The sequence below is a fragment of the Leptodactylus fuscus genome, chromosome 1 (assembly GCF_031893055.1).
Source record: "Leptodactylus fuscus isolate aLepFus1 chromosome 1, aLepFus1.hap2, whole genome shotgun sequence".
Taxonomy (NCBI): Eukaryota; Metazoa; Chordata; class Amphibia; order Anura; family Leptodactylidae; genus Leptodactylus; species Leptodactylus fuscus.
This window is the reverse complement of record NC_134265.1, coordinates 252536417-252608505: the sequence shown is the minus strand read 5'-3', so window position 1 is coordinate 252608505 and position 72089 is coordinate 252536417. Positions and strand designations below refer to the sequence as shown.

Genomic DNA, 72089 nt, shown 5'->3' with positions numbered 1-72089 from the left:
GAAGGATAGGTCCGAGTCCAGGGTTACCCCAAGGCATCGGGCCTGTAGGACAGGGGTAATTGTGGTTCCGTTAACTTTGATAGATGGGTCAGGTGGAGGGGCCATACGGGTTGGGGTGAAGATGATGAACTCTTTTTTTCTCCATGTTGAGTTTGAGAAAGCGGGATGTTGATAATACAGCCCAACTGTGGTTGGAGGACATGGGGAAGAGGGCACAGCATGTAGACATACCAGGCAGAAACAGTTTTTTGCAGAGGTTGGGGACATATGCAGCTATCACGGTAACATGTGGTAGTTCCTTTGGTAGGTAGTGAGATCTCATGCTCAGCTGATATCTTGCATCAGCACTGTTGTTCCTGAACCACAAAAATGTCCCAAAAAGTACCCCATCCTTCTTCGCAAGCCCCCTCCTATCTTCTTACTGCTGTCATGTGTTCTATCTGCCCAAAGAAGTCTGAAGCCATCCAGGGAGACAGGGTGCTGTTCTCTTGCCATGCTTCCTAAACTCGTGGGAAGGTGTGGGTAGGTTCCTAGGCTGTAACAGAGTCCCACGTGTCCACAGTAAAAGAAAGAAGTACCAGTCAGCTAACCACAGGCATCTTCCACGCATAAGCAATAGACGCCAAAAACATTTCCTTGAAAGAGGAAGTCCGCAATTTCATGCAGGTTTCTCCTCCACTCTTTGTCTGCCTCATGTTGTCCATGCTTTCCTTAGCTCGTGGAAGGATGGTAACAAGGTACATGTACAACGGAAATTACAGCCAAGCAGGTATCTTCCAAGCCTAAACAATAGACGCAAAGAAAATAGTCTGCAGGTTCTTCCATTCGATATAGTTAGCTAATTCATAGTGCTAGGGCTAGTTCACACCGAACAAAATGGTCAGGATTTTGACGTGGAATCTGTGTCAAAATCCTGCTCAAAAACCAATGGGAGCCAGTCATTTCCTTTTTCCACAAGCGGTTTGTTCCCACTCGCGGAAAAAAGAAGCGAGCTGCCCTCTCTTCAGGCAGATTCCCAGCTGATTCAGCCTCAGCATCTGCCTCGCGACACCACCCTCTGGACTAAGCCAATTCATTTTGGGCCTAATCCAGAGCAGAAAGCCACGACAGGATGTCATTGCACTGCAACAGCATCCCATCGCAGCAGCCGCCGCGATGGAATGTGTTCACGCGGAACCCCATGTGAACTAGCCCCTGGGTTGCATGAGTAGAAGATTCTTGAAGATACAGACAAAAAGAGTTAAAAAGGAAAGCTAAAGGTCGCTCTCAGCTTGGAGCTCTGTATCGAGGCTGCCACTCATGTGGTGCCATCTTGGGAGTACTACAACTTAGTAGTGTTAAAAAACGCAAGAAACAGCAGAGTGTAACAGCAACAATTATTTGAGGTTTTTTTTCTATCCCCCACCTCTCTTCATAGATTAATATGGAGAAAGTAACTATCTGAAAGGTGTAGATGAAAACATATTTCTTTAATAAGACCTATTCTCAATTTCAATTTTACCTAATTTCTCAATTTCATCTGTACTATTCATTTATGAAAAGTTGTTTATAACTGGAGATATGCTTTAAATAGGAAATTGAAAAACATGTAAGAAGAACCTTTTTAAATTATCAATTCAAATCCATAATGCTTCTTTATGGACCTCATAGTTAATATACTACATTGTGCACATAGTCACAGGATAACAAATCTTTTTTTTTTTATTATTACAGAGATTTTATCTGGCTTATCCAAATGGATTCCTTGTCTACTGAGCCTAACATCGGAGATGCTCTATCTTTTGTGAGAGCATGCCATTTAGTGACAATGTTGGAGAACAGCTTATATAGAGCAAAAAGTACAAAACTTCACTGTTCAAAAGTTCTGGTTCCAAAAGATCTAACTACGCGGGTGGCCCAAGAAGCAGTAAAATTATCGTTGAACGAGCCGTGTGGACTGCGAGGTTGCATTATATATCTAAATCTGGAAAGCAACAATAAGCAGACTGCTTTGGACACAATCGTATATGACTGTTCCGTTGACCCAACCTTTGAACTGAAGCTTGTTTTAAAACAGGACACTCAAGGGTGGGACTACCTGAGAGATCTTGTCATCAACAGAACCTGTTTCCCACAGATCTTCAGAAGTGTCATCAAATTAAGCCCCAAGTTTCATATCTCCAAGCAGAGATTGTACTTTTCGGTTACAGGGGCAGGAACTGAAGAGTGTCAGTAATAAATGTGTGAATGTTTTGCTGTACCAGGATGTGATACATGTATACATAATGGTATTAGATTCCAACTTTGGGGTCAACTTTCCAGATGTGCAAAAATAGTAAATTTTCTTTATACCAGTATCTGATAGTTCCTAATAGCTTTGCCCTTATTTCCAACATGGAAATAAAAATGAAATCTGGAAATTTACAGGGCAGAAGCTAAAACTGGGCAAAGATAAAAAAAAAAAAAAAAAAATAGGAGTCCTTTTTCGGAAAAAAAACGCATGCTTAACCCCTTCCCGTCGATGGCATTTTTTGATTTTCTTCGTTTTTGACTCCTCTCCTTCTAAACCCCATAACTTTTTTATTTCTCTGCTCCCAGAGCCATATGATGTCTTATTCTTTGTGGGACAAATTGTTCTTCATGATGCCACCATTAATTATTCTGCATAATGTACTGGGAAGCTGGAATTTGAAGAAAAAATGCATTTATGCGGCTTTCTTACGGGCTTCGGTTTTACGGTTCACTGTGCAGCCAAAATGAGATGTCCTCTGTATTCTGTGTTTCGGTACGATTCTGGGGATACCAAATTAATATGGTTTTATTTACATTTTAACCCCTTTAAAAAATCCAAAACTGTGTTAAAAATTTTTTTTTTTTTTTTTTCTTTTATAAAAGTTGCCATATTCTGACAGCCGTAACTTTTTTATACGTCCGTGTACGGGGATGAATAGGGCGTCTTTTTTTACGGGGCCGGGTGTACTTTTTAGTTCTACCATTTTCGGGAAATGCTATTGCTTTGATCACTTTTTATCAGAATCAAAACAGTGAAAAAACGCGGTTTGGCGCTTTTGACTATTTTTTCCCGCTACGGCGTTTAATGTACAGGAAAAATATTTTTATAGATTTGTAGAGCGGGCTATTTTGGACACAGGGATACCTAATGTGTATGTGTTTCACAGTATTTAACTACTTTTATATGTATTCTAGGGAAAGGGGGGTGGATTTGAATTTAAAAAAAAAAATTTTTGCATTTATTAGACCACCCTAGGGGTCTTGAACCCCAGGAGTTCTGATCACTAATGCAAAGACCAGCCTGCAAAAGAGGCGGCAGACCCGCTGGAAGTCTTAACAAGGCTCCCGGCTTTCATGGAAATGTGACGTCGGCCCTGGAGTTTGCTCCAGGCGCCGGCGATCACCGGCAAAATGGCGGCGCCCATGCACCGCCGGGAAAATGGTGCCTCAGGCGCCTTTGACCGAGGCGCTGGAGGGGTTAATGCCTCCGATCGGTCATTACCGCTGGCTGTCTACTGTGTAACACCCGACATGCACCTTACTAGTACAGCGGATGTCGGGAAAGGGTTAATTTTGTACTTTCTTCACAGAGGTTCTACCCTTAATACATCTAATTCTAGTACTTTTTCATGCCTGTGTGGTCATCTTAAATATTTAATAATTCACCAGCTATCATTTTAAATTAATGCTGACAAGTCTGTTTGGGACACTAAACCAACAAGGGGTCTTATGAACTAGTAGTGGCTTCCTGTCTCAAATAATCTCTTTCTAATCCAGTCCATGCCCACAGTTAAAAAAGAAACCTTTAGGCCGGAGCCACACGTGGCATAGACAGCTCCTTTGCATTTTACAGTCCCTGCAAAGTAGTTATTGTCAGTTACAGCTAACACCCGGTCCCGATGCCACCCGCAACTTTCTGGTTCATTTAGAAACCCTAAGATTCCGTGGTCGCTATTGACCAAAGCATCTTAAGAGTTAAACAGCGGGGAGCGGTGTTGCAGATAGAGCCGGGCTGTCAGATACAGCTGGGTCCTGCAGTTATCGCACGGGCTCAGCTTCTGAGCATGCTCGATAACCTGTACGTGGGGATGTGGGAACTAACTGTATTCCCTGATGTACAGGTATGTGAAATAGCGTTAAGGGGTTAAGACACCCCTCTTAAATTGTCCCGTCTCTCTCTTTGGCCAAATTTCCGCTATTATAATATCCATCTTATCAAAATTGCTATACATATTCAACACTTTCCCCACATCCTCGCCACAGCCTAATGCTGAATTGGCAACAAATCCCCCCCCCCCAGGGCCAAATCACACCTGTGCCCGGTCTCCACTTTGCCGGTTTCCATCTTCTACCCGAGAAATTGGACAGGAGATGGAAACCGGCAGTCAATTTTCAAATCCATTCACTTGAATGGGTTTTCAAAGTGTCTGCCCATGAGCGTCTTCTGCCTCTCCTCGGCGAAACCGTTTTTAATAAAAAAAAAAACAGTTTCGCCACAGAGAGGCACAAGACGCTCACGGGCGGACACTGACTGCCAAGTTTCCATTTCATGTCCAAGTTCTTGGGCAGAAGACAGAAACCCACAAAGCGGAGACTGGGCACAGGTGTGAACTTGCCCTAAGATTGAACTGTAATGTTGCATTAAGGAGATCATATCCTTGGAGCATATTATGGCATGAAATTACAATATGGATGGCAAATTTTGTCCAGTCTGGGACCCCTGAGACACGTATTGAGTCCCCTAGCTCATCCTTGTGGTTTTTTGTGTCTCATCCTGTCTTTTAGTCCAGTACTGTCCCCCATGTTTTTTCAATGACATTATGTTCAGAAGGGATGTTCTGTTTTTCAATGTTTCTGGGGCAGAGTCTGTGTTCCAGGTTGCGCCCACCCCAGGGCGTCTGATGACCAGATGCCTTTAGGTAACAAAATTTGCTCGTCTACACAGTGGGATGTTCAGTAGTTTCTTTATTTACTGATTTTGTATTGTTTATGGCCTGTGTATCCCTGTCTCCCCTTTCTTTATTTCTGTATACTACTTTTTTTGATAATCTTTAACAAAATACAATTAAACAAAAAAAAAAAAAATATTGCAATGTGAGAAGCAAATGATGATAGCAATAGTCATCAAAGTTCTACCACCCATAAATAGCTAGCACCGCTTTCTATCTGCTGTTGCTAAGCATTACTTATAATTAGGAAGAAATTACACTGTTTTGGAGACATAAACCTGAAGCATGAATGACCACCCAAGACGCTAATGTGACCAAGGGTTGAACAACAGTTACATGACGCATCATGATCTTCGTTCTTTGTACTTACTTTAAAAATTCAGTTACTGACAGTTATAAAGACAGATTATTATCTAGGTACGCACTAGGTACGCAGGCAGCATATGATGGCATTCTAATTGTCAGAGCTTTATTGATAAGCAACAAATCTATACTTAACACACATAGCATAGAAAATCTGAACTTCTTTATGAATATTGCTTCAACACAAATTTTTAGATATAAGAAAATTATGCCTGAATATTCAGGGGACTTATTAGATGTCCAGGAATTGGTGTGACTTCTACTTAGCTCCGCTAAAAAAAAAATTTTCTATCAGACCAGAAAGAGAAATCTATATAAGTAAGTGGAACTAAAATGGAAAGAAATAAAATTTATGTGGCAGGTTTAGTTACAGAAGACTGGGCACTGAGCAGTACAACTCATCTTAGGATGCCTTCAATAGTGCAATGAGTCTTCATTTTATATCAGCACTTCTGTACAAGGTTTTGGAGCCAGATATAATCCTGTTCTCATCAGGAAGATAACTTTTAGGGTAAGGGCCCATGTTGTGGAAAAGTGGCTTGCAGTTACAGATTTAGCAGATTTTTTTTTAGAAATGGGAAATATAAAACAATCACTTATATATCTTCCTTCTGCTCAATCCACTCCTTGATTTGGCTAAAAAAAAAAAAAAAAAAAAAAGTCTAATCTGCAACAAAAAAGCAGCTTTTCTGCAACATGGGGCCTTAGTCTTAAGAGTCTAACAGTTTAGCTTAGAGTTTGAAGATAGGACAAATTTTCCACTTCCCATACAATCTTCTTTGTAACCACCAAAAACAGACCTTCTTCGTTTTGGAAGTTTTCTTTATGAAGCATGCAGTAAAACAGTTTCCATCGGAAGTTCTGGGAAATCTTTTCCTGTGTGCTTCCATTTTTCCAAATTGAGGGATATTCGCTTAATTTTACACTTATGAGATAAATGTTACCAAAGAAAGAATTCAATATGAATACCATTAGATCAGTCACCTAATAAATATTCCTGGGAATAGATATAATGATGTTCCTAGCTGGTACGAATGGATATTCCCATAAATCCATCAGCATTACAATGTATCTTATTTTCAATTCGGAGCCTTCTGTTTTGGGTGTCTATGATTTCAGAGACTTTTTAGAAGTTCATCAGCAGAAAAGACTGCTTTCATCTACCATTACTCATTTTAGGTTTACTAACATAATGTCTATGTATTCTACCTTGATAACATTTGCCATCTTCTCCAGTTTAGATGCTGTGTCTTGGGTAAACAGCCACTTTAAGAGAGCTCCAGAAATACATATTCAGATCCTGGAATCAGAGTGCCTTAAAGGGGTATTCCCACGTCGCATACTTACCCGTCTTCGTTCCTCTAAAATCTTCTGTCTTCTGGCTTTGTCTCGTCATTGGTGGGCGGGGTCACATATGCAAAGCCAAGCGGCGAGATGCCGCTGGCCCTGCGTGCGCGCTCATACACCAGTCTAGGCTTCACAATGCGAATACAGACCCGACACCCTGCGGGTCTGTATTAGCATTGTGAAGGCTAGACTGGTGTATGAGCTTGCACGCAGGGCCGGCGGCATCTCGCCGCTTGGCTTTGCATATGTGACCCCGGAGCGGAACAGCATCGCTTCTGCCGCTGCTTGCTTCATGCAGGGTAGAAGCATAGCGATGTGCCTGTGCCGGCGTCTAACAGTCCCCAGCATCCGCCTATTACAGCGGATGCCGGGGAGTTAGATGCTGGCACAGGTGAAGCCAGCAACATCGCTATGCTTCTGCCCTGCATGAAGACAGCAGCGGCAGAAGCGATGCTGTTATTCTGCTCCTCCCCCCCCCCCCCCCGGAATAGCAGCATCGCTTCTGCCGCTGCTGTCTTCATGCAGGGCAGAAGCATAGCGATGTTGCTGGCTTCACCTGTCTCCCAAGGGGTAAACTACCCCCCCCCCCTCCAGGCTCGCTCCCGTGTACTTAGCCCCTCCTCACTCCCCCTGAGAGCAGGCAGACACATCACTTGACTCAGGAGCAGCTAGGTCAGGGCTGTGGCCACAAAAAAATGAATAAAGTAAGATAGTGGACAGACAAAGCAGTTTTGCTTAAGCAATGTATTTAGGAAAAGTCTTACATTCACATTTACAAGCAGTATAGATAGGATCCTTGTGACGGGACAACCCCTTTAACTCTTCAGATTCCAGTTATCAGACAGACCTGTCATGCCGAGTCCGGCTGTGAGCGCTGGTGAGCGTTTTATGCTCTCCTCGGCTAAACTGTTTTTAAACCAGACACAGAGTACTGCATGTCTGACTCTGTGTCCAGTTAAAAAAAAAAACGGTTTCGCCACGGAGAGCATAAAATGCTCAGCAGTGCTCACGGCCGGACACTTTTCAAACCCATTCAAATGAATGGGTTTGAAAGATGGCGGCAGGTTTCAGTCTCCTGCCCAGTTTTGTGCCGGAAACAAAAACCTGCAGAACGTACTCCCGGGCGCAGATGTGAACGAGCCCTATCACAGTTTTCATCCGGACAGTTTGAAATCAGTTTTTGAAGATGTTAAATACGGATTTCAAATGGATTTGCAAAACACAGATTTGAACCAGGCCTTAGTGCAAAAATCTAGTCTGAATGGACACTGAATACAACTTCTAGATGTGCCAATAAGGGTCCATTCACACACAGGAATTTGGCACGGATTACGCATCAGAATGAGTATGGGAAAAAAGCCTCTCCATAGAGTTCTATGGGTTCTGCTAGTTTTTTTTCCACTCGTGCAATTTTTCCGCTAGCGGGAAAAAAAAAAAGCTTCCTTCAGGTGGATTCCACCTGCAAAAACCTATGCAATCAATGGGATGCGTAAAATCCAGGTTGGGCGTGGAATTTGGTGCAGAATTTGCAAAATCTGAATGGAAAAACTGTAACGCGCCAAAAAAGCACCAAAAACTGCATCGCGGCAAAAAAAGGCAGGCGTTTTTTAAAGCGTGGAAAAATAACATGCCAAATTCAGCACCAAATTCCTCACATTTCCAAATGTGAATGAACCCTTAAGTAAGCGTGACAAGACTCAGTGGAGTATCACTTATATTACAGATATTACATAAGAGTAGTAGCATTTTTACATTTTTGCAGTATGTCCTCTGTCTGTTCCATGACAAACTTTTTTTTAGTTCCTCTGATAGCTGTTGCATGTATGTATCTAAATTTATCTTTCTATATACATATATACATATACATATGTTTACACAAACAAGTATCTTGGATAAAAAGTTCCAAAAGCACAAGTCCTTTTTGTGGCTCATATCTCTAAGCATATGGCTTGGTGTGAGAACAGTTACAAGAGAAGCGACTCAGAGGGTGTCATAACAACTGAATGACCAAGGTCAGCTGGTGGATGGCTATTTATATCTTAAGTTAAAAAAAGAACATTAATGGATTATACTGTGCTGGGTTTCCCGTACAGTGTTGTGTTCCACAGGAGTGATTTACTGTCCTGCACACACTGACCAGTCACATTTAGTACATACATAAATATAATCTCTATAATTATACATAATACAGGCTACATGCACACAACCACGTGTAGTGTATAGGTCAATACAAACATCCCAGATGACAAACAGATTGATATCTGTGTGTCATGTGTGATTTTCACTGACCCATACATTCAAATGAATTGACCGAGCTGCAAATATAGACAGCTTTAGGTCCTGCCCCATATTCTGCGGCTCATTTGTATGGCTGGACAGAAATCTGTAACATCTACGGATATGTGTATGGGGCCATAGAAATATATGGGTCCCTACTTTTATCCAATTGTGGATAAAAAGAACAATCATGTGCATGAGGTCTTAGCGGTTTGTGCTCCATTTTTCTGTTAACAAGCTTTAACCCTTTAAGGACGTGGGGTAGTTTGTACATTAAAGGTAAGTTCACATGGAGTTCCGGTCCAAAATACAGGTAGCCATGACTGAATGCCGGTGCACTGCAACAGCATCCAGTCGCGCACTCCGCTCCAGATTAGGCCCAATGAATGGGACTAGTCGGGAGGAGGGAGTGTCTTCAGGCTGAATCGCGAGGCAAAACGACCTGAAGAATGAGCATCTCGCTTCTTTTTCCGGGAGCCGGAACAAACCGGAAGTGACCCTAGGTGCATGATGTCAGAAAGAGGCCGAAGGAACCATTAAGAGGATGTCGGGTAGAGACAGACACACACCCATTGTGAGTATAATTGTTTGGTTTATTTGTTGATATTTGAATGAAATGAAACACTATGGATGGAGACCCAAGAGGATCCAACTGATGACACAAACATCTGAAAAAGCTAGACTGCAGTTTGGCAAAATGTACGTGAGTCAAAAATCCTTCTAGAAAAACGTCTAGAACTTTTTAGGGGATATTGTCACTCCTTAGGGAGAGACCACCATATAGGTGTGTGTGGAGACTTGTTAAGCCTTTAGCACTCCACTTTGCAAGGAACTATGGGAAGAATATGCAAATCTGCCTTCCATGATGTAATTAGGAAGACAGTTGCTGCCTCAGTGTGAGCGCCCTCTATTGGTTTGCAATACTGAGGCAGCAACTGTCTTCCTAATTACATCATGGAAGGCAGATTTGCATATTCTTCCCATAGAACTTTTTAGTAAAGCACAGAATTCTACTGTTTACTGAAAATGGAACGAGACCTACAAAAGAAAAGAACACAGTACCAATGTGAAGGTTATAATTAGAGATGAGCGAGTAGTATTCGATTGAATATCGAATACCATTATAGTCTATGGGAAAAAATGGGAATGTTGTTCCGGTTTCCATGGAAACCAAAGTTCGACTCATTGGATCCTCCAAGTTCAGGAAGTAGCAGGACGAGGAGCACGAGGAGGTTTCTGAATTGAATTTAATGGAATTTTCCTGCGTGGTATTCGACCGATACGAGTATTCGATCGAATACTATTCGCTCATCTCTAGTTATAATCATGTAATGTATGAAAAGCATTGTCATCCTTAAAAGCTGATTGCTAGATATAGTTGCTTATGCTTGAAACTAGGATATAGACAAGATGGCACCTGCACTTCAGAGTGCAAGAAAAACAAATCCTAGGCTTGCTGCCAGAAGACATCTCCCTTGGGAGTAGCTGGCTATATACGGAACTTCTTAAACTATCTATTTCTGTTTTATTGAGATGTACTATACCAATCAGGAACAAATACAAAGACTTACGTTGTTGTTACCTCTCTTCCTTCTCTGCTGCTATTTAACCCCACTTGCCTTAAATAAACTGCATCAGTTCACTTTCTCCTTGGCTGAGAGAGGAACTAATACCAATATTGCGAGTGGGGAGACTTCTTTACTGCCTGTCACTCAGTCTAATTAATCAGGACGACGACAGATAGCCAGGATTATTGGTCAATTGGTCATCAACACAACTTTTGACCTTATCACCAACAGATATGGCGGAGGTTCAAAAATGTTTTGGGGTTGTTTTGCTACCTCTGGCACTGGGTGTCTTAACTGTGTGCAAGACATCATGAAATCTGAAGACTACCAAAGGATTTTGGGTCTCAATGTAGGGCCCAATGTCATAAAGGATTTGTGTCCTAAGTCATGGGTCTTCCAGTAGGACAATGACCTCAAACATACTTCAAAAAGCACCCAGAAATGGATGGAAACAAAATGCTGGAGTGGCCAGCAAGGACTCGAGATCTAAATCCCATTGAACATGTGTAGAGAGATCTTAAAGTTGCTGTTGGGAGAAGGAACCCTTTAAATATGAAAGACCTGGAGCAATTTTAAAAAGAAGAGTGACACAAAATTAAATTTTAGAGGTGTAAGAAGCTTGTTGATGGTTATAGGAAGCGATTGATTTCAGTTACTTTTTCCAAAGGGTGTGTAACTAAATATTAAGTTGAAGGTGCCAGTTATTTTGTCCAGTCCATTTTTGGAGTTTTGAGTGAAATTATATCATTTTAGCCTTTTTTCAGTTTTTTGTGTTGTTCCAATACACACAAAGGAAATAAAAATGTATATAACAAAAGATGTAATTAAAATAATTTTCTGGGAGAAATACTTCATTTTCTGGAAAAATTTCATTGGGGCCAACACTTACGACCATGACTGTACATATGACTTGTTCTTTTAACAATTTGTGTGACCAGTCTGTGAACAATAGAACATGACATTTCCCGGGGCATTTTCACAGATTTTTAAATAGATAAAAATCTATGAGGGATCCATGAAAATTGCTTACCCTCAGGTGTACACATGGTTGAGTACACAACATGTTTGTATCAATAAGCCCTTTTAAGCTAAGGCCCCACGTTGCAGAAATGAAACTTATTTTGTTGCAGTTTTTGAACCAAAGCCAGGAGTGGATTGAGCAGAAATTACAAGTATAAGAATTTCCTATATATTCCCCATTCCTTTTGTAGACATTCTTGGCTTTGTCTCAAAAAACTGCAGCAAAATCTACAATAAGAGAAGCTGCATTTCCGCAACATGCGGCCTTGGCCTTACAGTACGAACAATAACGGAATGAGATTTTGTGTAACACATGGCAGGGAAAAAAATGCTGCACAAATGCTGCGTTTTTGAATAATACATTTACTGTATATACTCGAGTATAAGCCGAATTTTTCAGCACAGTTTTTGTGCTGAAAAAGCCCCCCTCGGCTTATACTCGAGTCAGTAAAAAAAATTATTTATTTATTTATTTGAGGGGGGGTCTATGACCAGCCACAATATCAATGTATAGAATCTTCCATTAAATAGTGTAAGAAAAAAAAGTTCTAAATCACTCCTTTCCCTAGAATACATACAAAAGTAGAAAATGAAAATGTGAAACACAAACTCTCTGTGTCTGAAGGTGGCCGGTCTACTGAATATAGGGTATCTGCAGTGCTCCTGTTCCATCGGGAAGGGGTTAATAGGAGCACTGCAGATACCCTATATTCAGCCAGACTGAATTCCAAATGGGAGAAGAAAAAACAGTCCTCAAGCTCAGGGATGGGGCAGACAGACAACCAAAACTCCCCCTCCCCTTCCCCAGCACCCAGCAACTACTGCACCCAAAAACTCCGACCATTTTAATTTTTTAATTTTTCCAGTAGCTGCTGCATTTCCCCCCTCGGCTTATACTCAAGTCAATAAGTTTTCCCAGTTTTTTGTGGTAAAATTAGGGGTCTCGGCTTATATTCGGGTCGGCTTATACTCAAGTATATAGGGTATTTAAAAAAAAGAATACAGTATGGCTATTTTACCTGCAGAAATGCTGCATTTTTCCTACAAACGTGGGGTGAGGAATGTAAAAATGAAAAACACAGCAAAAATGCTTGAGTTTACTCACTGCTTTTCTGATGCGTTTTTTTCTGAATTTTTTTTAGCTGTATTTCCACAATGTGGGGGCCTTAACCTAAAACATAATAAATGAAGTGCACAGTATGTAGGACAGTTCTTTGGTGCAAATAAAACCAGAATTCTTGTGCATTTAGCTTATTTAATTACAGTACGTAATTCTTTCAAGAGAATATACAATTTTTTAGGCTATGTTTCCACCATGTTTGATGTGTACACCAGAATGTATGCAGTAGGTCATTGTTGTTGTTTTTCAACTTTTACTGAATACCATTTTAACAACTTTTACCATGCTTTATACATTTATTATAGGTTATAAAGTTGACCATTCCAAAATAGTCATAAAAAGAAAAGTATACTATCCCCAAAGGATACACCATGGAACACATCTCCTCAGAAATTACAGTTTTACAGAATGATAATCTACTGGAAATTATTTGGGTAGTAATTCAAGGGAAAAACAATGATAAGGACATCATACTAGGCGTTTATTACAGACCACCAGGACAGACAGAAGACATGGATGAGATTTTTTCACAGCAAATGACCACGCTCTCAAAGAAACATGAAATAGTGATCATGGGAGACTTCAATTACCCTGACATTCATTGGGAAACCCACACAGCCAAGAGTAAAGGCTTCCATCAAATTTTTATCCTCTCTAGCAGACAACTTCATTGCCCAGCTAGTAGAAGAAAACACGAGAGGAACATCCATTTTGGACCTAGTCCTAACCAACAAAGAGCACATGGTTGAGGGACTACGGGTAGCAGGGACACTGGGATTCAGCGATCATGCTATACTTGAGTTTGGGGTTGCAAGAAGAAGAAGACCTGAGAAGACACAGACTTCAAGGCTCGACTTTAGCAGGGCAGACTTCAAGAGCCTGAAGGCAAGGGTTAGCAGAATTCCATGGTGCAAAATTCTTAAGCACAAAAATGCACATGAAGGGTGGGAAATCTTCCGTAGGGAAATCATTAAAGCACAGGAACTAACAATACCTAGAAGGAAGAAAAATGGGAAGCACCTGAAAATATCAGGATGGATGACCAAAAAATTACATAACCTGCTAAAAAGGAAAAAGGAAGCATACAAAAAGTGGAAGATGGGAACTATACCTAAGGAAGAGTACACAGCAGTCTGCAGACTCTGCAAGACATGCATCAAAGGAGCTAAGGCTGAACACGAATTGAAGCTTGCAAAAGAGGCAAAGAGTAAGGTAAAAGGATTTTGGGGATATGTTAAAAGCAAAAGAAAAGTGAAGGAGACCATTGGAGTCCTGAAAAATGACAAAGGAGAAACAGTTAACATGGTGGAACAGCAGGTGGAGCTACTAAATTCATATTTTGTATCCGTCTTCTCCCAAGAAACTAATGGAAATATCGACATTAATGGAGATGAGGGGAAGGAGGACTCCAAACTGACTATAAGCAAAGGTCTGGTAAGAGAGCACTTAGCCAAGTTACAGGAAACCAAGTCCCCAGGACCAGATGATTTACACCCTAGAGTCCTGAAAGAGATAGCAGAGGAAATAACAGAACCCCTTGCTATAATCTTCAGTAAGTCATGGGAAACAGGAGTGGTCCCTTTAGATTGGAAAAGGGCAAATGTTGTCCCCATCTACAAAAAGGGGAAAAGGGACGATCCAGGAAATTACAGGCCGGTAAGTCTGACCTCGATAGCAGGAAAAATCTTTGAGCAAATTGTCAAGGAACATTTACTTCGGTACCTGGAAGGGAAGGCATTAATTAACCAGAGCCAGCACGGCTTTATGACCAATAAATCTTGTCAGACTAACCTGATTTCCTTCTACAACAAAATCACTGAATGGTTGGACCAAGGGAATGCCGTGGACATAGTATATCTTGACTTCAGTAAGGCATTTGATAAAGTATCACATAACCTTCTTATTGAAAAAATGATTAAGTATGGCTTTGACAAAAAATCAGTTAGGTGGATTCACAACTGGCTTAATGATCGGGCACAACGAGTAATACTAAATGGCTACACATCGAACTGGAAGAAAGTCAAAAGCGGGGTGCCGCAGGGCTCTGTTCTGGGCCCAGTACTTTTTAATATCTTTATAAATGATCTGGACGATGGAATTATTGGGGAACTCATAAAATTTGCAGATGATACGAAGATAGGAGGAATAGCCAACACTAGAGAGGAGAGAGAGTGTATTCAAAAGGACTTAGACACACTGGAACAATGGGCTGAGGCGAACAAAATGGTATTTAACAGGGACAAATGCAAAGTTCTACATCTGGGTAACAGAAATGTAAAAAACATATATAGTATGGGAGGAATAGAACTAAGTGATAGCATAGGGGAAAAGGACTTGGGCATAATAGTAGATCACAAATTCAACATGAGCCAACAGTGCGGTGCTGCTGCAAAAAAGGCTAATAAAATTCTGGGATGTATTAAGACAAGCATTGAATCTAGATCAAGAGAGGTCATTATTCCGCTGTACTCTTCCCTGGTCAGACCACACCTGGAATACTGTGTACAGTTCTGGGCGCCTCAATTCAAGAAAGACATCGATATATTGGAGCAAGTCCAGAGAAGAGCAACCAAAATGGTGGAAGGTCTGCAAACCATGTCCTATGAGGAGCGGCTAAAAGAACTGGGATTGTTTAGTTTGCAGAAGAGAAGGCTGAGGCGAGATTTAATAGCAGTCTACAAATATCTGAAAGGTAGTCACAGTGCAGAGGGATCTACCCTATTCTCATTAGCACAAGGAAGTACAAGAAGCAATGGGATGAAACTAAAGGGAAAGAGATACAGATTAGACATTAGGAAAAACTTTCTGACAGTGAGGGTAGTGAGAGAGTGGAATAGGCTGCCACGGGAGGTGGTGGGCGCTCCATCAATGGAAATCTTCAAGCGGAATCTGGATAAACATATAGCTGGGATGATTTAGGAAAACCTGCACTCGCAGGGGGTTGGACCCGATGGCCCTTGAGGTCCCTTCCAACTCTACCATAAGAATAAGAATAAAGAATAAGAATGAACTGAGCCTTGGCTATCTGTCGCTAAATAATCCAAGATATAGTGTATTGTCTATTTACAAAAAGAAATACTGACAGATGTTCTTTACGTGCCCAATTTTAAAAAATCTGTTAATTTTTACAAGGAAAATTTTTGGACATCACAAATTTCCATAGCTATCGGGATTTCTCATAGGGCATTAATACGCACATTTGTATGAGTAAATCTCACCACTTTCTTTTACATTTTTGACACTTTAGAACATTCAATTATATTTCTATGCCAGGCTTATATCAGCCAAATCTTGGAATAATCTAATTTATGAAGTCTGCTGCTGTCACATTTGGTCCTACACGCTGCAGTTTCTGCAGAAACATGGCAAATGCCTGTCATTAGAGATTCATTTAATTTGCTATGTTGCTATAATTTGTACATTGGTTTTTCATGGCCCCGATGCTCGCTCTGTGATGTTGGCAGCTGGCTACGCAGTATTAATTACAAAGAAATGTTGCCAAAGGAATGCGTTGAGGGGAAGCATTCCACTGCATGGAATATGTTTATTTGTATGAATATCATAAAATGAAAAGAGTTTAATCTTTCTGAACATGGAGTTTCTATTAAGAAACATTTTACGTAATCCCATTAATGGTTTTAAAACAATATAGCTCTGCATTCATGTAATCCTAATAAAAAAACATCAGGCATTCCATTGACTTACAGTGACATCTAGTGGTATTATTTCAGAATACAGCTTAAAGAAATCAATTGTCCAGGATGGAGGTTTATCACAAGTATGGAAAGCGAAAATGAAGATAAGGCCCCTTGGAAAGTAAAGATAGTGAAGTAGGATTTCAAGGCTTCTGCATTGCAAAACTGACTATGCACACAATCTTTGGTGCATACCATATATGCTCAAAAAATAGTTCCATTTTGACAATTTTCATTCCTCATGCCACTTTCTAAGCAAGTGAGTATGGCATGGGTGAAAACAGGGTAGGACTAGGTGGGGCTTTAATTTCCTGACACATTTATTTAAACCTAACGTAAGCAATACCTGAAATGTTTCCCAGCTCCTTGAAGTAAGTTTCAATGACTAGTTCATTAATCACACAAGATGTGCCACAATTAAACAGGACCTTTCATCAGATTGGGCACAGGCAGTTCTATATACTGCTGGAAAGCCGACAGTGCGCGGAATTCAGCGCACTATCGGTTTTCCCGATCTGTGCCCCAGGTAAAGCGCTATCGGTCCCGGTACCGTAGCGCTTTACAGTCAGAAGGGCGTTTCTGACAGTCTGTCAGGTACGTCCTTCTTCAAAGCAGCGCCTATCGCACTGTACAGTGTGAGCGGGGAGGAACGCCCCCTCCCTCTGCTCACAGTGCTCGTCCATAGACGAGTATTATCAGGAGGGGAGGGGGCGTTCCTCCCCGCTCACACTGTGCAGCGCGATAGGCGCTGCTGTGCAGAAGGACGTTCCTGACAGACTGTAAGGAACACCCTTCTGACTGTAAAGCGCTATGGTACCGGGACCGATAGCGCTTTACCCGGGGCACAGATCGGGAAAGCCGATAGTACGCTGAATTCAGCACACTGTCAGCTTTCCAGCAGTATATGGAACTGCCTGTGCCCAATCTGATGAGAGATCCTCTTTAAGAGGTACACTTAATAATCATGCACACTGTATGCCAGAAGACCACACACGTTAAGTCCTAATGAATGTCCCCTGTGGTGTAAAAATATGGTAACAGCGCATGATGGATTTGCAGCATTGCCAAAAAAACTTTTTCAATTTTGCAGTCACTGATGGGGAATGCTTTAAACTTAAAACTGCAATAAAAACTATTAATTGTGAAATATTATTTAAAAAACCCAAATGGCATCAAAATGGTGCAATTTTTGGTGCAATTTTTCCACTCATATCTGGGATACCTTTCAGTTTTTGGTGCACAGACCACACAGCAATAATTAAAAATTCTGATTTGTAGCACATCTGATGCCCGTGGATCACAGAAGTAATAAATATCTACTACTAGTAACCTCACTCCCTTTCAGTTGTCATACGTACATGTCAGATAAACTGATAGCCAGGTATGCATAATGCTCTGCTCAATATGGATAGTAATAAAGGCTCTCCAAAGCCTGCCTGCCTCCCCCGAGGTTACTGGCCTAATGCCACGCCAACGGGATCTGGCAAACTATGGAAGAACCTTATGAGCCGAGCTGACCTGTATTCTATCAGTATAGCTATGATGGACATGATGCTAACTCCTATGTAAACACCCTATGCTGTCTGCCCAACGCTGCGTTTCTTCACATCAAGAATCATCAGGGGCAAATTTAGGACTGAATTTCTCTGTTGTGTTCCAGAGTGACCGCATGTGACCGCACTGATAACGCACTGATGAGACCTCCTAGGGGTCTTGAACCCCAGGGGGTCTAAGTAGCAATGTCATGTGTGACAATGCTAATACATTTAGATGGTGTGTTAAACAATGTGAATGAGTTTTGTAGGCTGCATGCAGCAGCTTGCAAAACAATAGGGTTGGAGAACAGCAGGGGGTGTGCTAAAGAATGCAATGCATTGCAATACTAATGTATTGCAATGCATTGCCTAATTGTGTCAGTGCTATTGCAGGCTATGTAGCATAGCCTGCAGCAGCCTGGACAGACTCAGCTGAGTATGAGGCGTGGGAGACCCGGCGGTTGCTATAGTAACCTGCCGGCGGCAGCGTAGCTCAGTGTAGGCGGCAGAGATCAGGAGGAGGATGCCTACGCGCAGCGGGGGACAGACCGGAGGTGCCGTACAGTTAAGAGAAGGCGGCGGAGGAGGGAATGTGGCCAACAATGGGGGACATCATGGGGGGACATGATGGGGGTTGAGCAGGGTATGTCGGGCGTGCGGCTCGCCGCGGTACAGCTCAGAAAAGGCGGCGGAGTAGGGAATGTGGGCAGCAGTGGGGGACATCACGGGGGTTAAGCAGGCTATGTGGGTCGTGCGGCTCCCGGGCACCTGCTACAGCGAAAGCGCCGGCATGCGCCGTAATGGAATGGCATGTGCCGGAAACAGAGCCCAACCAGTAGAAATGAAGTCAGCGGTGCTATGCCAATAAGTGGCGGCTATGGCGGGCGGTTGGTATAGGAACATCAGCGGCATGGGCCATACTAAGAGGGTGAAGTGCGGTGCCAGTTAGTGTGAGGTGTGTTGAGGAGGCTAAGTAGATAGACAGGCTACGGAGGGAGATGGGGAAGATTATTATGGAGCGTAAGGTGTCGGTCCTGCGTAGTATACAGGCCAGAGGTCCTGGCAATGCAAGAATCGTCCGTGTACTTACCAGTGTCGGGCGGGTGGATAGATCATCAACAGCAAACAGCAGGGAAGTGACAGTGGTGTCGGGGGAGTGTTGCGGCCTGGAGCCAGTGTGTCGGGTGTTGCTGTGTAAGGTGGAGGCGCAAAATGGTGGCGTGCTGGCAACACGTTGTCTATATGTGTAACGTGTGCATGCTCCTGTGAAGACAGTGGAGTAGTCTGGTGGGCGGAGCCGCGGATCCTCCCAGTGGTGGGGGTTGGTAAAGATGGCTGGTCCGGAGAGTGAAACAGGTCGGCTCCTGCAGGATGGTGAAGGTGAGTGTGAAAGTGCTGAAGTATATGTGAATGTGATTGTGTGTGGTTAGGGGCTAGGTTGTAGAGGCGAATGTGCAGTTTTGTGGCTTGCTATGGTCCAAAATGTGTGAAATTGCAGAGATGGTGGTGTGAGTTGGATGTTTGTGTGGGTCATGGGAAAAATGTATGTCGTTATTGTGACGAAAAGTAGCCTATTGCACAATCGGGTGTATTAGCTATGTTTGTGGAAAATTTGAGCCAAATCGGTGGAGCGGTTTTTCGGTGATTGAGGAACAAACATCCAAACATCCAAACACACAAACTCACAAACCCACAAACTCACAAACTTTCACATTTATAATATTAATAGGATTACTACCTATTTGTTGGCTTAGTTTATGCCATGGAGTGCTGCAAAATGCTTAGGGACGGTTTACACTTGTGCCCAACGTCCGGTTTGTGCACCCAAGCCTGCGAATGGCCCGCTAACAATGGACTGGTTCTCCCAATCGCCCTAGAAACTCGCTTGTACAGCCACAGATCCCTGAGGAAGTCAGAACCATGTGTGGCCCTCAGGAAGTGTGAAACAGCTGTGTTCCTGTCATTTTTAGATAAGCACATTCTTGCATAGCCTTTAGAAAGGCTATTTCACACCTACCTTTAGGTAGGTGTCTGTGTGCACTGTCTTCTCTATGTGTATGCACAGCAGAGATGAGTCATCAGCATAACAGCCTCTACTGTGCATACACACCAGTGCATGGTCTAAGCTCATTAGCATATGAATAAAAACGGACTTATTCAAAATCTACTGAGGCAATTTACATACGAAAGTTAGGTGTGAAATATCCATTCTAAAGGCTTTGCAAGGATGTGTTATCTAAAAATGACTTTTCCCAATGCTAGAGCCCCTTTAACGAGCTCAAGCCAATGGGACAGTTGAATGGCATTATAGTAAGCATAAACATACGGGAGACCCATCCTTCCCACACATTTGTTTCTGACCAGCAGGGAGTGGGCTAGTCTTTTGCATTTCCATACAAAGGCAGATAAGAGGGACCTAATCTCCCTAAAGAAAACAGTGGGCAAAGCAATAGTTATCATATTTTTAACATATAAGAGTTTGGGCATGACGTATGTTTTTAATAAATTAATCCTACGCATCCAAGAGAGGAACAGAATGTTGTAGTTCTCTAACAACTTTTTGATAGTGGAGAGCAATGGGATATAATTAACCTTGTACAAATCACAGTGGGCCCCTTTTGGAGAAACTCATGCACTGCAGCAAAAAAAACTATTGAAATTGGGTTTTTTTTGTTGAGAAAGACCTACTACAGCGGACTGTAATACAGTCCATCCCATACAGGTAGATACAACTGGTTCGGACATCAGAAAGTAAAGAGGAATTTTAGAAGTACATTTGGCCTGCATTCTTCTTTATTTTCTTCTCACAGGACAGAGTATAAGCATTCTGTTGTGGCTTCCACCGCTGATTAGGCTCAAATTAATGAACTTAACCAGTGAAGAGTCTCAAGCTGCGGCCTCCGAATCAGGTGTAGAATCTTTGGCAAGATCCAGCAGGATGCTTTTTTTTCCTATTAGTTTCAATAGGAGGCAGAAGGAGGAAGGAATCTGCTGCTGATTTAAGTCTGAAATCCACTGCAAAATCAGTGCCCGATTTCACCCTGTGAATAAGGCTACTGTTAATAGTGCCATTCCACAGTGGCCCCCACACAGTATTATATGCCCTCAGTGTCCCCCACACAACATTATGTGCGCTGCAGTGGCCCCCACACAGCATTATATGCTCCGCATTGGTGTCCACACAGTATTAAAGAGGACCTTTCACCATTTTGCACACAGGCAGTTCTACATACTGCCGAAAAGCTGACAGTGCGCTGAGTTCAGCACACTGTCGGCTTTCTCGATCTGTGCCCGGTGTGAAGAGCTTACAGTCCCGGTACCATAGCTCTTCTATGGTCAGAAGGGCATTTCTGACTGTTAGCCAGAGACGTCCTTCTTCACAGCACAGCCAATCGCGCTGCGTTGTGAGAGCCGGGAGGAACGCCCCCTCCCTCTGCTCGCAGTACTCGTCCATAGACGAGCATTATCAGGGAGGGAAGGGGCGGTCCTCCCGGCTCTCACAGCACAGCGCGATTGGCTGTGCTGTGAAGAAGGACGTCTCTGGCTGTCAGAAATGCCCTTCTGACCATAGAAGAGCTACGGTACCGGACCGTAAGCTCTTCACACCGGGCACAGATCGGGAAAGCCGACAGTGTGCTGAATTCAGCGCACTGTCAGCTTTCCGGCAGTATATAGAACTGCTGGGGCCAGTGATTGGGGCATAATAATGTCATTACGCTGGCGGGCCCCACGTGACAGCTGGGGCCCAATCACAAGCCCCAGCAGTGAAGCCTGGGGAGCAGGACCTCAGTCACCGGCCGGAAGAGCTCCGGAGTGGATGCTGAGCCCAGGACAGGTGAGTATAAGTATTTTTTTTATTTCTAATCACCTCATGTTTTTGAAAGGGGCCCGGCGACTCCATTACATGGCCGCTAGGAGATGTAGGATACTATATAAAGAGAGAAGTGGTCTCGGCACTTACACAGGTACCACGGTCCATTAAAACAGCTGATCCTGGGTGTCCCAGGTATTAGAACCCCACTAATTTATATTTATTTTTTTTTATCTTTTAATTAGGTATCACATCACCAGGGGCAATATTAATAAGGGAAATTATTTAAAGAGAGTGCACAGGGAAGTTGTTAATTTAAAGATGCACTTGTGGGTGTTATTAATTATGGAGGTATATAATATATTTTATAATTGGGGGTATCAGCGGGATGGGTGTGCAGGTAAGGACAATGTGGGTCAGGTGCCTGAAAAAGTGAGGAGCCAAAGATGTCTGTGCTGCAAACTGTACAGAGATTGAAGGAAGTGGCCATGGAGGCCCAGACAGAAAAGAAATGGAATGGAAATGTGAATGATTAGTCAGTGATGTCACTGATAAGTCTGTGGGAGGATTGGCTCAGTGGTAGCAGCAGCGGACCCAGACAGTCAGAGACAGTCACAAAAAATCCGGTATAAACAGGGTTTTACCCTGTACGTTTATTTTGGGGGAAAAAACTGCAGAAAATATAGGGGCCACACGTTGGCTCAGTGGTTAGCACTGCAGCCTTGCAGTGCTGAAGTCCTGGTGTTCAAATCCTGCCAAGGGCTAAAAAACCATCTGCAAGGAGTTTGTATGTTCTTCCCATGTTTGCATGGTTTTCCATCCCATATTCCAAAGGCATACTGATAGGGAAAAATGTACATTGTGAGCTCTATGTGGGGCTCACAATCTACATTTAAATTTAAAAAAAAAACATCCGCTCTGGATTAGTCCCAATGAATGGGCCTAGTCGGGAAGGAGGTGTCTTCAGGCAGATTCGCGAGGCGAAACGGCCTGAAGAATGAGCATGTCCGTTCTTTTTTCCGGGAGCCGGAACAAACAGCTCCCGGAAAAAATAACTGAACGGCTCGCATTGATTTCAATGGGAGCCATCTTTTTGGTCAGGATTTTGAGGCGGATACGACGTCAAAATCCTGACCAAAATACTCTGTGTGAACTCAGTCTAAGGCCCCATGTAGTAAAACAATGCTTCAAAGAAAATAAGGAAGAAATGTATTGCATTTTTTTCAGCATAGTTTTTCATTGAAAGAGTTTTCCTCTACAGACTTTCAGCCCCTTTTATACCTGTACAGAAAATGCTAGCATTTCCGCAGGTATAATTGTTCCACTGCAGATATTCTTCTGAAATGTGTGGATGGGATAAGCCAGAATGCCATCCACTTTGTAGGTAATGTAAAACGTAGCATTTTTTGCATTTCCGCTGCAGCTAAAGCATTGCATTATCGCAACCTGGGGCCCGGCCTAAAATAGCCTTAGATTAGGAAAATTGTGAAGCAAGTAGGCAGGGCCGGCGTTAGCACCCGGCTTACCCGGGAAAGTGCCAGGGCCCCAAGCTCCTGAGTGGACCACTCAGCAGTGGCATAGGGTACGGGTCCTGCAGCCAGCTAGAAATGGTGGTCAGGGAAAACTTTCAAGCAGCACTTTTCTCTCCGCATGATTTGTGCGGACACCGCGCGGAAAACACACAGTCCCCATTATAGTCTATGGGATCTGTGTGCTTTCATTGCTCACCACTTTTTAATGTGTTCGGTATTCCATTCAAGGGGTCCCCAAGCGGACTCCCCAAACGGAATACCGAATGCAGATGTGAATCGGGCCTTATATAAATAACCTCCTCCCTTGTATACATAATGCCCCCTAATAGCCCTTATATAAATGATACCCCTCATGTACACATTGCCCCCTTATATAAATAACCCCCCTATCATCCTAAGGCCCCTAATGAATCTTCCCTTAGAATTCCCCTGCCTATCCATACCCTTATACTATTAGAAAACCCATAACTGCTCTAAAAAAAAAAAAAAAAAAAGTTATACTCACCTACCTGGATCCTGATGAATGGAACCTCTGCTGCTTCCTCTTCATGACCCACACTCTATGCACAAGGACTACATAGGAGGTCAGCATCTTGACTCAGGAGGGTGCGACGCTGTCGTCATTGCACCGCCGGCCTATGCAGTGAGCAGTCGTGCTGTCTGCTCTCAGTGTCTTGTAAACCACAAGCCTAACGTGGCTTGCGGTCTACAAGACTGTTACCTTACAGGATGGATTTTAACTAGATCGGTGTCTGCAGACACTGATCTAGTTAAAAGTAAAGCATTAATGGTGACCTCAGGGTGGGCCCCACAAATTCAGTGGGCCCGGGGCAGCATTTTAGATGGACTGTGAAAAGTCCTATCCTGTATATAAACACTACAAATTGTTTATTCTTCAAACACATTAACCTTAAAACTAAAAATAGAAAATAATTATTTCTACATCTAGAACACTTCCATACCTTACTTTTTGTGTAGGCTTAAATCTGTCTTTTGCTATGGGGCCCTGTGATTTCTACATACACCACCATGTATAATACTTTATGTTGTTCCCCCTTATATTGACATTTCTTATAGATATGTGCTTAGAAGCCAATAAAAATACAATAAAAAAAAAATAGTATGCATTATCCATTATGGTTTTTGTCAAGTTTTTTGCATCAACTTCAAAAGTGAGTGCAAGTAGCCCCTGCCGAAGTGGCTTCACAGGACCAACAATCTACCTTTTTTATTGTGCTTTCTGCTAATGAAGTAAGGTGTGACCTCCTTTACCACCCCTTAAGCCTTGCACTTATTTATAAAGCAAAAATGACCTGGTTATAAAGTCATTACACTATGGTTGTCTGACTAACATTGTCAAAAAGTTCAAGTGTTAAGTGGTACAGCCAGTCCTATCTATAGCCATAGGGAATTGAATTTTTTTTATACAAACACACTATTTTTGTTTAGCTGCTGTAATCTAAATCTGTATGTGAATGACCAAGATATGCACATTGCATACAATACTGAAACAATTTACATTACAGTATTGGATGATTCTATGCTTTTGTTAAAAAAAAATAAATGCTCTATTCAGTTTACCCTCTGTGTGGCTCCGTTACATTTGAATAAATCTACTTTCCTCACCTCCTGCTGTGATTTTACTTAAGTCTGAGTAACCTGTTGTATATGCAGCAACAGTTAGGATTGTTTCTTTTCATTCAGATGTATTTCATTTTCTGTATATTATGCAAAGACCTGAAGTGACAGCTACACACAGGTATCTAGAAATATTTCTGTCTGTAGGAAAATCATATCACATACTTCTTTCTTAAAAGAGACTTATAAAACTTCAGGACAGGAGATACGGTAACTTGCTGATAGCTATTGCAATGTATTGTAGAATATACGCATATCTATGGTATACCAAGGTTTGCAGAATATACGCACATCTCTATAGCAGGGATGTTAATGAATCCCTTGCCCCCTCAACTACCAATGTTACAAAAAAAACAAAGAATGCTCACTGAATCTCATTCCCACAGACCTGCAGGCTCCCGCTGTAATGATGTCTGCAGGTTGTCGCTCATTGCGCTTCCCTGCCACAGACCTAAATAATGGAAGATTTGAAATCAATGCCTGTCACCCTGAACAGCGGGACAGCACCCGAAAAGTGGGACTGTCCCACTTGATCCGGGGTTGTTGAGGGGGTTCCTGCTACCACAGGGCAAGGTGCAGATGCAACGTTGGCCCTATGGTTAAAGCGACCCTACCCTATAGTATGTGTGTGTTCCATTTATTATAAAAGCCACATTGAATTATCCTGTGTATTCCCAAGATATGGACACAGATGAAATACATACAGGGCGTTATGTCTGAACAAATCTTGCAATGTATAAATCATGACTAGTGTAATAGGGGTTATCTGGTAGTACAAAAGGAACTATTATTATTTTCTAGCATCATCATTGCCTTATTCACACCTGTATTTTTATAAGTATTTATGGTGAAAAATTTTTTAGTTAGTATTTTAGTTTAGTTAGACGCCATGCACATGTATTATCATGATGCATATGTTTAAGTAGCACTAGAGTTTCCTTTGCCTATGCTCCACTCCACTTTGACTGAAAATACTGATGCAAAATACTGACAAAAATGAACATATGTAAATGAGACCTGAAATCTTCCTCTACCTACAGACGTGATAAGTAGACAATGCCGCTGCCCACAACAGTAACACTAAGGGTATGTTCATATGGCAGAAAATGGATTCTGTGTGTGAACATATCGCACAGCTAGCCACGACGGAGTACCGATGCAGTGCGCTGGCATCCCATCGCAGCATTCTGCTCCGGATTAGGTCCGAATAAATGGGCCTAATCGGGAGGGAATCTGGCACCGCGGAATCAACCGAAGCTGATTCGCTCGTGGAATCCTTGGCAAGATAGGGTATCGCGCTTCTTTTTTCCACTGCTAGCTATCGGAAAAAAGAAGCGAGCGGATCCCATTGAAGTCAATGGGAGTCATTTTAGCAGGCGGTTTGTGAGGTGGATTCTGCCTCAAAATATGGTGCTAAAAAACTCTGTGAACTAGCCCTAAAGATTCTTTTTACTTGAGTAGATTTTCTATAGTATGTTGATCATCCCCCATTAACTTCCATTTGCATGTGAGAATTACCTTTAGTACAAGGACAAGGTTACTATGTTTGGCCCTACACGTTTGCATTTGTCAGAAACACATCCCCTGTATATATAGAAAGATGGGCTACTGGCCCAGGAGGATTTGCTGCTGAGAAATGAACATCTGTTTGCCTGATCATCAGACCTTTAAAAAGGTCCTTACAGGGGTTGGCCATGTTTGTTATTGTTTGTACAATAAAAAGTGGTACAATTTTCCAATATAGTTTCTGGATCAATTCCTCCATTTTCTAGCTCTCTGCTTGCTGTCATTCATTCTGATTACCTCTAGTGGATGAAATTCTTACCATGGTCATGTGATGAGCACCCACGCGCCCCTCGTTATAGTCACAGCTCAGTAATCAGACATCTGCCTGCTAATGAGCTGTGCACCTGTGTGATCATCACATGACCATGGACCGTAAATCACATGGCCATGGTCAGAATTTTACCCACTAGAAGTAACAGAATGAAGGACAGCAAGCAGAGATCTAGAAAATCCTGAGAAATTGATACAGAAAGTATATTGGAAAATTGTATATCTTTTTACTGTACAAACCATAACATTTGTCACTCAATATTGGTCTAAAAGTGGCCAATACATGAGGTTTTATATACTGTTAAAAAGCCGACAGTGTGCTGAATTCACAGCTTTCCCGTTATGTGCCCCAGGGCTAGATATATCCTTGCGGTTATAAGGAAGGGGGTGTTCCTTACTGCCCAGCCATGACGCTAACCTTTCCATAGATTAGTACTGAAGGGGGGGGGGTGTTCTTCACAGATTAGTGTCATTTTTGGGCAGTAAGGAATGTCCCCTTAGTACAGGGCTATGAACGAGTACTGTCAGGGAGGGGTGTTCCTCACAGCCCAGCTAGACTGTTAGGAACGCCCTTCTGACAGTGGGCAGAGATCGGTAATTGCACCGATAGCTCTTCCCCCAGGGCACATATTGGGAAAGCCAACAGTGCGCTCAGCTGTCGGCTTTGTAGCGGTATATAAAACTGCATGTGCCTGAGGATGTGAAAGGTTCCACTTTAATGTTATGATAGGTGGAGTGAGTGTTCAGATACAACCTAAAAACAGCCAATTCCCATTCTAGTTCTAAGACCCAGAGCGACCTCTGACTCCAGCTATTTAACCCCTAAATGCTAGTCAATAGCAACCAGGCCACATAGTAGTTTAGAGGGCACTTTCATTATACTTATAAAAACATATAGAATAATGTAGTTATTGAGAGTTTAGATGATGGGAGACAGTATAATGTGTTGAGGTAGCAGGCTCCAGGGTATGGGCCGTGCATGGGAGAAGAATGAAGGAGTCTGTCAGGATTGGAGATTACATGAGGAAAGGTATTGGGAGATCAGGTTAGTATGTCTTTGTTAATTATTTTAATTTAATTTGTTGGGCAAAGGTAACAAGTAACAGAATGTGCAGCATGGAGTGTCGGTATTATGTGGATGTGAGCTGTAGATCTGTGACCACTGCTTCATCATTCGTTATTCATTATGTACACGTCCTGGGTCAGCTCCTACATTGTTCCAGTCAGGTTTTAATTTTTCGCGCTCAAACCCCCGTAGCAGAGCCTCGCTTTGTGGTGTAGCCACGCCCAGCCCGGTTTTCCCCGCCCCCTCACAGGGAGGACGCTTGCTACTGGTCCGCTGCTGCGCGTGATACCCGGATGTTCACAAGTCCATATAAAAGGTAGCTTGTGCCGCGGGAGGAATTTAGCTTTGAATCCCGGGTCAGTGTGGTGTGGCGAGCTTCAAGCATGGTAAGTGTGCGGGTGCGGTACTTGGTGCCGTCGCCTTTATATGGCGGCCACAGTCCTCAATGTGCCTGGGCTTAGCGCGAATTCATTGCTAGCGTGACGTAAAATACGGGGGAGGCTGTAGCTCTAAAAACTGTACATTGTTACCTCAGGTCATATGGCGGGTTTTTTGCTCCCGTTCTCTTCACTATATCCCTATTGCTGTGCTTGGTTCTCTATAGTGCTATTGTCGTCTATAGATCACCTAAACTGCAGCTCCTATGTACGAGCACTGGGCGCTCAGCCAATAGTCCTCGTGTGGTTTAGCCTCAGTTTTCAGTCAGTACCCCTCCCCACATGATCTGGCCCCCAACCAGAAGCGCATCGCGTGTTGTCCTGCTGGGACCTTCAGGTCATTGATCAATGGCTTAGCTGTGTATTGTAGCACCTGCTGTGTCCTCCCCACCATGGGGTCTCTGAGCAGGGAGCCATGTCTTATTTCTCGACCCTTATGTGGTGTATTGACTAATAACTGGATGAAGGACATGGCGGCAGCCCCCACCGTCATCATTTGTTGGGGAAGTTCCCTGGAGCCTGAATGGGTGATGGTGTATCATGATCATGGCTGCTTGGACCCAGGCTTCTAGTTGTATTGAAGGAGCCTGATGGCTGAGCGCAAGTGCAGGGTGTCCTGGGGAGGGGGAGGTCCCTACACAATTGAAGAGCGGTGCACATAAAGCAGGTTTGAGCTTCTATTGTCCAGGCCTGGGAATAGATGCCCCATTTGAGATCTGTGACCCGTTTTTACAAGGGGTTTTCAACTGATGGTGACTTAACTTTAGTCTAGATCTATGGTGGTGAACCTATGTTGGCACTCAGAGGCCCATCTGTGGAACAGATTGTAGTGTTGTGGGCCAGATTGTACCGTGTAGGGGGCTTATGGTCACTATAAAACAGATCCTGTGTGATGTAAGTAGTGGCCGTTCATTGTTCAAATGCAGAGACCTTTACCTTTCAGTACAAAGTTTTGTATCATTGAAAGCTTGGTAAAGCCCTATTCACACAACTGTGTTTTACAGGTCTGTATCTGCCCACAACTGAGGATGTGCAAATTAAGGTTAAATTGCTGTTTGTGGGTTTCGGATTGCAGTTTAGGTACTCGGAATCCAAAAGATTTGCCATTATTTCGGACTAGATCAACAATATCTGATCAGTAGGGAGCTAACACCTAGCACTCCCAGCATCCAGGTGTTTCACCCTTTCACTTCTAACCCATCGTTCACATCTGTGTTCGCCATTCTGTTTTGGGGAGTCCGCCCCCCCCCCCCCCAAACGGACTATCGAATGTGATTGCAAGCGGTGTGTAGTGAAAGCACACGGATCCCATAGACTACATTGGAATCTGTGTGCTGGCTGCACACTGCCTGCATGATCCCTGTGGAGATCTGGCGGCAAGCACATGAACCCCATTATAGTCTATGGGGTCTGTGTGCTTTTACTGGCACACCGCTTGCAGTTGTGTTCGGTATTCTGTTTGGGGGTCCATATGTGGACTCCCCCGGACAGAATACCAACACAGATGTGAACGAGGCCTTAAACTATTCCTGTATACAGTGTTGTAGTTCTACCCATTTTCATGGATCTCTCATTGTGTTGAACCTTCACCTTCTGGGCTGGCTTTGCCACAGGTCACATGATCTGAGGCAGCATATGATTCACTTCACCTGCTTCTCAATGTTTTTTTTTTTTTCAAAGTTTAGTCTGACAGTCATTGCGATGGTAACGCCAGCCCTAATTCATGTGTTGCCACTTAAAGGGAACCAGTTTTGTGGTTTTTCCATGATAAACTGGCCCAATTGTGTGCAATTCCTCTTCTATTGCTGCTTCTGTGATCTTTCTGTTAAGCAAAATGAGGTATCAATGTTTGAAAGCATAAATATTCCTATGTAAAGTCTCCTACGTGATAGCATGTTGGGGCCCTTTCAGCAGTCACGCTGTTCTGCTTGCTATTTGTCTCCAGTGGTGTGGTTAGCGAATGGCCAGCATGACTACATTGGGTTAATTTCCATATGAGTGTGCTTTCATACTCTTAGTACTGCGCTACAACAGAAAGCTTAGAGGAACACCAAAGGAAACTACTTGGGCCAGTTTATTATGGTCCAACAGATTCTGTTTAAAGAGGACCTTTCACCATTTTGCCCACAGGCAGTTCTATATACTGGCGGAAAGCTGACAGTGCGCTGAGTTCAGCACACTGTCAGCTTTCCCGATCTGTCCCCGGTGTGAAGAGCTTACGGTCCCGGTACCGTAGCTCTTCTATGGTCAGAAGGGCGTTTTTGACAGTTAGCCAGAGACGTCCTTCTTCACAGCACAGCCAATCGCCCCCTGCATCTGCTCGCAGTACTCGTCCATAGACGAGCATTATCAGGGAGGGAGGGGTGAGTTCCTCCCGGCTCTCACAGTACAGCGCGATTGGCTGTGCTGTTAAGGATGTCTCTGGCTAACTGTCAGAAACGCCCTTCTGACCATAGAAGAGCTACGGTACCGGACCGTAAGCTCTTCACACCGGGCACAGATCGGGAAAGCCGACAGTGCGCTGAACTCGGCGCACTGTCAGCTTTTCGGCAGTATATAGAACTGCCTATGGGCAAAATGGTGAAAGGTCCTCTTTAAAAGGGTTGTCCAAACACACACCAAACAGCCCCAGTTAGTCAGTGGGGTCTGCTGGGCTGTGTGAAACTGCTGTTTGAGTCCACCCTGATGGACTCAAATGATGTAGGGCTAGAGCTCGTATGAACCTAGCACCAGCAGTCAGTGTTGAAGACGCTTGCTTATCCATGGTGCTCTGTTGACAGTACTGCTCCAGTTTCCCTCATGTCGCCACTTTAAACAGCTGTTTAGGGAATAATTGGGTGATGGTCTCCAGCTAATAGAAGATTAGCTAATCCTAAAGAGAAGGCATCAACTTTTAAGGCCCAAGAACATTTTTAGGAAATGGCACATCATTGGCAACATTGCTCATTTGACTGAATGGGCTGCAGTCCCGTGAACAAGTCACACAGCCTTATACATTGTGTATACATTATACATTATACATGGCTGCTACAGGTCAATCTAATTGAACTGAGTCATTTACTGTTTAAGGATGGTCACCTAGGACTAGATTGTTGAACATCATTCTTAATTATGGCCGCACTGGTGAAATGGACCAAAATTTAACTTTACGTCTTAGTCAGTAGAACTCTATTGATGGGCTACTGCTGCAAATTCTGTGCGGCTGGCTGCAAGACTAATTCTGATTATTTATTTTTATAGGCTGGTGGTAAAGCTGGTAAAGATTCTGGAAAATCTAAGGCAACTTCTATTACCCGCTCTTCAAGAGCAGGACTACAGGTAAGCAAATGTTAGCCTAAACTATTTAACCCTGACTTGTGTTGCCAGACAATTGTCTGGCTCACAGAACTGTAGCATTAAAGAGGACCTTTCACCACTTTGCAACCTGTGCAGCTTTCTGCCCCATGTTATAGATGCAGCTGCATAGACTGTAGTGCACTTTGAATTACCTCCCTAGCCCCCCTCGTTTTGGAGCTGTGAGCCCCGTAAATTTTGGCGCCCTGTATGGTAATTAAGGCTTTAGTGTCAGAAGGGCGTTTCTGACGATAAAGAGAAAAGCTACGTCAGTCTGACACTGTCCAATTAGCAGTGGACAGTGTCGGAGCTGCTTCTCCTGCCTAATCTCGTGAGTTCTCGTGAGATCAGGCAAACGTCTCTTCACAGGGCTGCACAGAAGACCCGGAGAAGCGATCCAGGCTGAGCACTGAAGTGGATGAAGGAGAACTTCAGTGACATCTTCACAGGTAAGTGAAGAAACCCCTAAGCAATGAGCATAACTGCCCTGTACACCCTGTGGTCCTAGGTCTAGCCCCTATACAACGAGCATTAACCCCTATAGCCCCCTGGCAATGAGCATTAACCCCTATAGCCCCCTGGCAATGAGCATTAACCCCTATAGCCCCCTGGCAATGAGCATTAACCCCTATAGCCCCCTGGCAATGAGCATTAACCCCTATAGCCCCCTGGCAATGAGCATTAACCCCTATAGCCCCCTAGGCAATGAGCATTAACCCCTATAGCCCCCTAGGCAATGAGCATTAACCCCTATAGCCCCCTAGGCAACGAGCATTATCCCCTATAGCCCCTAGCAATGAGCATTAGCCCCTAGGCAATGAGTATTAACCCCTATAGCCCCCTAGCAACGAGCATTATCCCCTATAGCCCTTAGCAATGAGCATTAGCCCCTAGCAACGAGCATTAACCCCTATAGCCCCTAGGGGCTATAGGGGTTAATGCTCATTGCCTAGGGGCTATAGGGGATAATGCTCGTTGCCTAGGGGCTATAGGGGTTAATGCTCATTGCCTAGGGGCTATAGGGGATAATGCTCGTTGCCTAGGGGGCTATAGGGGTTAATGCTCATTGCCTAGGGGGCTATAGGGGTTAATGCTCGTTGTATAGGGGCTAGACCTAGGACCACAGGGTGTACAGGGCAGTTATGCTCATTGCTTAGGGGTTTCTTCACTTACCTGTGAAGATGTCACTGAAGTTCTCCTTCATCCACTTCAGTGCTCAGCCTGGATCGCTTCTCCGGGTCTTCTGTGCAGCCCTGTGAAGAGACGTTTGCCTGATCTCACGAGAACTCACGAGATTAGGCAGGAGAAGCAGCTCCGACACTGTCCAATGCTAATTGGACAGTGTCAGACTGACGTAGCTTTTCTCTTTATCGTCAGAAACGCCCTTCTGACACTAAAGCCTTAATTACCATACAGGGCGCCAAAATTTACGGGGCTCACAGCTCCAAAACGAGGGGGGCTAGGGAGGTAATTCAAAGTGCACTACAGTCTATGCAGCTGCATCTATAACATGGGGCAGAAAGCTGCACAGGTTGCAAAGTGGTGAAAGGTCCTCTTTAAGTGTTGTATAAGGGTAGTGAATGTGAAAATGAAAACAATAGCTAATCTGTTAATGCTGTACAGTTCACTGTTTACTTTGCTGCCCTCATTGTCTTCTGCAGTCAATTGCTGGTCATGCGCAATACATGTAGGGATCATAGCCCAGGTCATTGATTAGTGTGCTGTCACCTAGATGTATGTCACTTACTGCACTCATCATGCCAGGCAAATGGGAACTGCTAGAGCAATGAGGAGAGTTTGTTTTCTTTCATATTGTATTTGGTGCACTTGTACTTGATTGATCATGAGAAAGAAGGTCCCAGAGTGGCTCAACTGTTTAACTAAGATCGCTCTGTAAGTAGTGCCACAGTCACAGAACATAAACATTGTAACCATGTGGTAAAAGGGGGTATATATTGATATGCATAGGACTGCCCAACTAATAGACATATTGTGTGCTTATACAAACTACACTGATCTACACTCAATGGCCAAGTGTCATGGGAAGGTACCAATAGCGGGTCACCCCTCCACGAGCCCTGATAACTGCAGCAAAACGACAAGGCATGGACTCTGTGAAATGTTGGAAGAGTTCTGGAGGGATATTGATCCACACACACTGTAGCCCACAATTGGTGCTGGGTCCATGGACCGGACACTGGTATCCACAGCATCCCATAAATTCTCTATGGGGTTAAGGTCAGGTGAGCAAGCAGGCCAATCGAGGGTCGTGAGGTCACTGGTGTGTTCATTAATCCAGTCCCGTGCCACCAATGAGCGAAGATATGTTGTATTGTCCTGTTGGTACACAGCATCTCCATCAGGTAACTCCCAACAACAGAAAGGGGTGCAGATGGTCTACCATAAGTTGTGTGCATCAAGCATCGGTCTTTTATCCTCGAACCTGGACAATGGGGCCCAATTGCAACCATGTGAACACAGCCCATAACGTGATGGATCACCCTCCCACCTGGACACGTCCCTGTTGGCATGCAGTATCCATGGGGCATATGCCACACTCACGTGCCAATCAGCTCTACAACTGGAACCGTGATTCATCAGACCATGCCACATGCAGTCACTGTTCCATGGTCCAATGAAGATGGGCGCGGGCCTCTGCCAGTTTTTGAGCTGTTTCGGCTTCAGCAAAGGGATTCTGGTCTGGTATCAATGGTTGGAGCCTATGCGGTGCAGTTCTCAGTGTACAGCCCTGGTGGAAATGGGGGTCCTGGTGCCTCACATTCAAATTGGTGGTAATTTGACCCACAGTAGACCATCGAGAACCCCGTAAGACTTTGCGGAGCTGACATCCGTCCATCGAACACTCGTGGTCAACCTGTTCGTCAGTTTACGTGGTTTCCAACGTGGTCTCTGATATTGCAGGTCCACCCGAAACACTGTTGAATTAGGAAACCCAAATTCCTGGGTGATCTCCAAAATGCTATGCCTTATGTGTCTTGCACTGATTATCCCATGTTTAAAGTCACTTAACTCGTCTCGTGAATATGGCAGCACGTCACGACTGTCTGCATCAGACTACTCAGATATCCTGGCGACACTAGTGCCATAGGTTGCATCGTGTCAATCTGACACAATCGGCACTGGGACACGCCATCTGGTGACTTTTGGCCACTGTGTAGTTGGAGTTTTGCTTATTAAAGGGTGCAAAAAGTTAGTTGTGACTGTTCATATAATGGTAGAAGCTGATACGATTTACCTTAATACCTAATTTGATGTTTGCTTTTTTTTAGTTTCCAGTCGGTCGTATTCACAGGCTTATGAAAAACAGAACAACCAGTCATGGACGTGTCGGTGGCACAGCTGCAGTGTACACAGCAGCAATTCTCGAGTATCTAACTGCTGAGGTATGACATAACTTGGTTTGCTGTAAATACTCAGTAAAACTCTAAGTTAATATGTTAGAATTATGACATGAGAGCATTTTGGTTTGCCAGGTTGCTGTTAGTCCTGGAAATGAGTTTCTCTTGCAATGAAATATTGATTTTAAGTATTTCAAACTGGTCAGTGATGACTAGCCCACTGCGCAATCTTATGTCATATGACTTATATGGTAGAAACAGTGCTGTATGCTTTCTGAGACCAGTTACAAACTTCCTTTGTTCAATGTGTCAAAAGTTCAGTTTGACAATGTTTTGTACCTTTTTTAATGGAGTTTAACTAGCTGTGAATTACATGACATCTGGCCATTATATTTTACCCCCTTCATCACATATTAACAAACTTTCACTTGCTGCTTAAGCTGATGAAAACCTGCACATGTAAATACTCCATAATTCTGGTAGACCTTGTCACTAAACAAGACACTTCTAGATTTAATCAGCATGAATGGTGGAGTTTGTTGTAAGATGTTAAAAATGTGCAAAACTATCATATAGCTAATGCAAGACCTTCTGCTCTTCCCTTAAAGGTACTGGAGTTAGCAGGAAATGCTTCAAAAGACCTCAAAGTCAAACGTATTACACCACGTCACTTGCAGCTTGCCATAAGGGGTGATGAAGAGCTGGATGCCCTTATTAAGGCTACTATTGCTGGTGGTGGTAAGTATACATCAGATCTATAGCCTGTTTGGACTCGCTATTGTACTGTATACACTACATGGATGCATGTTTCAGTGAAGATTCAGTATAACTTATGTACTGAATTCTCTACTTTCTGGGTTTGGTGCCAAGGGCTAGTTTAACTCAGTGCTGACCTTCCCTCTATGATCACTTATATAGAGCGGTATGTAGTACTACCCACTGAGCTCCTAAGTACAGAATAAATAGATCGCTCACTAATTTGCTTTAACAGCACAATTATATCACGACATATAATTCAGCTGTATTCATTCTATCAAGCTCCGCCAAGACCAGACTATCTGTGACAAGCTTTGGAACTGTTGGCTACTTGAAGACTGGAGAAACTCTCTGCACTAACTATTCAATCCTTTCACTGAAGGTTTTTTTAGATTCTTAAATTTTGGAGCCATGCCACAAAATTAAAACGGCATACTACAGCCTGTCTGGCAGCTTTTGCCTAAAAATTAAATTTCAGATTATTTTTCCACCTTTTTGAGTGACTTGATTTTTAACTAAAGTGAAGGAAATAATTATTTGATCACTTGCAGATTTTGTAAGCTTGCCCAATGACAGACATTAACAGTCTATAATTTTAAGACTAAGCTAACAGTGAGAGAATATCAAAAATCTAGAAAATCATTCTATAAATTTGCGCTTTGGATAGAGAAATAAGTATTTGATCCTTCTGGCAAACAAGACTTGGGGCAAAACCCTTGTTGGTAAGCACAGCAGTCAGATGATTTTTGTAGTTGAGGTTTGTGCACATCAGGAGGAATTTTGGTCTTACTCCTCTTTGCAGATTATCACTAAAGCATTAAGATTTTGAGGCTGTCACTTGGCAACTTGGAGATTCAGCTCCCTCAAGTTTTCTATGGGATTAAGGTCTGGGCACTGGCTAGGCCAAGCCATGACCTTAATGTGCTTCTTTTGAGCCACTCCTTTTTTGCCTTGGCTGTATGTTTTGGGTCCTTGTCCTGCTTGAAGACCCGGCCATGACTCATTTTTAATGTCCTGGCAGAGGGAAGGAGGTTGTCACTCAAGATTTTATGATACATGGCTTCATCCATTCTCCCATTGATGCGGTGAAGTAGTTGTGTGCCTTAGCAGAGAAACTCTCCAAAATATGTTCCCACCTCCATGCTAGACAGTGGCGATGGTGTTCTTTGGGTCATAAGCAGCATTTCTCTTCCTCCCAATACTGCAAGTTAATGCCAAAGAGCTCAATTTTTGACTCCCTGCTGCTGTTTGCCAACAAGGCTTTTGCCCCCAAGTATTAAGTCTTGTTTGCCAGAGGGATCAAATACTTATTTCTCTATGCAAATAAATGTAGAAAATGTATACAATGTGATGTTTCTAATTTATTTTTGATATTCTATCACTCACTGTTAAAATTAACCTACCCTGAAATTATAGACTATTCTTGTCGGTCTGTGGGCAAACTTACAAAATGAGCAAGGGATCAAATTTCCTCCACTCTGTTTGGTTTTTGTAACGCTGGAGCAGTGATGAATCAATAGTTGATGCTTCCTTGCCTTACTACCCAACTACATGTAATAAATCTGACTCCTGGATGCAGCTAGTGTCAACTTCACCATTCTGATTAAAATCAGAATTGTGCTTTCATATGGTAACTTAATGAATTTAACGTAATACTCAGACCTACATCTGAAATATTACAAGTTCTGTGTTGGTAACTGGAGCTGTACTGAAAGGGTTCTCTACTACTGCTTCAGGCTGTAGCCATGTGACTTGCGATATCTTGTTTCTAGTGCATTCATGATCCCTTTGCATGACTATCTGTAGCTGTAATGACCAATTAAGAATTGCTCTGGCCCTGCCAGTGAATATATGGGTCTGGTGACTTTGTTCCAATAAAGCTTGCTCATTGATATCCTAGAGTACATGAAATAAGTGGTAAAATGTGTATCTGCTAATGGAGAGTCCTTGCCATTTTAACATTTGATGTAACTTTTTTTTTTTTAGGTGTCATTCCTCATATTCACAAATCCCTGATTGGCAAGAAAGGACAACAGAAGACTATTTAATGGTGTCACAGGCATAGATGTGGACTTCTCTGGATTTGCTTGACTTCCCATCTGCGTTACTACCAGACATTTGGAGTGTAACCGGTTTTAAGTTTTGGCTTCAAAGAAGCCAGTTCTGCATTGTATCGGCTGGGAAATTTTTTTTAACTCTTTAAGCTTTGAATATTTTTTTTTTTCTATTGAACTAATTTTTTTTTTGCTGAATAAATGTAACATTCCTTGTTGTATAGATGCATACCAAGTTATCTAGTTGGATGGGTTGGCTGTTCTCAATGCTCTCTGGATGGACAAGTGTCATAGTACATATTACTACATTTTGACTACAAATGAAGCTTTTAACCTGCAAAGTTAGACTTGCTTGTCATTAATGGAGTCTGCCAGCCCTGATATGGTGTCATGTAAAGCACACTTTCATTTTTAGACTAGAACTGAAATGTTGCATGACTAAAGCATTTAGATAAAGCAGTTACTCTCCTTAGACTCGACTCCATGCTGTCTTTAGCACTTGTCACAGAACAGCAGTTCCTGATGTCAGTCAGATGTGCTGCAGACTGTAGGGAATCATGCTGGAACCCAGGAGAAGTGGATTATACTGTATGTTCACCTTTCTTGAGCTGCTGCTAACTTTCTCTGGGGTCTGTTTGACCCCTGAGTATGATAGCAGGTCGTTTGGTCTCAATAAAACCACCAGGTGAACCTTGCAAGACTAATCTCGCACAGTTCATCCAGCACATCCTATTGTAAAAGGGGTGACCTAAATCACCATTAATCATAATAAAGGTAAAATGCCCGATTGGTATTTGACTTGGGTCATAACTGCCCAGCCATACTGTAGCTGGCTTTGCACAAATCCCTTCAAATTCTCAAGCTATTTCTGCTGGCCACTCTTTTGTCTTGGGGCAGGATGTTTTCTACTAGCGGGGAAAAAACTCCCTCTGTCTTCCACTAAAATAAATTTCCAGTTGACTCCAAAAACTGAATATGCCCTAAATGAAGATGTACACTTCATTGCTCAGTGGGCCCATGACTCACTGACTTGTTTCTAGCATGTTAAAAGTACAATAGAAACGGAGGGGTGGAAGTCTTGCCATGTTTGGGACCCTAAACGCTAGCTATGTGAGGATAGTGGATTGGTGGTGCTGAAACTTGAAATTCTCCTCTCTGATGCCTGCAAGTTTAATGTACTGTATAAGCTGAAAGACCCTAATTTAACCACACAAAAAACTGGGAAAATTATTGACTCGAGTATAAGCTGAGGGGGGGGGGGGGAATGCAGCCTGTTAAATATCTTGTATTTGCCGGTGAGACTTGTGTCCACTGTTAAATATCCGGACCTGGCCTTGTCCACGATAGGAAGAAGTCAGCTTGTTATAAATCAGTGTAGAGGTTTATTAATATCTTGAAGGAAAACACAGGAACAGGGAAAATGTCCAAATAACACAAATATCAGTCAATTGTCAATAGCTTACATCTTCAGAGAAGTTAAATCATCTGGATATCTTGTAGTTACAGCTTGGTTCATGCTTGTCATCTGGTTGGTGGACTTGGGCTGGTTACGACGTCCATGGATGTCCATCTGCCTGGACCACCCACCCTGGTGTTCCCAAAGACAGACCTCCTGGTCTTCCCCTGGTCTTCCCAAAGACAGACCCAGACATGTGTATTTCTTACTCATTTATATTCATGAGAGTGGGTGTTACCTTCCATCTTGTAGCTATGTAAGGAGATTTTTAAAATAGTGTACACTAACCGCACCCATGTTCCAAGAATATAAGACTATGATGTCAGTAGAGTGTCTGCTAGAGAATATTGTAAATATATAATATTTAACATTTCCCCCTTTTGAGAGTGAAATATCTGTTTGAACTCTCAAGATATACTATACAACAATATTCATACAATTAGATTATATCTTCTTTCTTCTTTGCTGAATACTGGAACTTAATTTTCATTAATTGTCCATATAACAATAATTTCATCAATTTGCGATACATTTTGTCATTAATAAATGTTATGTTATGTTATGGTAAACTGTGATCAAAGATGAAACCAATTTGATCCACTATCTAACCTACACCTGATGAAGGCTCTTCTTTCATCGTCTGGTCTTCTGGTCATCTCTTCTTCCATCATAATAGAAAGCTTACCACAAATGTAGTTCTTGACTTAAAGTCCTTTAGATTTCCTCCGTGTTGTGCAGATATTATAACATTGTCCATTAAAGTTCATATTATGAAGATATTGATATAACAACAAAGTCCATATGTTATGTTTCACTTCACCAAGACATAGACTGTAGAGGAGTTTCCTTTGGTATTTACCTTTACCACCTGTCACTGTAGAACAACAATGTGACACTTCTGGAGCAATACTGCAAAAGCAAGGCAAGTGTGAATTCTGACATCATCCCTGCTGCTTGTCAGTAAGGTTCAGTCCTGGAATCTCAGTCTCTTGGATACACAATATCTGTATTCGGGTTTTATCATTCACAACCCTTTTGCTCACCAAACAACTTGAAGTCTTGAAATAGAGAGGATTCCACCAAACATTGATGAGGACGTCTTTATATTTGTCCAATCATCCGCTGATCAAAGGTTCCAAACTCCAGTAATAGTTTTTAAACACAGTCCTTGGCATAAGCTTAAGCATATAGCATCATACCTTCAGATTTTGTCTTTTCCCGCACATCTTCTTCTTGTAACTGTTAAAGTCTTTTTATTAACATTTGATATCAAACTTTATCATAATCTTGGACTTGATTGAAGATAAGTTTTCTTTCCCTAATAGCTAAGCCAAACTAGGCAATTAACTAAACTATAATATCACAGTGTACCATACCACTCATTTATATATCATACTTCTCTTTACATTGTATCAATATTTATATTTGACTTATTAAAATATTGATATTCAATACATTTATCAAACTATCAGATAATAGTACTTTGGATACAATAATCTATATAAACATCATATATCAACATATATATCTTTATATCTATATGTATGAATATATATGTGTAATTTACTTGTGATGACAAATTGCAACATAACTCTGAAATATAATGTGATTATTAATTACCATTCTATAGACAATCACAATATTTATTCTTTAGTTAGAACTTTTCACCAATTATACTAAACATATGTTCCTATATGAATGTGTTATCATACTTAATCATACATTTTAGTCACTTTATTTTCCTTTTTAATAAGAAATAATTTTATTTTAAACATTCATTTATTAAATATCATTGTGTTCTTTATCTGAGACACAATATTAACCTTTATTCATAAAAACGTATGTGCCTAAAGTTTCCTCTTAACACCTCGTCTCTTCACAGATTCCTGTGACCTTCTTAACCTTTCAGATACCTCCAATACCAAGAATAGAGACAAGACTTAAGACACTTGACTCTGTCTTACACTTAACTGTATATATTCTTGTGTACTGGTTGTATATGAACACCATATATATTAAATAAGTATATAAAACATAAGCATTTCAAAATGTCACATCCTATAATCAGAAGTTTAAAGAATAAACCAGAGACTATCACTCTTGATATCCCATATCCTTTGATGATCTTATACGTCTCCTTTCATGAAGATGATTAGCTTATCTCATTTGCATATAAGACATTTATGTTTACCCGATGTTGTTTTCCCAATGTTTGTGGATGTTGATGTGTGTAAGTGTATGCAAGTGTGTGCGTACATGTAAGAATACATAATCAATAATAATATAATAAAACAATAATACAATACTGGCTATAACTAACTAGATTTTCCCACCATAACTAATATATTTATTATCCCATGATCCAATTACCCCAATAAGCCTTTATTGTTTGTCAGGTTTGAACAAATATATTGAAGAGCTATCTATATCTTAGTCAAAAGCTTCTTCTTTTGCAACAAACTATTCACAAACTAAAATAACCTTCACCCTACTGCATCTGTCACCTTTCCTCAGCTCATGTGACTTAAACACTTGGTTTTCCTGTAGGTATAAACATATGAGGTTCCTTTCAATGGATTTCAAATATATTTGCTAATTTCCCAGTTTAATATAGAGTATCACATAAGATAAAAAATAGAAAGAAATAGAAAAAGAAAATAGAAATAGAAAATAGAAAGAAATAGAAAGAAAATAGACGTCTCTTTGTTGGATATATTTTCCTTTTTTCCTTGTTGGATGCATCCTGATTTTCTTAGGCCTATTTGTGATGTCACAGATCTGTTGTATACACCAGTGGACACATAACACACATAACACTTATACTGACCAGCCCATCAGGGTCACAGGTCACAATGTGTTGCTGTCAATCAACTGACCACATGAACGAACACTTATTCTCACAGTAAGTAAGAGCTCCATGCCTAGTTGCATGCCTTCATACATAATGGATTATAACTTGAAAATCCTAAAAACATGGACTTTACATGAAACTATTGAAAAACATGCTTGAGGTAAGTTAGAACTTCTATCACTTTATCATGCATTGTTATTAGTCACACCATGTGAAATTAGTTTACTCATTAATAGTTAGACACTCCATGTATTCTTTTGGCTATAAGGAAAGAATGATGAATGAATGGACATCACTGATTGAACTGATCCATTTTTCCATATATCTATATCTGATGAGAAAAAATAGATAAACTTTAGCAAAAACCAAATTAATACAATAATGATTTTAACCAATGGAAAATTTAATAACTTTATGGATCCCTAGTACTATTTGATCATATTCATATAATGTACATAACATGTTCCTCCTCTCTCTGCATCCAGAGAGTGGACTATGACAAAAATCTGTCACCACACATCAGGCTCTCCTCCTATATGTGTGTGTATATATATAATAATATGATCCATAGTATTATTCACAATAGCATAATTAGGATTATTTTACAAACATTATCACATAATCATGTGGGTTATACCTGATCATTGGACTTCTCCTCATGTAAAAGGGATTTCTCTTTACATAGCCAGATAGTACATAAGTAAATACTCAATAGACAGTCATTCCTTCAGAGATACTTTTAAACTCGACCCCTGACCTTCCTGTCAATCACATCCCACAATAACTCCACCAGGTCATTAGAGAATGCCAAGCTTGCCCTTTTCCTAAAAATATTAGGTAGCTCAAATTCCTCTTGGTTACTGGGAAGATCTGACATTTTGGAGACAACTGGTACATTCCCAGATACATTCTTTTGCAGATACTCAATAGATTTGGCTGGCTGCAATTCTTTAATTTCAGTTAATAATGGAATTTCAATTTGTGGATTTTCTTGCATGGCATATGGTTTATATGCAACATGTAATTTCCTACGTTTCTCATAGATTTTGTCACTTTCCCTCCTATAAATAGGGGACACTTTAACATGATTTGACAGATGTCTCTTAATAGGCTTTGCTTTTTGCTTTGGACATACTCGATTTACATTTGACATATGTTTCTGATGTCTTCTGGCCATGTCCAATAAACTAGCAGCTTCAAATAAAGTCTTCTTATCTGAGGCACTGGCAAGGGTGACTGCATCCAAGAATTTGAACTTTTTAACAAAACTTTTCACCATAGATGAAGAGTTCACCTTTTGAATGACAGTTTTGTATGTTCTCTCAAATTTAGACATGAATGCATATGTACATTCTTTTCTGCCAATCTTTATCTCATTCAGTATATCAGGTGTTGGCATGCTGTCACCTCTAGTGCACCAGATTAGTTTCTTTAATCTCTCCACATCACTGTCTTTTAACCATTCATTTGACTCATTATCATAAGACATTTTTGCAGACAAACGTTCTGTAAAATCAATAGGAAGCCATAATTTAAACAGTTTATTTCTCTGTTCAATATTTAGATCAAATTTCTCTGCATGGCTTTCAAAAATTTCTGAGTTTCTACACACATGGATCTTTACATCATATGTGGGAATGGCTTTACTCAGATTGATCAAATATTCCTGAGATTTTAATTTCAATTTAGTTTCTTGTATCATTTGTTCTTCACCATCTATGGCCATTACTGCCACATGGTGCTCTTTATCAACATATTGAGATTTCTCATCTGTCTGAACAGATTTATGCATACTATTACTTAATTTCTTTTCTGTTACCATGTCATTAAAAATCTTTACCAAAGAAGCTATATTCCTAAATACCTGCTTCTCTTTTGTAGAACAAATTCTATTTTCAATCTTAGAATTTGCCTGCTCACATTGTGTATACAAATCTTGCCATATACTCGCTAAATTGTCACTAGACACAATTTTAAACTCAACGTTACACTTTTTAGACAATGACTCTAATTTTTCCATACTTTAAAAGTAAAATCTTTACTCACCACTGTAGAAAGCTTCACTTTTAGCTTGTCCTTGGAACAGTTGGTCCCTGTCATCAGAACGTCTCAGTACGTCTGGCACTTGTGGTCCTTCTGTGTTTCCTCACAGGCTTTCCTCACACAGGCTTCCGTATCATATAACACGTACAACAGTCATCTGTATCTCACCAATATAGGTTTCTTTTCGAAGTCTTCCTGAATCTTGCAATTCATACAACTTGCAAAATACTCCTCTCTTCCCCCTTAATTGCAAGTGAACGGAACGAGAAAAACAGGAAAAAAAACAACCGTGCTGGCTCGCCACTGTTAAATATCTTGTATTTGCCGGTGAGACTTGTGTCCACTGTTAAATATCCGGACCTGGCCTTGTCCACGATAGGAAGAAGTCAGCTTGTTATAAATCAGTGTAGAGGTTTATTAATATCTTGAAGGAAAACACAGGAACAGGGAAAATGTCCAAATAACACAAATATCAGTCAATTGTCAATAGCTTACATCTTCAGAGAAGTTAAATCATCTGGATATCTTGTAGTTACAGCTTGGTTCATGCTTGTCATCTGGTTGGTGGACTTGGGCTGGTTACGACGTCCATGGATGTCCATCTGCCTGGACCACCCACCCTGGTGTTCCCAAAGACAGACCTCCTGGTCTTCCCCTGGTCTTCCCAAAGACAGACCCAGACATGTGTATTTCTTACTCATTTATATTCATGAGAGTGGGTGTTACCTTCCATCTTGTAGCTATGTAAGGAGATTTTTAAAATAGTGTACACTAACCGCACCCATGTTCCAAGAATATAAGACTATGATGTCAGTAGAGTGTCTGCTAGAGAATATTGTAAATATATAATATTTAACACAGCCGCTACTGGAAAATTTCAAAAATTAAAATGGCTGGAATTTTTGAGTGTAGTAGATGCTGGGGAGGGGGTGTTGGTTGTCTGTCTGCCCCTTCCCTGAGCTTGAGGATTGGGTTTTTTTTTTTTTTGTTTGTTTTTTTTTTTCCCCCACACTTGGAACTCAGCTTGGCTGAATATAGGGTATCTATTAACCTCTTCCCAACGGAATAGGAGCACTGTAGATACTCTGTATTCAGTAGACTGGGCACTCTCAGACACAGAGATGCCTATTGTGTATGTTTCACAGTAATTTTCTACTATTTTCGGTAACTCTTACAGCAGAGTTGCCGGAGCTTATGCTTGCAATCTGATTGTAGGCATTAGCTCTGGCTTTACCGCTGTAAGTTACAGCGGAGAAGCCGGTTGCTATGGTGGTCCCTTTTCAGAGTGGTGCCATTACACTTACAGACCTGGCATGCAGACACGAGGGATGGGTGCCAGGGCCCGCACCATTGCCACGCTCCTGCCAGGAGTGTGACAATACTGTACATTTCAAACTGCAGAAGTACTTATGGTACTTCTGCTAGCACACCAGGCAGCAGACACATGCCGGTGGCGGGCCTGAGCTTATGTGGCTATGTCACCCGGCGTGTGATGGAGTTGTGGAGGTCTGTGTTCCTGGGCTGCTAGCAGAAAATTACCGTAATGACTGTATAAGCTGAGCAGCACTTTTTCAGCACAAAAACTGTGCAGAAAAACTCTGCTTATATGGTAAATGAATTTTTGAGGTTGGTGTTGATCATTCAAGTTGAGAAGAGTTCTGGCTACAGGACGCCTAAGGGACAGCTGAATGACAAATTTATTACAATCGGACCTTGAGTGTATATCCGACTAAACTGACTTGGAAGTTCCTAAGTGGGTATCAAGTTGGTGCATATTGGTGTAGTCCTTGGCTAAAAAAACAAACCTGCAAACGGTTACCCTTTCTTTCAAATTCTCATTTTATTGAAAAGTATTTAACAATACAAAAACAATGGCATAAGATACATGCTCTCTGCGAGATGTCTTTGATCTTTGTAAGTGTTATGAAAAGTACAAATAATTGAATATCATAAATGACATCCGAGACCGGAACCTGGTAAAGGTGGCAAAATTGAACAAAGTTGAATAGAAAAGGGGTGGGGGGGAGTAGGAGAGGGGGTATTGGTCCTAGGTTACTGAGTCAATGCGAGTGAGAGGAAGGAGTATATATTATGTCTAAAGATCATATATAAACTTTGGAAAAGCTGGTATCTTATGAGTCATAATTTGGGTCTTGTTCTGTAATCTAGCCATGGCTTCCATAACTCCACAAATGAGTGTTTCCTCAATTCCCAACTATATAATTCCTCCAATCTAGCTATTTCATCTATCTTATTCAGCCATTCCGGAACCGTAGGCAGGTCTTTGTCTAGCCAATGAAGTGGAATAAGTAATTTAGCAGCTTGGACCAAGATAGTGGCCAGATCGTTTTTTAGAGGGTGTCCACGAATTAGCAAGTAGCCAAAGTAGGACTGAAATAGGAGATGGTGTAAGAGTAGAATGGGTTATTTGGCGCAAAACCGATTCCACTTGTTGTCAGAATGGTTTCATTTTATCACAAAACCAGAATAAGTGCGCTAATGTGCCACTACTCTCTCCACATCTCCAGCAAATATCATCTTGTCTCAACCCCATCGCTTTCAATTCGACAGGTGCTTTATACCATCTTGTGAGGATTTTAAGAGTTCTCCTGAATCCTAATGCAAGGTGAGAAACCATGGGATCTACTATGAATATGGGATATCTCTGGATCCGTAAATGTGCGACCGAAGTCCTTTTCCCATTTACTAATATAGGCTGGTTTGGGTGAGAATGGACGTGTTAATAAACAGTTATAAAGCAGAGAGATCATACCTCTAGAAGTGTCTGGACGAGAAAGTAGAGTTTCAAACCAGTGTTCTGACATGGGGCATGGAAAGGACCTTTTAACAAGGGCATGAGTGTTTCGAAGGTCAGAGACTTGAAGAAAGTATGAGCTTTTTCCAAGACATGTTGAGGGATTACATCCCGACGTAACAGGTCCTTGAGTTTGTATGACTCAAGGAATCTCCAAGCCCCTGAGATCTCAATGGCTTTTGGGCGTACCAGGAAAGGTGTTAGGTCCCCAAGAAGAGACGGGGGAGGATTCCCAATGAGAGGAGTAGAATCAAGTATGTCCTTGAACATCCTCGCCAATGCAGCTGAAATCTTAAAAGGCCCCACATGCTAGCCTGGAGACGAGGGCCGAGAGAGTTGAGTTTGAGGGAAACCTCTAGAGCTTTGCTATTGTTAGAATGTAGACGTAGCAACCTCTTCAATAAGATCATCCTATAGTAAGTCCAAACATCCGGCATGCCAAAACCCCAAAACTTCTTCGGGCGGATGAGACAGTCATATGAAAGTCTTACTACCCTATCTCCCCAAAGAAAGGATGAGAATAACGATCTAACTTTCTTAAAGTAGGAGCGTGGGACGAGGATAGGGATCATAGTCATAAGATAAAGGAATTTCGGGAGTACATAGGTACATAATAAATTTCTTCTCCCCATCCAAGATATATACGGGGTAGAGAGGGATGATAGATAACCTTGTATGGATTTAAGTAACATGGCATAATTAGCTTGGAAGAGTGAATTAGGATCTCTAGTAATGTAAACACCAAGATATTTTAGTTTAGATGGTTGCCAAGTAAATGGGGATTGTTGTTGTATCACTCTGAGTTCAGGGATAGATAGGGAAACGTTCATTGCCTCAGACTTTGAGTAGTTGATTTTGAAGTTGGACAATCGTCCAAATTTGTTTAGCAACTCAATGATATGAGGAAAGGTGCGAATAGGATCTGAGACAAAAACTAGTAAGTCATCCGCAAACGCTGCACTATAATGAGTGTCTTCCCCAACCGTGAATCCCTTGATGTCTGGGTGGGCTCTGATCGCTTGCAAAAGGGTTTCCATTATTAATATAAAGAGGGTGGGGGAAAGAGGGCAGCCCTGCCTCGTCCCATTTTTAATAGCAAATGGGTCCAAGAGAGTGCCATTGATTCTTATTCTAGCACTAGGGGTAGAGTATAGCGAGAACACAGCTGTAATGAATTCCTGAGGTATTTCAAATCTAGCTAGTACCTGGCCCATAAAAAGCCAGTTAATTCTATCGAATGCTTTTTCAGCATCAGTACTGAGGAGAGTCAATGGTAATTTCTTGCGCAGAGCATATTGAACCATTTGTATGACCCTACAGGAATTATGATTACCCTCTCTACCCGGGACAAATCCACATTGTTCTGGGTTTATCAGTTTGGGAAGAAGTGACTGTAGACGGGAGGATAAAATTTTTGCCCACAATTTCACATCAACATTTAATAAAGATATGGGCCTATAGTTTCCGCATTTATTAGGGTCCTTGCCCTCCTTAGGTAGAATTGTAATAGTAGCCATAAGTGCTTGCGGTGGTAGTGGGCCTCCCCGTCTAATCTCTTCGCACCACAAAGACAAATGAGGGAGCAGGATCTGATCAAATTTCTTGTAATACCCCACTGGGAGGCCATCTGGGCCTGGGGATTTGCCCAATGGCAAAGAATTCAATATCTTTTGGACTTCCTGATGAGTGACAGGTTGCAATAATGTAGCTTTCTGATCTTCTGACAGAGAGGGTAAATGCAACCCTCGGAGAAAATTGTCCATTTCAACAATGGTATCTGGATGATCAGGACTAAGGGCTGGTGTCAAATTATATAGCGTCTGGTAAAATTCCTGGAACTGAGAGGCTATTTCTTCAGTGGAGGAGATAGTCCTACCCTGTTCCGTTATTATCTTGTGTATAAAAGTGGAGTCTTTATGCTTTTTGATCATCTGTGTCATGATCTTGTTCCCCTTATCCCCGTGTGCGTAGTGTTTAAATTTGGAGTATTGGTAGCTTCTGGCATGCCGGATATTGAGGTGGTTGCGTAGTTGGTTACGCAAATCCAATAGCTCAGATTGGTTAGATAGAACCTTTGAGCGTTTTTGAACACATTCTAAAGCATAAATTCGAGCTAACAATTTGTTTAAGCGTTACATCCTCTCTCTCTTGACCCTCGCCCCCAGGGCTATCAACTCCCCACGGATGAAGGCTTTATGCATCTCCCAGGTGATAGCATGGGAAGTGTCAGATGCAGGATTTTCAACAAAGAAGCGTTGTAGTTTGTTGGATAAGTCAGCTACATGGCGAGGATCGTCGAGAAGCATCTCATTGAGTCTCCAAACCCATGCCTTAATAGGCAACTCGTTCAGGGTCAGTGACATAAATATGGGGGAGTGGTCCGAAATAGTAAAAGAACCAATGTCAACAGCAGTTAATACAGATAAACATGTCTTCGATACAAACAAGTAGTCTGTACGGTGTGAGGAAGAATGAACTGAGGAAACATAAGTGTAATCTTTGGATGACGGGTGAAAAACTCTCCAAGAGTCCACGACTTCCAATTTGCCTAGAGCTCTGTGCACTTTAGCTAGAGATTTTTGTGAGTGTATCGAAGAGGAAGTTGAGGAGTCAATCATAGGAGAAAGTGCTAAATTAAAGTCTCCTCCAATAATGCAGATGCCCTCCGCGAAGTCTTTGAATTTGGAGAGAGTCTGTGTGAGCCAGTAAACCTCCTTAACATTAGGGGCGTAGAAGTTGCCAAATGACACTAGCTGGTTCCCTATCTTACCCTTTACAAATAAGAAGCGACCTTCCGGATCCGCACAGACTACTAGAGGTTCAAAGGGAATCGAATGAGAAATAGCTATAGAGACCCCTCTAGATGCTTTGACATTACAGCTATGGAACCAATGTTTAAAATGTTTGGTATTCAGTTTAGGGACAGAAGAGGATTTGAAATGGGTTTCTTGAATAAAGCAAATATCAGTGCCATATTTCTTCAATAAAGTCAATAGTTGAGACCTTTTTTGGGGAGTGTTTAAGCCGCAGACATTCCAAGAGGAAATTTTAACTGAAGCCATAACAATAAAAGGGGGTGTAGTGCATGTGGTGCAAGAGAGAACCAGCTAGTTTCACAGGGCGAGACTCAGAACCTAAGGACCATGGGGAAGGAGGTAAACCATTGGAAATAGTGATCAACAATAGATCTTGGCAAATAAACAAATCTAACCATAGGCATATTGGGGGGAGGTAGGGAGCGGGGTAACATAAAAACCATAACTCGTGCATGATCTTCCTGATCGTCAGTACCGCCTGGTAGTACAACAAGTAAGCAAAATAGAAATCATATCAAACATCACTGAAAGTGGAAAAAACTCAAATATAACTAGATAGAGAAATATGTCAAACCTAGTTGCGAAAAACCAACTAGTTGTCATTAGAAGCAGAATGGATGTAGTGAAAAACCAACTGTATAGGCAAGTTAAACCAAACAGATTATTAGCCATAAGGAAAAAAAAAAAAAATCACGGTGGGAGTTTTTTGTTTCTAGCCGACTTTCCTCTTGATATCTTCGTCCAATGGTCCGGCGAAGGTAGTTTCGGGAAGTCCAAATGTTGGTCTGTGACCGACAACCAAGATGGAATCTGGATGGGATCAATTTCAAGCACCGCCCATGCGGCTAGAAGATCATCAGGGACTCGAATGGTGCAACGTTTACCAGCATGTTGGAATTGTAATCCAAATGGAAAAAGCCATCGAAATAAAATCTTATCTCGTAGGTAGTTGGTAAGTGGTTTAAGAAGACGCCTTTTATATAATGTAGACGGAGCTAAGTCCTGTAAAAGAGAGATGGGTTCCCCTTCCAGGGTCAAGTCTTTGTGAGATCTGGCTGCCCTGAGGATCGCAGCTGTATAGCAGAGCAAGGCACATATGACGTCCCTGGGTGGGTCGGCTGAGGAGGGAGCAGAGCGTAGAGACCTATGGATCCTTTCTATTGAGATAGAAGACGCCTGCTCTTCCCCCAACAGGGTAGTAAATATTTTCATCGCTGCTGCAGGCAGGTCTTGGTGCGCAATAGATTCAGGAATGCCTTTAAACCTAATGTTTTTCCGTCTACCACGATTCTCCTGATCTTCAATACGTTCTAATGCAATATTAAGAGCATTTAGCTATTGTTTACAGCAGGTTTCAGTAGCATTACAGAATGACAAAATGGGGGCCTGTGTGGACTCAACTGTTTCAAGGCGCCCCCCCATGTGTCCCATCTCTGCTTTTATATCACCAAGCTCCTTCATCACAGGGGTAAGCGCTTGTGATAGGGTTTGAGCTAGTATTTTTTTGAGGTAGGTACGAGATATGGGTGCCGTGTCGGAAGCCTCAGTTGTTTCCATACCTCCACAAGTTGTCTCTACATCAGAGTCGTCAGGGCCATCCGAGTCCGCTGTAGTTGTAGGTGGCGGCGCCATATTGAAAAGGCGTGCAGGGGATGCCAGTGTCTTTTTGTGTATGAATTTCTCCAAATCTCCCAAATTTTTCTTGCTTTTCGGAGTCTCTGGTCGGTCACCAGGTTTATCCCTCTGTGGTTTGACCATTTTAGCTTCAGTGGAAGCGAGGTTGTACTATTACCCAGGAGCTCTCTTTTCAAGCGGCCGTCTTGCTCAGCGGTCAGGCTCCGCCCACCCAAACGGTTACCCTTAACGCAGGTTGGTTCTAGAGGACAATTTACAACACTTACCTTTTAAATCTCACATGACTTCCAGATCAGAGAGGAGCTGCATCATGGTGGATCTCATAGCTGTATATACAGTGATTGGAAAAGCATGCACAGTAATACAGTCGCTGCCTTCTCTAGAGTAGCTCTGGCTGTAGTATCAGCTAGCTGCTTGGTTTTGTGCAGCTTCTTAAAACTGCAAAGACTTACAGGTACATCCTTGCAGAACAAGAGAGACTGCCTGGACCTATATAGTCTGAGTTGTCCAGAATGGGTTAAATTGAACCTGTCATGGGGATGTGACCCAGACTGTTGGCCTGCACATGTGACCGTGTAATTTAGTTATGTATAGGCCCATAGAAATAAATGGGTTGTGTGCCATCTGGGAAAAACAGATGGCACACTAATCTCAGCCATGGTCATATGCAAGAGGCATTACCCTCCACACAGTTTTGGATTGAAGGGCCTAGGGCTCACCCAATAGCTTCCTGCTAATAGCCTACACCCTGGTTCTCTTCACTGAAGTCTTATATACAGTATGTGCTGACTATCCTGTGTATTTTCCCAGTATCACCATACCCTCTAGTACTGTGCAGGCCCCAATAGCTCCATGGCTGGTGCACAGTACTGTGTAGGAGATTACATGTGTGGAGCACTACATGTATGTGCAAGATTATATCTAGGGAGCTGTGATGCAGACACAGTGCTGCCTGCAAATATTTTGAGATCACACACTCACACTCTCTCTCTGTATATACATATACACCATGGAGAGGTTTGAAATGTGTGTGTATAAATATATATATATCCTATTAATATTATAAATGTGAAATGTTTCGGATGTTTGGCGGTCAATCACACAAAACCCGCTCCACCGATTTGGCTCAAATTTTCCACAAACCTAGTTAATACACACGATTGTGCAATAGGCTAATTTTCAACACAATAACCCACATACGTTTTCCACAAGACCCCCACAAAAAAAACAAACTGACATCACCATCTCTGCAATCTCACACACTTTGGACCATAGCAAGCCCCTAAACTTCACATTACACTCTACAGCCTAGCCCCTAACCCCACACACTCACATTCACCTATACTTTCACCCTCACCTTCACCATACTGCAGGAGCCTACCTCTTTCACTCTCCGGACCAGCCATCTTTGCCGACCCCACCGCTGGGAGGATTCGCGGCACTGCCCACCACACTACTCCATCTTGACAGGAGCATGCGCACTTTGCACACATAAACGTGTTACCAGCACGCTACCATTTTGCCACTCCACCTTAGGCCGCAGCACCTGAAAGACTGGCTCCAGACCGCTACACTACCCAACGCTGCTATCACCTCCCTGCTGTTTCCTCTGCAGGATCCATCCACCGGCCCGACACTGGTAAGTTCACGTACCATTCTTCCACTGCCAGGACCTCTGCCCTCTCTACTCCGCTGTACCAACACCTTACGCTCCATAATAACCTTACCCCTCTCCCTCAATGCCCTATCCTTCCACTTCTCCTCCCCAAACACACCTCCCAGTCACTTGCACCTCACTTCACCCCCCTTGCTACGGCCCATGCTGCTGATGTTCGTATGCCAACCGCCGCCATAGCCGCCGCTTGTTTGCATACCACCGTTCACTTCACTTACACTGCCTCTGCTCCCTGCCTTATCTATTCCGCCGCCTTCTCTTACCTGTCCCGCGGCTCCGGTCTGTCCCTCGCTGCACGTAGGCATCCTCCTGCTTATCTCCACCGCCTACACTGAGCTAGGCTGCCGCCGGCAGCTTACTATAGCAGCTGCTACCTCTCCCACGCCTCCCACTCATCTGACTGTGTCCAGGCTGCTGCAGGCTATGCTACGTAGCCTGCAATAGCACTGGCACTATTATGCAATACATTAGGATTGCAATGCATTGCATTCTTTACAACCGTATTGTTTTGCAAGCTGCTGGATGCAGCCTGCAAAACTCATTACCATAAAAATAAAAAAAACTGTGAAACACACATTACTGAAGTATATTAACTTGAAAGACCTCAGTCCCAAACACTCTATGTACACTTTTGGAAAACAACGTATAGCAGCTCAAATATGAACTACCTTAAACAAAAAAGCCTCACATAATCTCTCAATTACCCAACATTCATATCCCTTACCTTTTACACACTACTAAAATTTCACCCGCAACTCTATTTACACACTTCTACAATCACCGAAGACGAAGTCGCGGGTAGCAGCTAGTATGTATATATGTGTGTACGGATAGATAGATATATCTATCTATCTCACTGTGTATATTTACCAAACGTAGGGCGCGAGGGTAATGATGGGTTGTGATGGACATGGTTGTTGAGACATTAGTCTTGCTGCACAGTAAGGCCTCCTTCCAAGTGGTAAATAAGATCTGAAAAAGCCAGGCAGCTTATTTTCTGCCTTGAATCTCATCTGGAGACTGGGACTCTGCATCATGGTGATCTATGATATTGCTCTTTTGTCTTCTATATCCAATAGAGGAATGGAATCCCAGTGTCTTGGCTAACTATATGAGGAGTCCTGGCCAGGTTCAGTCCAGAAAAAAAATGTGGACAATATGCAGACCAAATTTTCTGTACTGTATTTGCCCCATGCACTGTAGACCCAAACAAACACCAGGGGTGCACCAAAATAACATCACCAACAGGGAGCCATAGCCAGTCTTAAATTTGTTTGTCTTGAATTTTCAGAGTCAATCCTTGTTGAATTACACTTGTGGCCCAAAATGGAGCAGGGAGTGTGCAAAGCTCCCATGTGTCCCTCTTTGCCTCTTAAGGGTATGTTCATATTATGCTTCTTGTAGCGGAATCCCGAGGCAAAGCTTTATCAATCCACTGCAGCTGATTAGGTCCTAAACCTAAATAGGGAGTCTGATGCTGCTGACTCTGTGGCAAGGTCAGGCAGCCTGTTTATTTTTTCTTTTAAAAAAATCACGTCCCGCTACAATCTGCCTGCCGTTTAATTTTTTTTTTTTAAAAAAGGATCCTGTTCCTGATTTTTGGGGTGGTCATGTGCCATGCAGGGATTCTAGGGACTGAGGCACGGCATGGGAATGGTTGCAGAGAGAGTATGGTTTTTGGGTCTCTGGGGGGGGCTGCTGCATTCGTCTGTGTGGGAGCCCATTGGTATTGACTTTCTATGTTGGGTTGCGGGAGGTAGTGCTTGTGTGTGAGAGGGAGTTCTGGAGGTGTTCTTTCAGCAAAATATATTTTTTAAAATGTGTGTTTGTTTTAGTAATATTACTGTAGGTGGAGCTTATTGTAAGATATAGGCACTATATTGACCAATACACCGAGACCATGAACCTACCTGCAGCAACTCCAATCTCCACTCCTGGAGCAACATTTGTTGGTTCGATTAAACTCTCAAAATGGCCAGAAAAAGAGAGCTTTCATGTGAAACTCGACAGTCTATTCTTGTTCTTAGAAATGAAGGCTATTCCATGCGAGAAATTGTCAAGAAACTGACAATTTCTGTCCCTTCAGAGGAGAGCACAAACAGGCTCTAAACAGAGTAGAAAGTAAAGTGGGAGGCCACACTCCAGAACTGAGCAACAAGACAAGAACATTAGAGTCTCTAGTTTGAGAAATCAAATAATACCCGCAAAACGCCAGTGAAACTGAGACGTGCCTCGTGGGTTGCAGAACGCCTCTGGAAGAAAAGCCACTCCCAGGAGGATTTCCTCAGGTACAAAGAAGCAGTTCTCTCATTTAAGAACGCACTCACCTCCGCAAAGCAGGTCTACTTCACCACACTCATATCTGCACTCTCTCGCAACCCCAAACAGCTATTCTCCAACTTCAACTCCGTCCTCCCGCCCCCCTCCAACATCACTTATCTCAGCTGACGACTTTGACTCTTACTTTAAAACTAAAATTGACACCATCAGAGACAGTCTCCTCCTACACCCCCGACAACCCCTCTACCCAACTACTCGCTGCTCCCCATCCCTGACCTGTTTCTCCACCATCACTGATGAAAAACTCTCCTCCCTAATCTCCAAATCCCACCTCACCTCCTGCGTGCTTGACCCGATCCAGTCACATCTCATCCCCAAGCTCACTGAAGTCATTACTCCAGCCCTAACCCATCTCTTCAATCTATCCCTAACCAATGGATCCTTCCCCTCAGCCTTCAAACATGCCACAGTCACACCTATACTTAAGAAACCGTCCCTCGACCCGTCCTCTCCTGCCAACTATCGTCCCATCTCACTGCTCCCGTACGTCTCAAAACTGCTTGAGCAGCATGTCCACTCTGAACTCTCCTCCTATCTCTCGTCCAACCTGCTCTTTGACAGACTTCAGTCAGGCTTCAGACCCCGGCACTCCACTGAAACTGCCCTAACAAAAGTCACCAATGACCTGCTAACCGCCAAAGCCAAGCGCCATTACTTTGTCCTCCTCCTCCTTGACCTCTCCTCTGCCTTTGACACGGTTGACCACTCCCTCCTGTTAGAAATTCTCTCATCCCTTGGTATCTCAGTCCTGGCCCATTCCTGGATCTCCTCATACTTCACTGACCGCACATTCAGCGTCTCCCACACCACCTCCTCACCCTCTCTCTGTAGGTGTCCCCCAAGGTTCCGTCCTAGGACCCCTCCTGTTCTCCATCTACACCCTTGGCCTGGGCCAACTCATAGAATCTCATGGTTTTCAGTACCACTGCTATGCCGATGACATCCAAATCTTCATCTCTGGACCAGACATTACCTCCCTGTTGGCCAGAGTTCCAGATTGTTTAGCGGCCGTAGCCTCCTTCCTCTCCTCCCGCTTTCTCAAACTCAACATGGAGAAAACAGAGTTTATCATCTTCAGCCCATCCTGTATGGCCCCTCCACCTGACTCATCTATCAAAGTTAATGGAACCCCACTTACCCCTGTCCCACAGGCCCGATGCCTTGAGGTAACCCTGGACTCTGACCTATCCTTCAAGCCACATATTCAAACCCTCAACACCTCCTGTCGCCTCCAGCTCAAGAACATCCACCGAATCCGCCCCTTCCTCACCCAGGAAACTACCAAGATGCTCGTCCAGGCCCTCATAATCTCCCGCCTAGACTACTGCAACACCCTTCTGCATGGACTCCCAGCTAACACCCTCTCCCCCCTCCAGTCCACCTTAAACTGCGCTGCTCGCTTAATCCACCTCACCCCCCGATCATCAGCTGCTCCCCTCTGCCAGTCCCTCCACTGGCTACCCATAGCCCAGCGAATTGAGTTCAAGCTACTAACATTAACATACAAAGCCATCCACAACCTGTCCCCTCCATATATCTCTGAAATAATCTCCCGCTACCTGCCCACACGTAACCTCAGATCCTCCAATGACCTCCTACTCCGCCCTGCTCTCATCCACTCCTCACACAACCGTCTCCAAGATTTCTCCCGTGCATCCCCCATACTCTGGAACTCATTACCACGACACATAAGACTGACCCCCACAATCACAGGCTTCAAGAAGGCCCTGAAGACTCACCTATTCAGGAAGGCCTACAACCTCCAATAACACTATCACCGCACTGCCATCTGAACAGTCTCCCCCTCTCCTTCTGTCTCTACCCCCTTCCCCCATAGATTGTAAGCCCTCGCGGGCAGGGCCCTCTACCCCACCGTGCCAGTCAGTCATTGTTAGTATTATATCTACCTGTATATTCTGTGTATTGTATGTAACCCCCAAATGTAAAGCACCATGGAACTAATGGTGCTATATAAATAAATAATAATATAATAAAAGTGACAATGTCTACAGTGAAGAGGCGACTTCGGGATGCTGGCCTTCAGGGCAGAGTGGTAAAGAAAAAGCCATATCTGAGACTGGCTAATAAAAGGAAAAGATTAATATGGCCAAAAGAACACAGATATTGGACAGAGGAAGATTGGAAAAAAGTGTTATGGACAAACAAATCAAAGTTTGAGGTGTTTGGTTCACACAGAAAATGCTGAAAGAGTGCCTGACGCCATCTGTCAAGCATGGTGGAGGTAATGTGATGGTCTGGGTTGCTTTGGTGCTGGTAAAGTGGGAGATTTGTACAAGGTAAAAGGGATTTTGAATAAGGAAGGCTATCACTCCATTTTGCAATGCCATGCCATACCCTGTGGACATCGCTTGATTGGAGCCAATTTCATCCTACAACAGGACAATGACCCAAAGCCACCTCCAAATTATACAAGAACTATTTAGGGAAGAACAGGCAGCTGGTATTCTATCTGTAATGGAGTGGCCAGCACAGTCACCAGATCTCAGCCCCATTGAGCTGTTGTGGGAGCAGCTTGACCATATATATAGTACACAAAAAGTGCCCATCAAGCCAATCCAACTTGTGGGAGGGGCTTCTGGAAGCATGGGGTGACATTTCTCCAGATTACCTCAGCAAATTAACAGCTAGAATGCCAAAGGTCTGCAATGCAGGAATTGCTGCAAATGGAGCATTCTTTGACAAAAGCAAAGTTTGAAGGAGAAAATTATTATTTCAAATAAAAATCATTATTTCTAACTTTTCCAATGCCTTGACTATATTTTTAATTCATTTTGCAACTCATTTGATAAATAGAAGTGTGTGTTTTCATGGAAAACACAAAATTGTCTGGGTGACCCCATACTTTTGAACAGTAGCGTATATGTATATATCCTACTAATATTATAAATGTGAAAGTTTGTATGTTAGTTACTCGACCACGCAAAAACGGCTGAACAGATATCCCGGTAAATGACATGGTTTCACGGCTGTTATGAATTTATGTTCATATACTATATTAAACTGCTCTTGGCAGAAGCAGTGTCTCAGCTAATTAGAGTTTGCTGCTAAAGCCTGGTCTGTTATCTCTCTACAGTGGCGGCCAAAGAAACCGCACCACCAGTGGATTTTGTCAAATGTATGTGATGCATATAAATTGAGTCCCTGCAGATGATATGTATACATCCTACTATGAAATCGACTGAAAAGTGTCACGTGATATGTACAAAATTGCCAAATACTTGTCATCCAGAAGAGAAGAGGATGGAAAAAGACAAGAAATCATTTTCGCTACAATCATTACATTTTGTGAAACGGTGCAGGTTTTTTTGGCCGCCATTGTATTTTAGCTTGTTTCTCCATAGACTGAAGTCTGAGAATCCTGGAAAACCAGATTCCCAGTCCACTACAGCAGCTTCCGGCGTCTAGATGCTGTGTCCGTTCAAAATCTCGCACGGACATTAGGAGCGGACACTAGCTGTGTCCGTGACACTTTTCATTCATTTAAATGGCGATCGGGTGCGTTCTTTTGCACTCCGTGCCTGTCCTTAAGTGTCCGTTTGTAAAGATGTCCAACTTTTCAAGCGGACAGAAAAACCCGACATGTAGTTTTTTTCTGTCCGCTTGAAAAGTCGGACATCTTTACAAGCGGACAGTGAAGGACAGGCACAGAGTACAAAAGAACGCACCCGATCGCCATTTAAATGAATGACAAGTGTCACGGACACAGCTAGTGTCCGCTCCTAATGCCCGTGTGAGATTTTTGAACGGACACTAGGAGTGGACACTACCTGTCGGACACTGACGGTAGTGTGAACGCCCCCTTACCAGTGGAAGGGCGACTGTATTACATATCTAGGCATCTGACGTCCCCTAGCTCCAATTTGTTCTCTGTAAACTACTCTCCGCTTCTGTCTAAGGTGTCCTCCCTCTTAGCCATTTTTGCTAAGCCTATGCTGTCTTGGGCGAGTAGGATCGCCATTGTTAAGATGATGGCACTTCCTCTGACTTTATACTTATTCCACACGGTGGACATCTCTATATCAGATCCCTACCTAGCTAAGCTTCAACCTATACTGTCCCATTTTATATGGGAGGGCAAAAGGTCCAGAGTCCGATTTCAGGTCATGTCTAGGCCCTGGTCTCAAGGGGGAGCGGGAGTCCCGGATGTCAAAAAATATTTTGCATCAGCGGTTTTGGAGCAGCTTAGAGACGGGTGGGATGATACTGCTAACTGGAGATGGAAGAGGTAATGCTGGGCGCTCCTCTCATGAGTCTTTTACGTCCTAAAGATTGTGGCTCCCATGGTGTTCAGGTCCCCCTATTAAGCATTAAAGCTTCTATATGGGCTTGGAGGTACTATATGTCGCATACCTCCTTGGAAGATCATGTCCCCCTTGTAAAGTTGCCACTGCTCTACCATATTCCTCCCCCAGCTGAGGGTCCGTGGTTGGATAGCGAACAGTCTAAGCAAAATTTACTACCACTATGCGGATGACTGCTTTAAATCCTTTTCCATGCTATGGGAGGAGTTTGACCTCCCCCATAGGGATTTCTTTAAATATTTACAAATCAGGCACCGTTTACAAACCCACGGAGCGACGAGACTCGCCTTGAGGTTGTGAAGACAGTCCGTCTGTCAAGGGCGGCATTTCAGCTTTTTATATTTTTCTCTCTACCCCCTCTGAACGGGTTAAACCGCTCTGCCTTTCAAAATGGGAAGCGGCCCTTGCTAAACCCATCTCCCTGCCTGACTGGTACAAAGTCTGTGGGTTTGTGAAACGTGTTTCAAAAGGAGCAGCCCATTCGGAGACAGCCCAAAAATCCTGCTGCGCTGGTACAGAACCCGGAGCCAACTGGCCCATATTGATGCCTCCCTCCCGAAATTCTGTTAGCGAGACTGCAGGCAGGTTGGCACCCTCCTACATATGTGGTGGGAATGACCCTCGGTCCAAGCCTTTTGGATAGCGGTCAATTTATTTCCTCTATGGTTGGTCTCACTATACCTCCCTCCCGAAGCCTAGCACTCTGCTTTTTGGACACTGGGTCTTTTCCCACAGGTATGCAGGTGGTACTGGGCCAAATATTTAGCAGCCAGATCCATGATAGTGAGGCAATGGCAATTTGCGCCCTGCCTGACAGTAGGCAAACTACAGTAATTCACCATGTAGACTTGGCCTTTACCCTGGAGCGAATGCTGGCCTCCAAAAATCATACCTTCTCTAGCTTCCGCTCCAGATGGGCTCTTTGGTCCTCCTTTATGGAGAACAGGAAGGGTGCCCTAGCCCAGACCCCACGTCCTCCCCCTGACAACTCCCTGAAGTGCTTCGCACGCTGGTTCATTACCCTAATAGTCGCAAGTATTTGCTTATTCCTCTGTGCATTGCTTATCATGCCAAATTTAGAATGGTATCACCTTGTCCTGATTACGCAATACCTTACATACATATAGTCACTGGTTTACTTCTGTTATTTCTGTGTTTTGGTTTTTCGTTTTTCCCTACATCCTATACCCTTTCTCTCCTTCCCGCCTCCCCCCTCCCTTTTCCCTGCCCTGTCCTAGGCTCGGCTCTATCGGACGTTGGACTGTTTGTGAATCGATACAGTCGCTATTTTCATACATTGCACTTAATGCTTGTACTCTTTTTTTTATGTTATTCTATCAGCTGGTCGTGAATTTGCTCTTTGTTCTTTTCTATGTTCTGACTGGGTCAATTTCTGTACCCTTGTTTTGTTGTTGGACTTTATACGTTGCAAAACTTTTCTCAATAAAAATCAAATTTAAAATATAAAGATATGATAGTATGTGAAGATACCATTAGCATAAAGACTTTAACCCTGTGCAGGGCAACAATCTGTCAGTTTATTTCTTTAATCCTAGATCAGCAGATGTCTATTCAGCAGACTGCACGCATCACTGCAGAGACTAACTCCCCTGACACAGTCCTCAGTCGCAGCACATACCCTGGGAGTATATGTACTGAGGGTTGAGAGCCATTGTTCTAGGTGGCAATATAATTAGAGAGTGGACTATAAAAACGTGGACTAGCAGACTCCACAGTTACACAATTTTTAATTGTTTTGCATTAATTTATTTTTCAACCTAGTGGATGTTTGGTGTCGTAGGCCAGTCAATAGAAGTTCCCAAACCTATAATGCAAGTTTTTTTCCCCCGTTTCAGTCAAACCCCAAGTTACGCTTTAGATGTTACACAGGTAACTCAAATCTATTGTCTATTTTATTTTCAGATTTTCTGGCTAGTTTTATATGTGGAACATATAGTCAACATTTCATTTAAGTACAGATGGAACAATTTACTTCAGTATGTCAAAGTATCTTTATTATAGGCCATGGTAAGCACTGAAATCAAAGTAACAGTTCTTTAAGACCATTCAGTGGTTGTTCCAACCCACTCAGAAGCTTGAGCAGTTGGGGCAGCAGACCAGTCATCTGTGCTAGCAGGTTGTGAACTCCAGTCTTCAGCTGCTAATAAGGAAAGACAGACAGGTTAGTATCTTACATACAGTGGTGAGCTTTTCATATGCAAGTTCTCGTCCAACACAATTACAATTTGTTTAAATAAATAAAAATTAGAATGGAAACAACTTAATTTTCACAGTTCTGACTATCCCATTGAAAAGGATAAAAGTAGGGGAAGGGACCAACCTCGCGGAGGACAGGCAGAAAATCAGCGCTCACCCAGTTTTTTTGGAAAATGGAAGGCAACTTTATTTGGCACCACGCGTTCTGGGCAAACAGCCCTTTTTCAAGTGCAATAACAATCCCGCCACTGTGGAGCAAACTGTCCACAGTGGCGGGATTGTTATTGCACTTGAAAAAGGGCTGTTTGCCCGGAACGCGTGGTGCCAAATAAAGTTGCCTTCCATTTTCCAAAAAAACTGGGTGAGCGCTGATTTTCTGCCTGTCCTCCGCGAGGTTGGTCCCTTCCTCTACTTTGGTCTGACGTCCCCGAAGACGTTTATCAGCAGCTGCCTTCCGGTTCTACCGGTTTTCTTTATATCACGTCTATTGGTTGTTGTGCTCAACACAACCAGGCCAGGTGAGCGGACACCTGTATTGCTTTATATATCTGTTTCATATACCAAAGGTATCACACAAAGAACGGCTCGGTGCCGGGGATTTTGTTTTCTTATTGAAAAGGATAAGGCACTGTTGCTGACTCTGCGCATATAAATTTATGTGAAGGGGTTATTTTCAGTATACATAGATCTATATCCCCTTTCCCCCCACAATACTAGTGCAAAATAAAGAAATTAAGCATCCCACATACAAGACTCTGCCCTACAAGGTACTGAAATTTTTTTAAAAAAAATCCTTACACAGCAACATACATGTATATAAATTTTTAAATTTTTTTTCAGTTGCCAAATTGACACTTAGCTATAGACAGTAATATATTCACCTTTCTATACAATATATAGTTTACATGTGTCAGTTTGACATCTGAAAAAATAATTTTTTTCCCCAAGTTTTGAATTTTTAAGGGGTTAAAAGCAAAAAAACTATACAAATTTGTCATCACCATGATCATACAAACTCACAGAAAATAGGCAATTTGTCATTTTGCCATGGTGAATGACATGAAATTAAGCCTATAAGAAAATTGTACAATTGCTTTTCCCCTGCCCACTTCCATCCCATAGAGTTTTTTCCCCCATCTTCCCATTATGAATTGAATAGAAAAATAAAGTTGACACTTGAGATATGTGAAAATGACTTTTCCTTTCCACTTTCCAAAGGGGTCACTTTTCGAGTGTAAGTAATATAATATGAATATACATTTTTCAAATCTTACCCGGAACTTTTGGAGCAGCTGCAAGTTCAGCTCGATCTGAAATGAGAATGATATTAAATATATTATATTAAATGCCATCCAGATTTTTTTATAACCTAATATGCCAAACGAAATAAAGATACATACCAGGAAACTGTTGGATGGGCACTGAGGGAACCTGCACTTCTCCTGACCAGTCAGCAACTTCAGTTGTATTGAATTCTGCAACAGGTGCAGTCCATTCACCCTGGTATTCTTCCTTTGTGGTAGCCTTCTCAGCTGCAGCTTGCTCTTCCTTTTCAATCTATTAGATTAATAATAAAAAATAAATAAATAAAACACTATAAGGCTGCCCCCTTTCACTGCATACAACAAGCATACAAGTGTGTGAGATGCAGGGGCAGCCTCTGCAACCCAGCACCTACCCACAGACCACTAGTGCCACACCCACTGTAAATGGAAGTGGGCATTCATCCTCAATAATTTCTATGGGAGATCCAGAATCCAACAAGTGCACACTTAAATCTATTTTGCTCTTATTTTTTTTATCGTTTAACTCATCAGAAGTTATATTGATCAACTATCCTGTGGACAGGTAATCAATGTGTGATCTGTGGGAATCAGGTGGCATGACCCTGTACAGATCAGCTATTGCAGCAGCCTCCACGTGTCAGAACCTTCTGTTGGATGGTAGCGGTGCTCCTATTCAAGTAATAGGAGAGGTTCTGCAATTCCCTGGAACCATTATGTACAGAGGACAAGGCTGCTGCTAAATACGTGAATGCCTAACAGAAACTTACAGTATCAGGAGGCTGCTGCAACAGCTAATCTGCACAGGGTCCGGATGTCAGAAACACTCACACTGGGTTCACACCAGCAGACGGCAACCTGTCATGCAGAGTCCAGCCGTGAGCACTTTATGCTCTTCGTGGCTAAACTATTTTTTTTTAAAACCAGACACAGAGTACTGCATGTCCGACTGCGTCTGGTTTAAAAAAAACCAGCTTCGCTGCGGAGCGCATAAAACGCTCACCGGCGCACACGGCCGGAGACTTTTCAAGCCCATTCAAATGAATGGGCTTGAAACATGCCGGCAGGTTTCCGTCTCCTGCCTCTGTTTTGAGCAGGAAACGGAAACCTGCAGAACAGAGTACGGGCGCAGATGTGAACGAGCCCTTAGGGTAATATTGAACAAAGGAAACAAACTGCAAGTTTGCTAGTTAAATACAGACCTCTTCTGGATCACGGTAGAAATAGAGATCGGGCATGACTTCCCATGGATGCTCACGAGAAATTGTGCCTCTCATGCGAAGAACTTCACGGGCCAACATCCACCACATAAGACCAACTGAGTGGGCTCCCTAAAAAAAAAAAAACTTTAACAAGTTAGCAAACGTCTAACTTAAATTCGAACGGGGACATTGGGGGAGTAGGCACTGGTGCCAGAACAGAGATTAACCAAACTTGACTGCAGACCACCATACAATATTAAAATATGCCCACATGCTCAGTCAATCACAGCCAGGTCTCAGCATAGAGGTTTTTTATACTAATTTACATAGATATGCATCTATTGAGAACATTTCATGACAAATGCAAAATGTGGCAAGAATTACTAGAGGACCCCAGTCATCAGAGCCATAAGGCGCCTTATGGAGTCTACAAATAAAAAAACCTGCCAATATTTATGTAGCACACGTCCTACACTCAGAGTTCATTGGCCAATATATAGCCTCATCTCCAAGCTCTAACAGTGTGCAACCTATCATTTACAAGCCCAAGCCAAGCTTTAGCACAGAGAGATTTTAGAATTCAAAGCTGCTCATACATAGTTTGCAGGCTAAATTGTGCATGGTTAGTTCCAGGGATTATTCAGAAGTGCAAATAATGCAGCACTCCATGTGGTACTTCTGTGATACCATAATTTTCCTGGAAACACTACTTCAGAGAATTTTTTGGACTGGGTGAATTGGAAAGGGCTAGTAGCAGGAAGGATAGCTAGGGAGACAGGGAGGAAGTGCAGGAGTGAGAAAGATATGGTGCCAGAGCCTATAACTACGAGAATACATTGTATCAGCTAAGGCAGAAGGAAGCTACACCATGTAAACAAATACAGAAGATGCTAGGCACTCCCAAATAAACTTCGAAATCACCCGTTATATGGGTGCACTTACTGCTATTAATGGTAACCATAACAGACCAAAAAAAAATATATATATTTTTTTTGCTCAGAGAACTCCTCTAATATTCCAATCTAATCAACCAGTGATATCTTTGGAAATATAGATAGCACTTAGTGTCACATGAAAGATGAGAATCTCCTTTCAGAAGACTCCAAAAGGTTCCACATTTTATAATGCCAGGGACATAACTGATTTAGCTCTCAACACAGAAGCATGGGAAAGAATAAAGAGATGCAGGATTTCACAGAGAGGAGACATTTGTTAACTTATAGTACAAAGTTTATAAATGATGAAAACTGCCAGAAAATCAAGTTGACTTAAAATTTAGTGACACTTCAAAAGGAACTTGACAGGGTGGTTTGGGACACTAAGTCACCTTAGGTCAAAGGTTTAGAGCCTCATACCATCCTGGTGTAACATCATCCATGTGATCATTAAAAATAAAAATCTGAAACTGTTTCCACCAAATCCACTACCCTTGAATTAAGGGATTGATACAGTTCACTAGATAATCAAAACCCAAAGCAGCAGAATGAATTATAAAACTTTCCTTCATATGTTGGTATAGGGATAACCCCACTACACATAAAGGACAAAGCTCCCAAAATGGGAAGCCAAATGATCGATATGGTCAGTAGACCAAAGTTGCTAGAGATATATCTGGGATACTAAACCACTAGTCCACAAAAAAACTAAGTGATTTATGTATAAACAGGTTTAATTAGAGATTTTTCAAGATTAAAACATATAAACAGAAAGGAACAAGCGGAGCAACGTCACTAATCAAAATGGACAAGGAAAAAGGGGCGGCTCAGGAGGAAACCCCAAACCGCTAAATTAGGGCAGTACCCGCTCAACATAATACAAAAGAAAAAGAAGAGGAGAGAACAGAAACAAGACAGAAATACAAAGAAAACGGGGAGGGGGGGGGGGGGAGGAAACAGTCAGGACAAACGTCGGGAGGGAGAGGACAACGGGAGAAAGAGAATATAGAAGGCAAAAACTGTAAGTGATTTAATGTCCCATATTGACCAAGCAGGTTGACCACCACTCAGCACATGGCAATAGTAAACGAAGGGTAATCCCCATGTACATAACCTTTTTTAAATTTGTAGATAATTAAAAGTTAAACAATTTGGCATAACATTTTACAGAGATTTAAAGATTTTCTCTAAATATCTCGTGGTCACAGTCTGTTGTCTTGATTGGTTGCCAGTGGATACGACCATGAATGCAGGACCTTTCTAAGGTCAGAAAATCAGCCACGATTTCCTTATTGTGGCCGGGATATCTTCTCATACATGTAGTGTCCCTGCCTGATAACCCTGCTACAATAAGAAAATCATGGCTGGGATCCTGACAAGTCCCAGACCATAGAAAGTCTCTGCATTTGTGGTCGTATCTATTGGAAACCAATCAAAACAGCAACTTGTGACCGCAAGATATTTAGAGAAAAACCTTTTAAACTCTGCAGAATTTTTTAATTACTTATATTTGCAAAAATGTTTAACTTTTAACTAAATACAAATATAGAGATGAATATGTTCATAGGAATACCCCTTTAAGATTCCAAGATTTACACACTTTTGGTTCATGTTACCAATATACAAGTTTGCCAAAAACTAAATGCTACAGTCACATAAAGCAGATCAATTTTAGAATATTTGAGTGTATGAAGTATTTTAGAGGTTTGGATGAAATATTCTCCCTATACAAACTGCTACCATTTTTCTCACCTTGTTGTTACAGGGAATTGCAATATCCACATAACGAAGAGGAGAATCTGTATTGCAGAGGGCAATTGTGGGAATATTGACGTAAGATGCCTCTGTAAGAGGTTGATGATCAGCCCGTGGGTCAGTTACAACCAGCAGACGTGGCTCACGGAAAGCAGCCTGAATCTGGTTAGTGAAGGTACCAGGAGTGAAGCGGCCAGCAATTGGTGTGGCTCCACAAGCAGATGCAAATTTCAACACTGCTCTCTGAAGGAGAAAAAAAGAAAAACTGTAACAGGTAAAAAGGAGAGTACATAATCATTCAATGTTATTCATTGGCAGAACACCAAGAGGTTCCCACTCTTGGCCTCTTTCTTACAAAACTTCCCCTGACATGAATGGAACTGCTGGCAAGTCGAAACACAAAGTTTCAGAACCTACTGGTGTAATGCCCCTTTAAACTGGTGATCTGACAGCTAGAGCCAACATTCGTCAAGGAAGGAATGCACGTTGTGCATGTCGTCTACTTGTAAGGCTGGATTCACATCTGCGTTGGGAGCCTCCGTAGGAGAGACTCCGCTGCAGAAACCTCTATAAGGGCCCCTTCACACGGCGTAAGCGCTCGGCTCATTCCAAGCTGTACACACGAACGCTTCTAAACACTTCCCATTCACTTCAATGGGAGCGCACGTAAAGCCGGCTTTATGAGCGCTCCCATTTGAAGTGAATGGGAAGTGTTTAGAAGCGCTCGCGTGTACGGCTCGGAATGAGCCGAGCGCTTACGCCGTGTGAAGGTGCCCTAAATTAGCAAAGAGAAGAGAACCAAGAGCGCAAAGAGGCAGTGTATAAACAAATTGTACCTGGCCAGTGTTCCTAGAAGAAATCACACACACATCCGCTGGGTTCTCAATAGCAACAATTGCCCGTGCAGCAAGCAGCAGTTTTTCCCATGTGCGCTTCAAATTGATAATATAAATGCCTGAAAGAAATGAAAGCGTTTTACACAGTAGCATATGTCGTCAGAATACTAAGCCTCAAGCATTTTCAGTTAGAATGCATCTTGTTTGCCATTCTAGCACTGGCTCTAGTGGTGCCAGTCTTTCTGCATAGTAGACCGACAGACCCTATTATAATTTATTGGGGTCCACAGGTTTCCACAAGAAACCACTTTTTAGGCTGACAGGGTCTCCATCTTTCGGGGCCTACAAACAATCAAATTTAGACATGGACAAGTTAAATATTTTTTGCGAATTGTTTTGAAGATTTTTTTTGTAATCATCTCAGTGTAGAAAAAGTCTTGACCAGTTGCCAATAGATACAACCATGAATTCAGGAACTTTAGATGGCTTGAAACTTGTCAAATCCAGGGTTCGTGGACATGGGAAAATAATTTGGCCAAAAGGAAATCATGGCTGGGTTTTAGAGGATCAATTCCTGCACTCATGATTGTTTCCATTGGCAATTGATAAGGACAAATGACTTATCACCAAGATAATTCTACAAAATCTTTAAAATATTTCAAAATTATTTTTAACAATACTTGGTTGAGGACAATGGCCTGGACAAGATAAATGATATATACACAGAATTATTGCATATAAGGTGCTAGAACGTGCACAGACACAAGCACACAGTATAAATAATCAAAATTAGGCGAGTTTACTGTGCACTTGCTAGCACCTTATATGCAATAATTCTGCGTATATATCATTTATCTTGTCCAGACCACTGTCCTCGACCAATTTTTATGTCTACTTGTATATGTTCTCATTGTGTTATGTCATTAATACATTTTGTAATTTAATAAGAATTTTTGCCTATGGCGAGTACTTTCTTTTCTCTTTTTTGTGGTTTATTGACTTTTTCACATCTGTCTAGCAGATCAGTTAGACAGACATTCATTTACATAGAGATCAACACTAGGGAAAAAAGTTAAAAGGATTCATTCTACCATTAAAATCAAATTTTTTTGTCCCCAACACATAGAAATAGCCTTAAAGAGGACCTTTCATCAGATCGGGCACATGCAGTTTTATATACGAATTTTATATATGAATTCAGCGCACTATCGGCTTTCCCGATCTGTGCCCGGTGTAAAGCGCTATCGGTCCCGGTAAAGAAGCGCTTTACAGTCAGAAGGGCGTTTCTGACAGTTAGCCAGGGATGCCCTTCTGCCCAGCAGTGCCTATCGCGCTGTAGAGTGTGAGCGGGGAGGAACGCCCCCTCCCTCTGCTCACACAGCTCGTCCATAGACGAGTATTATCAGGAGAGGGAGGGGGCGTTCCTCCCCAGTCTGAGAGCACAGCGCGATAGGCGCTGCTGGGCAGAAGGCGTCCCTGGCTAAGTGTCAGAAACGCCCTTCTGACTGTAAAGCGCTACTTTACCGGGACTGATAGCGCTTTACACCGGGCACAGATCGGGAAAGCCGATAGTGCGCTGAATTCAGCGCACTGTCAGCTTTCCAGCAGTATATAAAACTGCATGTGCCCGATCTGATGAAAGGTCCTCTTTAAGAAAGGCTATTCCTCTCCTACCTTTAGATGTCTTCTCCGTGCCGCCGTTCGGTATATAATCTGATTTTCAACGGTATGCAAATGAGTTCTCTCACCGCACTGGGGGCAGGCCCCAGTGCTCAAACAGCATTAGGGGCGTCCCCAATGCTGCGAGAGAACTTTCCAGCACCACCTCCATCTTCTTCAGGAACAGGCTCTCTTCGCTGCTTCTTCCGGCGGTGGCTTCAAACTTCTAGGCCGCGGGCAGCCGACTGCGCATGCCTGCCACAAGAAAATCTCTGCTTACAATACTGTGTAAGCGGCCATTTTCTTGTGGCCAGCAGGCATGCGCAGTCAAGTTTGCCCTAGGCCTAGAAGTTTGAAGTCAATCCCCAGAAGAAGACCTGTTCCTGAAGAAGATGGAGGCTGCGCTGTAGAGTTCTCTCGCAGCACTGGGGACGTCCCCAGTGCTGCGAGAGAACTCATTTGCATAAATGCAACGGCGGCGCGGAGAAGACATCTAAAAGTAGGAAACGAATAGCCTTTCCTAAGGCTATTCCTACGTGTTAGGGACAAAAAAATTCAAATTTAATGGTAGAATCCCTTTAAATCAGTTTTTTTTTTTTTTGAATGGACACAAACATGTATGTGTTTCACAGTATTAAAGTATTTTTGTATGTGTTCTAGGGAAGGGGGTGTGATGTGAACTTTTAATTTATTTTTTTTTAAATTTATACTTCTTAAACTACCTTAGGGGTCTTGAACCCCAAGGGGTCTAATCACAAATGCAAAAAAAAATAAAAAAAAATTGTAATTTCTATTGCAGGCTACATGGAGTAACCTGCAATAGAAAATCATTACAGACAGACCTTGGAGCCTTGTGAAGGCAAGATGGCAGCACCCACACACCGCCAGTAAAATGGCGCCTCCGTCAGCACCAGAGGGGTCAATGCCAACTATATAAACCGGCAGACACCCAGTGGCTATGGCGGTCACCGGGCTCTCGGGCTGCCATCCTCTTTACAGACTAATAGAAAACTGAAGGGAGCTTAGGAGCAATAGTCACTGCACAGTAGTCAGACATCCGCCTCCTAACTGTAAACATGACCTGACCAGGAACTGGTTTTTATTGGGAAGGGGGGGGGGGGGGTAATATGTTTTAAGCTGGACAATCCCTTTAACACAAGTGAAACCAGGTGCCATGGCCCCCCTAACAGAACTAAGGCATTCAGCACAAGACTCTGCAGACATCACAGACATTCCACTGACCGTCACTCTTTCTCTTATAGATATACTGCTCCATCTGGAAGTCGAGGTTAGTTCCACCCAAGTGGGTCCCTGCTGCCAGGAACTTGAGGACATCTTCCTCCTTCATTTGCAGGACATCAAGACCTCCGGACATTGTTAATACCCCGTTAAAGCTACGATGGGGAACCTAAGGAACAGAAGCCTTCGTTAGAGAAGCAGTATAGCAGGCTTTTTACACTAGGCCGCCTGTGCTATAGAGCCTAACAAACAACCAGCATGTGTCACTCTGAAGTGTGCACGGAAGGGAAGAGCAGGGGCCTGCACAACACACGGCCACCGCAGCACATAGACCCGTCAGCTACTACGGTATTACTATGCATTCATTCCGTCAAAGAGCCGAGAACTCACAAGAGACAACGCCGTATAGAAGTCCTCCCGATAAACGTGGAGCGAAAAAGACCGGACATGCGTCAGCACTGAGTATAAGTACCCCAGCTAGCGTCCAATCACAGCAAGCTTTACATGTATGTAACGCGCAGCTAGCCAATGCGGAGGGTGCTTGTTCTGTCGTAATGTCCCTCATGTTCTCAGGGTGGTGCTACAGGGTCGCGAGTAGAGGGGGCGGGGCCTCTTCTATTACAGCTCTGTTCCCTATAGAGGGAGCCGAGCGCGTGTAGAACAGAAATAAGCGGGCCTGACTTGTAGTGTATGATGGAAGGGGAGCGATAGGATTGTTTTACAAGGGACTGCATGGAGGAGGCTGCGGGAAGGGAGTCATATATTTGCATGGGCTGAAAAGGAGGCTTTTTTTTTTACATTGTGAGCCCCATATATAGCAGGTGGAGGAAATCCATATAAACTCGGGGAGAGCATACAAACCCTTGGCGGGAGTTGAACCCAGGACACCAGCATTGCAAGATTGTAATGCTAACCACTGAACTACCGTGTTGCTCTGGGAAAGTGATGTTTTATATGGAACTGTATATTGCAGCATCTGGGGGATTTTATTGATGTTTAAGGGCTAGTTCACACGGGGGCAATAAGGCAAATTTTGACAGCAGATTCCACCTCAAAATATGCCTCCATACAATGGTGGTCTATGGAGACTGCTAGCTTTTTTTTTTTTTTGTAATGCTAGCAGCTTTTTTTTTTCTGCTAGCAGAAAGAAAAAAGAAGCGACGTTACTTTTCATCAGACGGATTCTGCCTGAGGAAAGCAATAAAAGTGAATGGGAGGCAAAAAACCACGACCGGAAACGGATAGCGTTTTTTGGGGGTTTTTTTACAGTTCATTCACTTTAGGGGAGGGGAAAACCGCCTGGAGTTTTCTGATGCAGTTTTT

General features: G+C 42.7%; 2 protein-coding genes and 2 non-coding genes across 5 annotated transcripts; 2 read left to right on the top strand and 2 right to left on the bottom strand.

The window, feature by feature from the left end:
- The first annotated feature begins 28046 nt into the window (after window positions 1-28046).
- H2AZ1 (H2A.Z variant histone 1) lies at window positions 28047-38151 on the top strand. Its single transcript, XM_075265270.1, has 5 exons — window positions 28047-28134; window positions 31426-31503; window positions 34809-34922; window positions 35486-35615; window positions 37620-38151. The coding sequence occupies exons 1-5, from the start codon at window positions 28132-28134 to the stop codon at window positions 37679-37681; spliced, it is 387 nt and encodes a 128-aa protein (XP_075121371.1). The 5' UTR covers window positions 28047-28131; the 3' UTR covers window positions 37682-38151.
- LOC142190949 (small Cajal body-specific RNA 18) lies at window positions 35077-35160 on the top strand. The gene has a single exon (XR_012714587.1).
- A 23486-nt stretch (window positions 38152-61637) lies between the features above and the next one.
- LOC142217291 (small ribosomal subunit protein uS2) lies at window positions 61638-71218 on the bottom strand. 2 transcript variants are annotated; one of them, XM_075285487.1, is made up of 8 exons: window positions 71157-71218; window positions 70770-70935; window positions 67869-67987; window positions 67030-67275; window positions 64343-64471; window positions 63258-63414; window positions 63132-63167; window positions 61638-61801 (listed from the first exon to the last, which is right to left on the bottom strand). In XM_075285487.1, the coding sequence occupies exons 2-8, from the start codon at window positions 70900-70902 to the stop codon at window positions 61698-61700; spliced, it is 924 nt and encodes a 307-aa protein (XP_075141588.1). In that variant the 5' UTR covers window positions 70903-70935; window positions 71157-71218; the 3' UTR covers window positions 61638-61697. The 2 variants fall into 2 exon arrangements, with proteins under 2 accessions (XP_075141588.1, XP_075141596.1); XM_075285495.1 differs by having other exon boundaries at window positions 61638-61798.
- LOC142190937 (small nucleolar RNA SNORA62/SNORA6 family) lies at window positions 64709-64872 on the bottom strand. The gene has a single exon (XR_012714576.1). It is a non-coding gene; the product is annotated as a small nucleolar RNA SNORA62/SNORA6 family (small nucleolar RNA).
- Window positions 71219-72089: the final 871 nt, after the last annotated feature.

Coding starts and splice junctions, on each gene's coding strand:
- H2AZ1 (XM_075265270.1), top strand. Junction 31,504..34,808: donor CTTCAAGAGCAGGACTACAG/GTAAGCAAATGT, acceptor GCTTTTTTTTAG/TTTCCAGTCGGTCGTATTCA. Junction 34,923..35,485: donor TCGAGTATCTAACTGCTGAG/GTATGACATAAC, acceptor CTTCCCTTAAAG/GTACTGGAGTTAGCAGGAAA.
- LOC142217291 (XM_075285487.1), bottom strand. CDS start 70,902: ATGTCCGGAGGTCTTGATGTCCTGCAAATGAAGGAGGAAGATGTCCTC. Junction 67,276..67,868: donor CTTCTAGGAACACTGGCCAG/GTACAATTTGTT, acceptor TTTCTCCTTCAG/AGAGCAGTGTTGAAATTTGC. Junction 63,415..64,342: donor TCTACCGTGATCCAGAAGAG/GTCTGTATTTAA, acceptor TTAATCTAATAG/ATTGAAAAGGAAGAGCAAGC.